This window comes from Zingiber officinale, chromosome 5B (assembly GCF_018446385.1).
Source record: "Zingiber officinale cultivar Zhangliang chromosome 5B, Zo_v1.1, whole genome shotgun sequence".
Lineage (NCBI taxonomy): Eukaryota > Viridiplantae > Streptophyta > Magnoliopsida > Zingiberales > Zingiberaceae > Zingiber > Zingiber officinale.
In genome coordinates, this window is record NC_055995.1 from 69,379,347 (window position 1) to 69,451,435 (window position 72,089).

At 38.0% G+C, this 72,089-nt stretch overlaps 3 protein-coding genes and 2 long non-coding RNA genes across 13 annotated transcripts; 2 read left to right on the forward strand and 3 right to left on the reverse strand.

Moving 5' to 3' along the window:
* The first annotated feature begins 9,277 nt into the window (after positions 1 to 9,277).
* On the forward strand, positions 9,278 to 14,597 carry LOC121984492. 3 transcript variants are annotated; one of them, XM_042537428.1, is made up of 3 exons: positions 9,278 to 9,490; positions 10,016 to 12,385; positions 13,923 to 14,597. In XM_042537428.1, exons 2-3 carry the CDS (start codon positions 10,135 to 10,137, stop codon positions 13,937 to 13,939), a joined length of 2,268 nt encoding a protein of 755 aa, XP_042393362.1. In that variant the 5' UTR covers positions 9,278 to 9,490; positions 10,016 to 10,134; the 3' UTR covers positions 13,940 to 14,597. The 3 variants fall into 3 exon arrangements, with proteins under 3 accessions (XP_042393362.1, XP_042393361.1, XP_042393363.1); XM_042537427.1 differs by having other exon boundaries at positions 9,278 to 9,464; XM_042537429.1 differs by having other exon boundaries at positions 9,278 to 9,464; positions 10,117 to 12,385.
* A 937-nt stretch (positions 14,598 to 15,534) lies between these two features.
* LOC121984493 lies at positions 15,535 to 18,752 on the reverse strand. Of its 4 annotated transcripts, none has more exons than XR_006112933.1 (6): positions 18,643 to 18,752; positions 18,298 to 18,567; positions 18,118 to 18,206; positions 17,103 to 17,158; positions 16,937 to 17,022; positions 15,535 to 15,932 (listed from the first exon to the last, which is right to left on the reverse strand). It is a non-coding gene; the product is annotated as an uncharacterized LOC121984493 (long non-coding RNA). The 4 variants fall into 4 exon arrangements; XR_006112934.1 differs by having other exon boundaries at positions 15,535 to 15,576; positions 15,724 to 15,932; positions 18,298 to 18,746; XR_006112935.1 differs by having other exon boundaries at positions 17,252 to 18,206; positions 18,298 to 18,746.
* A 1,287-nt stretch (positions 18,753 to 20,039) lies between these two features.
* On the forward strand, positions 20,040 to 22,198 carry LOC121984494 (microtubule-associated protein RP/EB family member 1C-like). 2 transcript variants are annotated; one of them, XM_042537430.1, is made up of 4 exons: positions 20,040 to 20,435; positions 21,478 to 21,584; positions 21,640 to 21,698; positions 21,914 to 22,198. In XM_042537430.1, the coding sequence occupies exons 1-4, from the start codon at positions 20,310 to 20,312 to the stop codon at positions 22,099 to 22,101; spliced, it is 480 nt and encodes a 159-aa protein (XP_042393364.1). In that variant the 5' UTR covers positions 20,040 to 20,309; the 3' UTR covers positions 22,102 to 22,198. The 2 variants fall into 2 exon arrangements, with proteins under 2 accessions (XP_042393364.1, XP_042393365.1); XM_042537431.1 differs by lacking the exon at positions 21,640 to 21,698 and having other exon boundaries at positions 20,048 to 20,435.
* A 170-nt stretch (positions 22,199 to 22,368) lies between these two features.
* LOC121984495 (membrane-anchored ubiquitin-fold protein 4-like) lies at positions 22,369 to 27,968 on the reverse strand. 3 transcript variants are annotated; one of them, XM_042537434.1, is made up of 7 exons: positions 27,754 to 27,968; positions 27,512 to 27,655; positions 26,113 to 26,283; positions 24,522 to 25,500; positions 23,513 to 23,711; positions 23,303 to 23,415; positions 22,369 to 22,941 (listed from the first exon to the last, which is right to left on the reverse strand). In XM_042537434.1, the coding sequence occupies exons 2-4, from the start codon at positions 27,639 to 27,641 to the stop codon at positions 25,442 to 25,444; spliced, it is 360 nt and encodes a 119-aa protein (XP_042393368.1). In that variant the 5' UTR covers positions 27,642 to 27,655; positions 27,754 to 27,968; the 3' UTR covers positions 22,369 to 22,941; positions 23,303 to 23,415; positions 23,513 to 23,711; positions 24,522 to 25,441. The 3 variants fall into 3 exon arrangements, with proteins under 3 accessions (XP_042393368.1, XP_042393367.1, XP_042393366.1); XM_042537433.1 differs by lacking the exons at positions 24,522 to 25,500; positions 26,113 to 26,283; positions 27,512 to 27,655; positions 27,754 to 27,968 and having other exon boundaries at positions 23,303 to 23,410; positions 23,513 to 23,655; XM_042537432.1 differs by lacking the exons at positions 24,522 to 25,500; positions 26,113 to 26,283; positions 27,512 to 27,655; positions 27,754 to 27,968 and having other exon boundaries at positions 23,513 to 23,655.
* A 40,068-nt stretch (positions 27,969 to 68,036) lies between these two features.
* LOC121987468 lies at positions 68,037 to 69,535 on the reverse strand. The gene is made up of 3 exons (XR_006113608.1): positions 69,397 to 69,535; positions 68,921 to 68,997; positions 68,037 to 68,125 (listed from the first exon to the last, which is right to left on the reverse strand). It is a non-coding gene; the product is annotated as an uncharacterized LOC121987468 (long non-coding RNA).
* Positions 69,536 to 72,089: the final 2,554 nt, after the last annotated feature.

The window sequence follows — 72,089 nt, forward strand, 5'->3', positions numbered from 1 at the left end:
CCTCGGACTAACACTGTTTTGCAGGTAGGAAACAGTGAGGGTCCGGGCGCCCAGGATGGTTCTGGGCACCCGGAAGGTATCCAGGCGCCCGGAGGCAAGTTTTATCCCCAGGACGATGTTGACACTTGGAGCATGCTGGTTGGGAGTGTTACGTCACATTCCAGGCGCCCGGAAGGGATCCAGGCGCCCGGAGCAGTATATAAAAGAAGCCCCAGGTAGGAGCTTCAATACATCTGTGTTCTGAGAACTCTGAGTTCAATCACTCTGCTACTCTGCGCTCCAACGACGTTCACAAAGCTCCGACGACTCACTCCGTTTTTCTTTTAATTCATTATTTGTCGGTATACCTTTGTTTTTCTTTCATTAGCAATATTTGTACGTAAATTGTAATTATCCGAATTGCTAGTGAATTGCCCAACGAAAGTACTCAAGGAGTAGGCTCCGAACGAAGTAAAAATCAACCGTGTTCATCTCTTTACTTCCTTACTTTTCCGCTGCGTTTTAACTCGAGATTTTCGAATCGATATTCACCCCCCTCTATCGAATCTAACGGTCTTACACTAAGAAGCTTCTACGGAACAAAAGAAAAGTATGATGCTACAACTATGATAAGGAAGGACACATCAAAGATAACTGTTCAAAACTGAAGAGCAAAGAAAAAGATAAAGACAAATGATCGAAAAAGTCCAAACATAGGAATCTCAAAGCAATGTGGGATGAGTCGTCATCAGAAGAGTTCTACCTTGAGTAGTATGTTGGACTAGCACAAATGTCGATTCACCAAGAAGAGAACATCGATGAAGGAGAAGCTACTTCAGAAGAAAACAATAATGAAGGAGGAAAGTCAAACTATGAGTCCGACATGGTAAGTGAGATATGTTTTTTTACCTCCTAACCAAATGTATGATGCAATAAAGATGTTATCTAGATCTTTATGCAAATTACAAACCAAGTATGTGAATTTAAAAAAGGATAACATTGAGTTAAAAATTAACTTAAGCTAATGTATACCCATTAGCACACTTTAATAAAATTCCAACTAAAAATGTAAAATTAAAAGATAAAATAGAATTATTAGAAAAGAATTCTGGATGTTTAAATTTAAATTTTTTTTACTAATTTCAAATTTTACAAATTATGGAAAACTTAGTTGATATTTACAAAATCATAGGGGTCAAATTGTAAAGTGTCTAGAAATTATATTCCTAAAAATATTTAATTAATCTAGTAAACAATAATTTATTTTGGATTCCAAAATATGTTCTAATCTATTGAGTTAATTTTTATATGCATGTTTGAAATTTTTTTTATAGTTGAATTTTTTTCATTGACTAAATTAATTGCTTCATATACTTTATCTTCGAATTAAATTATTGTTTAATTTTTTTGTAAAAATTAAATTTATTATGTATCATTAGAAAAATTTTAAGAATTTTTTTACGGTTCAATAATTTTCTATAATTTTTTTAATGAAAATTGTATTTTTAAAATTTAAATTTTTCAAGGATTGATTTTTCTAAAAACTTAATTTTTCTGTATATAAACATCATATTTTCATATTTAGAAAAATTATTAAGATTTTTTGAAGTTAAAATCTATTTTTAAGTATTTAAATTCGAAAATGACTATTTTTGTTCAAAGATATTTATCTGGTTAAAAAAAATAATTTTTTTCATAATAAGAATACTTCTGTTTAACATTGACAAATAAATTCAGGATTTTTTCAAAAATTAAAAATAAGTTTTCAAATTATTTTTTACAAAAATGAGGATTAATTGTTAAAAATTACTATCTTTGAAAAATAATTTTAGTAAAAATACATATTCTTTAATATTCTATTTACAACCCTAGAAAATTTTTCCATTTTTTCTAAAACTTTTTTTTCTTAATTTTTTTAATATGATCAAAAGGAGAGAAAATTAGAGAGGTTAAGTTGAGGAGGAGTTTGCAACTTTGTTTTTTTTTTTTTGCAAACATGTATTTTATTGTAAAATTTAATGTTATAATTTTTGCAATTTAACTATCATTTTTTGTTTGTTGACCCTAATTTAACTTGGGTTGATACACATTAAAAAGGAAAAGATTGTAAGTACTCCGAGCTAATTTTGATGTGATCAACTGAGTTAAGTTAGGCTTTGCAGATTTGATACATTATGTCTAAGTATGCAGAGACTTAGTAACATAAGAAGTTGAGTGGAAGATGTAGCGAGCGAGAAGGATGACATGAGAAGGGAGTTGACTGGCTCAGTACATCCGAGTGACGAGGAACTATAGAATAGTACACTTGTAGACAAGAAGGACACACACAACACATCTGATGGACGAGAAGCTAGGAGGAAGTCTACTCGAGGAAAAAGCCAGAGTTGGGTTCATGTGAGCTCAACGCTGAACGATCTGAGTATCAGCCAAGCGACGAGATAAGAAAATGGTCAACTACGAGTATGACCCATGTTAAGTTAGAGTTAATCAAAATATAAAATATTATTGCAATCAAGTACAAGTAAAATATTACAAGTAAGTATAAGTAAAATATTTAAATTATCTCCCTCTTAAACCCCTAAATTTCTCTCCTCTTTTGATCACATCAAAAAAATAAAGGCAAGTAGAAAAAAATCTAAAATTTTTACCAAGAGTGATTGAAACGGCGATCAAGGTAAAAAAAAAGTACAATAATTAGTTTTCAAATATTCAAATTTCTAAAATTTAAAAACAGGATTTGTCAAAAATAATAAGAAAAGTATTTTTGATTTAAAAAAATTTTAAATTTTTTTATCAACATTAACCAGAAACATTCAGATTATGATAAAAAATAAAAAACATAATTTATTTTAACAGAAATAATTCATTTTATACACAAACATGTATTTTTCTAGAATAAATATTAAAATATATTTTGATATTGGAAATTCTTACTAATTTTTATGAGTATGTAAAATTGAATGTATATCTGAAAAAATTAAAATTTTCAAAATTAAAATTTTAAGAATTTTAATATTAAAAATTAATGTTTTGATAAAAAATTCATAGGAAATTTTGAAAATATTCATTCTAATAGAATATCTACTGTCTTATTATTATAAAAATTTTGAATAAAAAACTCTAAGAGAAAGTTTGCACGAAAAAATATTTTTCTATGTAAAGAAATTTTAACCTAGCAATTCAATTAAATTAGAGAAATTTAATCTTGACATGATTTTGGAACCCAATATAGGTTCCTACATACTAGATTAATAAGATATTTTTTAGGAATATATTTTTATGATACTTTTGCAATTTGATCTTTGTGATATCTAAAATACTGGTTAAACCCTTCAAAATTTCTAAAATTTTGAACATTTGAACATGAATGATCTTCTTTCAATTTTTCTATTTGATCCTTCACCTTTCATTTTCAACCTTCAATTTATCAAAATTTTCTAATAAGCATGATTTTACTAAGATAACTCTTAATTTTAAATTCTCCATTTTTAATTGTGGATTTTTTGTTTCTAGTTTACATAAACTTCTAGAAAGCATCTTGATAAATTTATATAATTTATCGAAAGATAGAGAACGTACTTCACTTACCGAGTCGGTCCCGAGTTAGTCTCGTTATTCAACACTTTCCCTTTATCGTTGCTTTCTTCTGAAATATCTCCTCCTTCGTTGATACTTATCTCTGAGGTATTATCGTCATCTTTCTAGTGATCCGCTATTAGTGTTAGTCCGGGATACGTTTCCAGTTCGGACTCTGATGATGACTCATCCCACGTTGCTCTGAGGTTCTTGTGTTTGGTTTTATTTGACCCTTTATCCTTCTCTTTTGTCTTGTTCTTTAGTTTTGGGCAATTGTCTTTTACGTGATTTTCTTCATTGCAATTGTAGCATCTGATTTTCCTTTTTCCTCGAAGAAGCTTCATTGTCTATTTCTTACCAAAGTTATTAGACTTAAAAAATATTAAAAACTTCCTTACCATAAAAGCTGCTTCGTCTAGTGATGTGTTAGAATCCAGTTCATTTTTCTGGTTAGCTTTCAGTGCCAAGTTTTGAGCTATCTTTCCTTCTTTATTTCTTAAACCTGTACATCTCGACTCGTGAAGTTCAAAAGTTGAAAATAGATTCTCTAAACTACTTACCTTGAAGTCCTTGGAGATGTAGAAAGAGTCTCTACTATGGATGTCCACTCGGGTGTTCTTGAGAAATAATTTAATGCATATCTTAGCGAGTCTCGGTTTATTACTATTTCTCCGAGATTCGTGAGTCCAGTGATCAACTCCTTGATTCTTACTTGTAGATGAGCTACCTATTATTCCTTTTCTATTCAAAGGTTACTAATTTGATTCTATAGTAGTTTTTGTCTTGCAATTTAACTCTAAGAATTTTTCCCAGAGTTCTTTTAATGATCCGTAGGCATCGATTCTGTTCACTTCTTGAGATGGTAACACACTTAGTAGGTGGAATTCTATTATACTATTGGCAACAAAGTCATTTTGCTCTTTCTTGGTCTAAAGATATTCTTCTTTTTCTTCTCCTTATTGATCTTTGAGTACTACAAAATCATATTTTATTATCAAAAGAATTTTGAAATTGATTTTGAAAAATACCTCCATTCGACATTTCCAGAGTGCAAACTCCCCTTCGAACTTTGGCAGGTAGATGCTTGGTTCGGCCAGTGTCTCCTTGCTTTAACAGGCGGTTAGTCCTTCTAGAGAGGTTCGAGCTCTGATACCATTTATTGGTCCCGGTACAACCGGTAAAAGGGGGAATTGCCCTAAAATGAGAGTTAAAACTTTCGTTTGCTTCTCGAAGTTAGCAAAGACAACATAGGTTATTTGAACAAAAATTAATTAACATAAAAGAAAAAGAAGAGGCAAGATTTACTTGGTTACAACTAGAAAGGTTGCTAGTCCAAGATTTTGAAAGTTTCACTAAAAATCTCCTTCTGGCGGAGTAGTTTCTTACAATAATTATGTACAGAAAATAGAAAGAAGTAAACAATAGAAGTAAATGTTGATAGGACCTTTGTGTACGGCTAGAGGGGAGGTGAATAGCCTTTCTTCAATTTTAACCTACAATTTGTTAGCAGAAGCACAAAAGAAGTAATGAAATAGAAAAGCAATAAGAAGTCAAAGCTAACTCCTCGGTTTACTTGGTCTCCACCTCCTTGAGATGACTAATCTAAGGCACACACACACCCAATAAAGCTTCACTATGATCTTCTCCTTTTTGATCCAAGAACGAAGGTGGAGAAACCTTTACAAGATAGTATCTTCCTCTCACGAGATTAAAGATGAGCTTAGGAAGAAGAGATTGAAAGTCTGGAGGCTTGAGGATCACTTAGAGAGCTTAACAGTATTTTTGTATCAGAAGATGTTTTCTCTCCAAGCTCTCATGCCTTATATACATGTTGCTGAAAACCCTGATACCAGTCGACTGATGAATCTATTGTAGGTCCCTTTGGAGGCCGGCAAGAGGGGAGGGGTGAATTGCCCTACAAGATAAAACCAAAAACCCTTCTCGGATATTCAACTAACTTAAAAGAACTTGTAATTAAAAAGGTAGAGACTAATTAAAATAGAAAATAGACACAGAGGAATTACTTGGTTTGCAATCAGAGGATTGCTAATCCAAGGCAAAGAAGGCGCACTAATTGATTCTCCTCTGGGCGGAGTAGCCTCTTACAGCGTTGAAAGCACAGAAAGAAATAACACAAATGAAAGCACTGGATTACAAGTAGTTGTTCTTAATTTATTATTGCTTCTGGACCAAGGCTATATTTATAGTCTTGGTCCAGGTGCCTGGAAGGGTTCCGGATCGAGTCAAAACTCGATCCTGTTGAAAAGTCGATTCCGGGCGCTCGGAAGGGTTCCGGGGCGCCCGGAGCCCTAAGGTCAACATAAGTTGACTTTTCGACTCCGGTTCAGCTCGTCTCGATCCAGCTCATCTCGGTCCGATCCTGTTCGCTCCGGCTCCGTTTGCTTGGGTGATCTCGGCCTTCCGGAATAGGGCTCACCCGAACCCATGTTCCGGCCTTCTCCTCGAGCAGCCTTCCTTCCCGGTTTCTCGTCCCTCGAACGCCGCGCACGTTCTTCTCGTCCGCCGGTGTACTCTTCCGCGGTCACCTCGTCCCTCGAACGCACCGAGTCCATCGGCTCTCTCCCCGTGCCGTCCTTCTCGTTAGCCGCGTCTTCCGCTCGACTTCCTGTGTTCCTAAGCTCCTGCACACTTAGACACAAGGGTTAAGCAACGCAGGACCTAACTTAACTTGTTTGATTACATCAAAACACCTCGGGGTTCCAACATCTATCAGTTGACTGGTAGCACCTAACGGCTACTGTTTCCACCAAATCTGCGGGGATTCTATGCGTCATCAGCCTAACGGTATTATACCCGTCTACTGGTAAAAGTACCAGTCGACTGGTATCTACAAGCTGGGGGAACAGAATGTCTCTATTCACTCCCATCGACTGATCAGTTGACTGGACCAGTTGACTGTCATAACCATTAGTCGATTGGTCCTAATTACACACTCCCACTCATCCTCTCCGGAGTTGCCCTTGAAGCCTTCTTCCTGAGCTTTCATCTCTCATATGCACTCAAGCTCGCAGTTCTTCTTCATGCCATCTTTCACGTTGCCTTGAAGTCCGCTTCCCTCAGCTTCACTCCGTTGCTCCTTGTTCGCGGTCCCTCGGATGCACCATCCTTCACCAATCTTCAAGGACCTGAACGATAAGATGATACTTTCCAAGCTTGTGTGTTCATTTCACCAAGTCCTGCATGACTTAAGTGCATATTAAAACCAATATGAAACCTAATTTAAACTCTTTGACACACACATCAAAATAATGATCGTACCAATCAATCCTAGGTCGATTGCACCAACAAATGTTTCGTTTTCAAGTGTTGTATTGAACTTCTAAGACTAGAGCTCTATTTATAGTCCACTGTCGAAATAGACGTTTTGATGACGGGGCACTTCCGGTTCCCTGGACCCAATCTGGGGCCCCCTGTGGTGCAAATTTATCCACTTTACAATGGCTTGGAGACAAAACTTTATCCTTGCCTGAGCGCTTCGATTGGTTCGGGCGCTTGGAGTGTTGTTGACGTAGATCCAAGACCTATCCAAGCTACAATGGCTCAAAGAGGCACCCTACACTGACCCAGGGTGGTCCTAGCGCTCTGACAGGTCCGGGCGCTTGGAGTCCAGGCTGGAGTCCAGGTGCTTGGACAAGTCAACTTCAAGTTGATTTGTTCGGCTTCTTCTTCGGTCACTTGGGTGATTCTCCGACCATCCAGAGTTGAGCTCACCCGAACCCAACTTTGACGTTCTCTCCTGCGCAATCTTCTACTCTAGCTTCTCGCCCCTCGGAAGTGTTGCGTCAGTCCTTCTCATCTGTCGGTGTACTCTTCTGCAGCTTCTCGTCCTTCGGATGTACTGAGCCGGTCGACTTACTTCCTGTGCTATCCTTTTCATTTGTTGCGTCTTCCACTTGTCTTCTTATATTTCTAAGTCCTTGCATACTTAGACACAAGACATCAAACATAATATGCCAATTTGATTTGGTTCACCACATCAAAACTAACTCGAGATACTTACATTGAGTTCAAAGAAGAAAACAATTGCAACTTTATTGAGTATATATATAGTGAGTGAGCATGATCAATTGATGATTGAAAAAGTACCTTTGGATATAGTTTTTTTGCCAAGGATCAAATGTAATATTTTGGAGTTAAAATCTACGACATTATCTTCAGCACAAGTAGAATATATAGCTACAATAGATATAATTTGTGAGCCAATTTAGATCACAAGAATTTTTAAAGATTTAAAATTCAAGTAAGATAAGCTAACAATAATTCATTGTGACAATATGTATGTAATTGCAATGACAAAGAATTCCGTCTTTCAAGCATAATCCAAGCATATTGAAATGTGACATCACTTCATTAGAGATTTAGTTAATCAAGAAGAAATATACATGGAGTTTATCAAGAGGGTTGATCAGCCGACAAACATCGACAAAAGCCGTTACAATTGATAAGTTAAACAAATTCAAGAAGCAACTCAAGATAACAAATTAAGAGGAAATATTGAATAAGATTAATTGATCATATTTGGAAATCTAGAACTGCATGGTCAAAGTATGGAAAAAAAAGTACTGCATTGGAAACTTAGCAAGAGTATTAAAGATCTGTTTGGAAACTTACCATGAACATGTCAAGCAGTAGTTGAGAGGGAAGTGAACAAGTAAAAGAAATATTGAGAGAGATCGTCAAAGAGTGTGCCGTAGTAACTTCTATTCCAATCAAAAATCTCTTTTCTTCAAATTTCTAGCTAGCTAGGCTTCCGCACCCAACAATTACAGCTTCCTTCCAATGGAAACCAAAGGTTTATGCAGTAATCAGGAGATAGATTAACAGGTTTATACAAGTAGCAGAAACATGACTATTCAGTTTCAATTTAGTGAAGTCGTTGCATTGCATGCATACTTTGGACTGCTTTAAATTTCTCGAACAGTATCATTCAGAGGTGGTGCTAGAATTCATATATATGTATGCAGATCTAGTGTTCAGCATCAGCTGCATTACTTTCAGCAGCTTACCCTCTTGAACACTCAACAAAAATAGGCGTTAGACACTATCATATTGGTCGATGTCTGTGTTGTTATCTTAGTATATAGTAAACACAGCACTTAGCCATGCAAAAGGTCACATGGCATGCACTGCTATTTCACCAGCAAAATTATGAACTCGGCATCGCCGTGCCAACCTACTTTCCAAAAGGATGACAACTCTCAGCTATCATCAATAATAATAATAAAAATAATAATAAATCAATAAATATAATTTCTCTTATGATAGAAAATGATGTTTAGGGTGAGAAAGAGTGAGCAAGCAGTGATGTGGATCCACTGAGAAGCCTCCGAGTTGAGGAAATGGATCCAAATGCCTTTGAGGGGTTCTTGTGAGTAAAGAAGATTAAGTTTTAGTCGTTTTAATTATTAAAAGGTTTAGCAAATGGATTAAGTGATTCTTGAAGCTTGATTTTATCTTTTTTTTTTAATTACAAGTCTTAATTCACGTCCATGTATATACATGATAGTATATAATAGTACATGAAATACAGCTGCTACACAAGGCTAATATAATAAGTGTATTGTGTGTGAAGTTTTGCGTAATTATTATGTTTTTTTTAATAATTAACTAAAAGAATAAATCACACTGTGGTAAATGTTTAACCCTGGTTAGGGTTAGAAGAATAGAATAAATAATAAAGTTAGGTTAGAGTTATGCAGGGCTTGTGAACTTTTTTCCTTTTTCTGTATTTTTCCTGCATTAAGTATTTTGGTATTTAGGAAATATTGTTTTGACTAAAGGAGCTCAAACTTCCCCTTAATTTTTTTGAAGAATTTGGGAGGAAATTTTGGCGTCCGCTCGGATCTATCTATCAATTCCTTCAATTACGTGGATCTTCTCTCAAATTGGTGATCTCTCCTTCCTTTAATTTCGGGTCTCGTCTTCGGCTTGATCCTCTGTTTTATTTTCCGTTTTTTTTTTTTTTGACTAGCAAATTTGCTCTGTAATGGCGATCAGGACACCTAGGGTTTCTAGGTTCGAAACTGGGTGGAAATTCGTTTCCACTGTTTGCTAATTCGTGCTCGAGAAGCACTGCTAATCTTTGAATCTTCACTTGTTAGTGTTTCGGCTGCTCATCTACTTCTTTCGAGGAAGCCTCAGGATCTGGGAAATTTTTAGTTTTTAACCAGACACTCAGTAAAAAAATTTTCTTTTTTTTTTTAAACTTCAGTTTGCTTGTTTAATCAGTAATAATGCTAGTTCGTTTTAGCTTTGATGTGCTTAGCTGAAATGTGCTTGAGCTGTCTTCTTGCGGTTTATGCTACTGGATCTAGTGTTCTATGGTTCTTTTTTTTTTGTTTGTTGTTGTTTTGTACAGTATATTTAGAAAAATCTCTCTCTCTCTCTCTCTCTCTTTTCTTTTTTTCTTTTTCATTGATAATGTTCGATCGTTTTGCAGGAGAAGATGATTTTTCATGTTGGCGTTGGTACATGTGTACTAAGAATTTTACATTGTGTTTTGAATTTTTCTTTTTTTAATCAAGATCATTCGTAGAGTAGGTGTAGAAAGATCGTGGTATGGATTGTAATAGAGAGGAGGCCCTTAAGGCAAAAGAAATTGCAGAAAAGAAATTCAGTGCTAATGACATCAACGGTGCAAAAAAGTCAGCTTTGAAGGCGCAAAGCCTCTTTCCATCACTTGAAGGCATACACCAACTGATTTCCACTATGGATATTTATCTTGCAGCAGAAAAGAAGATTCATGGAGAGAACGACTGGTATGCAATTCTATCTGCAAATGCCTCAACAGACGAAGAGACACTGAAGAAACATTACAAGAATTTGTCACTACAGCTCCACCCTGACAAAAACAAGTCTATAGGGGCTGAAGGTGCTTTCAAACTAATTTCACAGGCTTGGAGTGTGTTGTCTGATAAGGACAAGAAAATGACATTTGATCAGATGAGAAATGACAATGGCTTTTGTAACAAATCTTCTCGACTGCATGGTGGTAATTCTGTCAAAAATACAGCAAATGGTTTGTACTCATTTTCCAACACCACAACATCTAGCAAAAGGGCTCGCAAGAGCAAAACTGCTGCTCCATCTGCTGCCCCTCAAGCTCATCCTGTTAATCTGAACACATTTTGGACATCATGCAGTAGATGCAGGATGCAGTATGAATACCTCAGGATATACCTTAATCACAATCTCCTCTGTCCAAATTGTCACCAAGCCTTCATGGCGATTGAAATTGGAATTCCTGGTAATGCAGCAGATTCTTCTCTTCATTGGCCAACCAAGCAGCACCAGCAAAATTCAAACCATAACTACACTGGTAAGAATGGATATAGTTCTGAATCCAGTACCTCCACATTTCACAGGACAGGAACATTGGAATTCCAGCATGCTGCAAATTTTGAGTCTTATAATCATCAAAACTTTCATTGGAGCACTTTCACAGGATCAAGTGTGACTACTGGTACAACAGATTCTTCATTTCACACTGCTTACGGAAACCACAAGAAATATGAAAAGATGAGAAGAAAGTATGAGAAGGCACAAGCAGCAGCTCGAAGGGAAGAGTCTGTCCGGACAGATGTACATGTCCACAAGAGCTCAGCTAATGGTTCTGGAAGTTATGCTACTGGCCAAGAGCAGCCTATTTTTAATGTTGGCCGACCAGAAAAGAAGAGAAACAAGCCTGATGAAAGCATTAATTATCATCCAAGAGGTGCAACAGAAAATTTTCCCGCTTGTATTGATCAAAAAATTAGTTCTGCTTTTAACCTTCCTAGATCTAAAATCGTTGCTAGACATGATTCTTTCAGGGAGTTCCCAGTAGTTAATATCCGGGATATATTGATAGAGAAGACTAAGATGGCAGTTTGTATCAAGTTAAAAGAATGGAAGTTATCTAAAACAAAAACGTTGAAAGGAAAGAACCAATTAAAGCAGAAAACTGGTCAAGAAACAGCCGAAGCATACAAAAATAAAGGTGGGCAAACACTTCTATATAATTCTGGTATGAAGGAAACAACCAACAACCATGATGCAAACTTATGTGAGAAAATCCCTAGACCTGTATCAATTGATGTACCTGATCCTGATTTCTATGACTTTGATAAGGATCGCTTGGAAAGGACTTTTGAAGGAGACCAGGTGTGGGCTACATATGACAGTGAAGATGGCATGCCTCGACTATATGCCATGGTTCAGAAAGTTCTGTCTCGTAGACCATTCAGAATTCGCATGAGTTTTCTTACTTCTAAGTCCAACCATGAACTAGGGCCAATTAGATGGGTAGCCTCTGGATATGCAAAGACATGCGGAGATTTCAGGGTAGGTAGATATCGTATAAGTGACACAGTTAATATATTCTCCCATAGAGTTAGATGGGAGAAGGGGCCCAGAGGAGTAATTAGAATTCTTCCCTGTAAAGGTGAAATCTGGGCCTTATACAAAAATTGGTCTGTAGATTGGAATGAGCTCACACCGGATGATGTGATATACAAATATGACATGGTGGAAGTACTTGATGAGTATCAAGAAGAATATGGTGTTACTGTCATGCCTTTGGTGAAAGTTGCTGGTTTCAAAGCAGTGTTCCATAGACATCTGGATCCAATCAAGGTTAAGCGGATAGCAAGAGAAGAAATGTTCCGTTTCTCACATCAGGTTCCTTCTTATTTGCTAACAGGTGAAGAAGCTCATAATGCTTTGAAGGGCTGCCTTGAATTGGACCCTGCAGCAACACCTGTTGAACTTCTTCAGGTTATTACTGAAGTAATGGAAGATGTGAGTATGGAATTGAATGAACAACAATCAGGTAAGTGATTCTGAATCTGTGACGATCAACCTTCAGAATCAAAACTTTTCTGCTTGTCGTGGAAAGAATAGAAAAAAATGTGTGACTCAAACATAGTGGTTGTTTTCTAAAGACTGAAGCCTCATTGATCTTTTAAGCTCCTCATTATCTCTTTTTTATGATTGCTTGGACTAGGAATGTCAGGGTAGATGAGTTGCTCACAAATCTTGCTTGACAATGGCTATTGGTATATCTAATCATTAACTTTTTCTCCATTTGGAGTTTTCTTGTGATAGCTCTTGATTTCAGGCTGACAGTGTTCTAATGTTAAAACTTAATTTCACCCTTGAAAGGCAAGCATATTATTTGCTGCTTTAACATAACAATATCAGCTAATTGATTGCTTGTGAAAATCCTAGGAGACCTCCGTCTGTCTCTAATGTTAAAATTTAATTTCACCCTTGAAGGCCAAGCATATTATTTCTTCAAAATTTGATTGATGTTTAACATAACAGTATCAGCTAATTGATTGCTTGTGACAATCTTAAGATACCTGCTCCATCTGTTTCCTTATATCTTCACAGATTCCATATTTCCATGCATTTCTTTCAGACGCACTTTAATTTTTCACCTTAGCCAGCAATTTTTAACATTAACTTTATTTACTCATTGTGAAGGATGAAACACTGAGCTGTATTTTTTTTTTCTTTCAGTAACATCTGCACATAAACAAATCCGAATTCAACATAACATCTAAAAACAGTTCATGGTTGATGCATGTGGAAAGCATTCTTAAAGTAATCCAAGTGCAAATTCTTTGTTTTTTCTTAATGCCCAATCATAGTTGGTTGTACTAATTTTTCTCAATGATTGACAACGAATATACTTCACCTTGTAATGATCCACTATGAAAAGTTAGACTTGGATCATCCTGCCATTTCCATGTTATCTGTTTTATTGTCAAATAGAAGGTGTCCTTTCTCAAGGTGCAATGACCTCCTTTAATCTCATAGCTATTAGAACAATAGTTTGTATTTCTTTTGTTTTGTTATAGATGCCCATTGTTCTGATTTCCTAGTTAAGAAAGTAAGTGGGCATTGTTCTCAGAAAAATATTCTTTTTCACTGTGTATTACTATGTTCGAATAGCAGTCATATCTTCAGCACTTAGGCTACTAGTCTCTGCACTCTTTCGAGATCAATAATCTTCTCTTAGTTCATGAAAGATTGCTGTACTATCCATAGACATAGTGCAGAAATTACACACTTCCTAATTTATTAATGATATACATTGGCACCATAATAACTTGCCACACTTGCATCTTTTCAAGCTAAAAGTAGTAGCTACACTCTCAAAAGCATGGAGTAGAAAGCATATCCGTACCATCCAACATCTTAAGCATATACTAGTGAAACTACATCTTCCACACAAAGCTAGATTCTAGCACTCTGCTGCTGCAAACAAAGCTGAAATAACTACTAACATCATCACTGATGCTTTTCTTGCTGACTTCATCGCCTTGCGCCTGATGGCGGCTCATGCAGTTTCTCTGCTGCAGTATCACCAAGAGGCTGAACCTGTGTAACTCCATGGACAGGCTCCATTTGGTTTGGCCCTGAAGGAACAGACCTCTCCATTGGAATCACATACTGGTTGTCACCGTGCTGCTGTGCAACTAAAGTAGCAGAAGCAATCTGCACACGCTTATAGGCACTCTTCAGTGCAGTGCTTGTTTGGCTGCTGCCCTTCTCAACTCTGATTCCCATTCCATTGCCTGCAGAGACGGCCAGAATAACTGCTATGGTGCAAAGTAGTAGACTCTTCGCCATTTCTCAAGTTTCCGATGCTCTGGAGTGGGTGAGTCTCTGAGCTTTTTGTAGGCTCTCGATGTGGGAGGAAATTATAGCATAATCGACACATGAGTGCTTCCGAGAAATATAAAAAATAAAAATTAGCAAGTCATGTGTTTGTTTAGCTTATTTAAACTTAGCTACATTGTTCGTCATCTACTTTAATTAGGTACAGACCACTATTCTAGTTTGTGAAGCTCTGTTGCTTCTTCTAATTAATTAGGTTTGGTGGCACTTTGCCTGTCACTTGGTTTAGTTTTCGTCTAATTATTGATCATTGCTGTTCTCAGTCTGTAGATGTCAGAACAAGCAATTAGTCCTGGTGTAAACAATTTAAACTGTGGTCGAACAGCTTAGAACATATTACCACTCACTTCGTGTCATGTTCAGAGGACTTTAAAATGTTAATGGCTGCAATTCTTTTTGACCAAGAAAAGCATGCTAAATGTTGGCGTTGAGTTTGATTAATACGTTACGCAATTTAGTGAGGTGACACATGATCATCCTTTTTTTCCTTTTTCCCAGGTTTGTTAATTGTACTAAATACATTGTAATGAGAATGAGTTGAGTTGGCTCAGAAGCTATAATTCAATCAATTTGCCTCCTCGATTTAGCTGACTCAATACCCACTTATAGTCCAAGTTACACAAATTCTTAGACGCAAACTTTAGATGAGAATTGGTGCTTTTAAATTCACCATTTATATAATCTATCTGCTTTCTACCCAATCATCCACACCCCTTAAAGGTTGCAACCAGTTAAACAAAGGTGAAATGCTCCAACAACAATCAAATCTAGCAGTCAAGAATCAATAAAGAATTGTTCACTAATTATCACTGGAAGGATGAATGAGCTTTATTGAGACAGTGCTCAACGTACCATTATCATCCTTAGAAAAGTGAGGACACGCATTCTTAAAGCTCAAATCCAATTGGGTACCTGCATAGCGTTTCTTATAATTGAATGTAATGTGGAGCACCCACTCGAGAACAAATCAAATTAAAGATTGAATAAGAAATCTTTGAACTTGGCAAGTGCCCGGAAAATCACTAAACTTAGCAGGATCATTAGCTTTGATTTAAAATTACATCCCCCATGATGAGTTGTCTCCTTACATGAAGCTTCCTTTCACTCTCTTAGTGGAACACATGGAGAAGCCCCTCGCTTGGTCCCGCGAAAGCTAGGCTTCACCTTAGCAATAATATCTATAGAAGCGAAAAAGACATGTAGTGGTGAAAGATTTGGTGTCTTCGCCCTCTCAACTCGTTGGGCAGATGTGCCAATAAAATCTTAGATTGCCTATTTGGCCCCGAATGCCAGTTTAATGGAAATGTTTCTCTTCTTATTTCTGTAAACTAAAACCTGGAATCGAGGCAGCAGGCAATCGATTCAGTATTCAGATGTTCATCGGGACAGAATGAAAACTAGAAAATTGGAGAGACTAATGGCAGATGATCCTTCTAGTCAGACAAAAAAAAAAAAATCTTGTTTAGACCACTGGAAGCTCACCACTGTCACTGATGGCAACCCTCTTCTTTGGCCGATCTCCACGGTCCGTCTCTTGAGGCTCAATCAACTTCACCATGTCCATACCATCAAGAACTTCACCACGGTCTGTCGAAGTTTGTTTTCTTTTCCCCAGAATAGCAATGATGTCGAACGTTCAAATACTTAGCTCAGTGGTGCATTAAGTCTTCTAGAGTAATCACATTTAAAAACTGAATTTTCAGGGCGGACAAAAATAACAGTCAGAAATCTAGTTCAGGGAAATAGTTTTATGAAACTGTAATACATCAAGGAAAAAATGTTTTAAAGAATCCATTGATATTATATATGTTAAAGGGGCTAATTCCAAGATAAGCAGAAGGTCAAAAAACAATGCACCAGAACAAGAAAGACTACTAACACGAAGGTTAAAATTTATTGGCTTTAATCAGCAAGGAGTAGGCTGCATTGAATGCTCTTGCGTATAAGATGTCGCAGTGGGTTCTTACAGTAAGACAGTCATGTTATAATTTTGGGGCAATCAGTAAACAAATGTAGAGTGACTATATTCAGGAGAACAATGACAATGTCTGACAAATGGTACAGCAATCTATTGCATCATATACTAAGAGGCATTGTTTCTTGTGAGTTGCTGAAGGTTAACCTTGATAATTACACTATTACCACGCTAACAGGATAAAGAAAACACAGGCCGGTGAGGATTCTCCTCTAGACAGATTGATGTATAAGAGCTAAGGAAAATTAAACTACCTTACCTCTATTTCAAGAAGCCTCACTCATCCAAAGAACCAACCCCCTAATGTATTGTAATGATATTAAAGGCAGAAAAAACTTAAAAGAGGGGAAAACAACATTTTGTCCGCAATCTATTGGCTCCCCTCTCAATAACTTTATCCCAAGCTAATGCTCCAACATCCAGCAGACAAGTAACGATATTTTCCTAGGACAATAGGTAAGTTATAAAATCCATATTAAATTCAATTCAGAATAAGATAAAACACAGTATAACTTAACAAACATCTCAGTGGAATTATTAATATTTTTTTCAGTTAATGAGATATCATCACATAAATAAATCAGTATGATATTGCCAGATACCTTTCAAAGTGTCCAGAAGGGGGAAAAAAACACCATTCTAACTGAAATAGTTTATTGCATGGAAAATTTGCAAAATACTAGACGCAAATTTCAGAAATCAATACAAGCATAACTTTACCTTCACAGTGCAAATGAAGAACTGACTTCCGTTAGTGTTAGGTTCCGCATTTGCCATACTAACCACTCCTGGTCCCACATGAACCACTGGCAACTCAGAGTAAATATAAGCATCTTTTTATCCATATAATACAGTTATAATAAATGCCTCATAATGTTCAGCTTACACTTTGAAGTTTTCATCTTTAAATGTGCGGCCATAAATACTTTTACCACCAGTCCCCTAAAATTCAACAATAAAATTTTCTAATAAACATTTTACCTCGTGTACATAGACATAAAAATTAACATGCAAAAGTGACTCTTTACGGCTAACCCATTTTTTTCAAGAAGACTTGTAATAGATCTCTATCAGAAAGTTGTGATAAAGAAATGGTTCAGTCTGCTAAATGATTTCCATGTAAAATTGATCTTTCTTTCATCGGAATTGATATTGCGCTGCAAACTTAAAAGTGCCCACACAGTATTTAACAATAAAGACATCGATAACCAACTAAATAGAAAATACTAGCTTCCTTATTGAGGAACTTGCTAGGTACTTCCTAAGTAAATCATATACCAAAGTGCTATCATTTAAGTATATAAGAAGACTCCAAGATTATGTGCTACTGAGCATTAACACCACAGTTGAACAGGATGATACATGAGCCAGGAGGTATACATGATGACTTTTCTGCTGTATAAATTCATTGAACCAATTTATTCAGTAACTTCAGTTAATATAGTATTTAACATCCCTATGAGTTTCTCAAGAGAGACGTTATAAAAAAGACATCATATATTACTGTAGTTATACCATCTACTATCAATGACTTAATCTAAGTTCACTTATGTAAACATGTCGGATCATGTAACTTGTACAAGACTGACAAATATGTCAAAAGTTCATATTATTATTTATCCTTGAGATTGTTCTTACAAGTTCCTGGATATTTATTATATATCTTCACATAAGCTTTGTATGCTCGGTATGACTTGTTGAAGTTCTTTGAATAATATGATATGAACAAATATTATTTAATAGTGCTGCACCGTTTTTTGGTCAAGAAAGTTTTCCATTTCAAATTTTCAATCCGTTTGTGTGATATATTCTTTCTTATAACCGACCATAAAGTATTAAACTCATGAGACTACTTTTACTATTTACACATCCACTCTCAAATCAGCAGCAGCAGCACCTACATTTCCTTCGTCGAAGTCTCCTCCTTGAATCATGAAACCCTTGATCACGTGATGAAACGAAGATCCCTTGTACCCGAAGCCCTTCTCACCTGATCAATGCGCAACAGCAAAATGCATTCACTGTCAAGCGAAGCAAATAAAAAGGAAAAAAGAAAAGATATTTCAGAGGATGAAGGCAACCTGTGCAAAGAGCACGAAAGTTTGGCTTCAAAAATTCAAAATTTTAAGAACCAGAGTTATCCATCGAAATCGTCAAACCCTCAGCTCCGCGCGAGGCGAAATCGTGCAGCGGGCTTTTCATGGGGAACCGGGCGCTGATCGGAGACCGAAGGAAGACGAAAATTCCGGTCTCGGACAGGATTTCAGGCCCACAAAGACGTTGGAAGGACTCAGAAGTGGATGCCGGGAAGAGATGCATTGAACACCAGCAACTTTTGGGCGTACGCCCGCCTGGCACAGAGAGAGAGAGATTGTAACGAGCGGAGGTTAAGGAAGAAGCAGAGGGAAAGGGATGGATTCGATTACGATGTAGGTCAACGAATCCGCCATCGGCGAGGAACTAGGGAAGATGGCGAAGGTGCCGTGGGGTTCAAGCAGCTCGAAGCAGCGCCTGAAGAGATGACAAGGAAGGCGGCAGAAGAGCGGCTAAAAGATTGGGCTTTCCCGAAGATTTATATATAGGCGCCAATAATGGGCCCATAATGGGCTCACAAAAAAGAATACTCGGAGATGACGAAGTTGGGCCTCCAATTACTAAGTTTATTAGAATATGGATTGGATTAATTTGCAAATTAAGAAAAAGGAAGGAGCAATATTCTTTTTGTATATAAAAATTTAAAATTTTATATCAATACTATTAGGAGAGGAGATTTAATCTTATTATTTGGGAACAATATTGGGCAAATGAATCAAACAAAAAATATTTAATTTGTATTTTAAATTATCAAATACAAGCCGAACTCAAACATATTTAATAATTTTTTCAAGTTAAATTCAAACCCATAATATTTTATTTGATTATTTATGAATCAAATTCTAATTATTTTTATATAATTTTAATTTAAATATATTTAAATTAAAATTCAAATAATTCAAACTAAATTCAAATTTAAGTCATTTTAAATTATAATTCAAATATACTCAAATCAAGTTGAATTCGAATTTAAGTCATTTCAAATTATAATTTAAATATACTCAAATCAAGTTCGAACCATTCAAATCGAACGAATTTTATTTTGAATTAAGCACGAGTCAAAATTAATTATATCTTCCAACTTTGAATATCATATATCATATATATTATTTATATCTTCAAACTTTGAATATCATATATCATATATATTTTTCAGACTCAAACTCAAATATTAATATTTTTATATATCAATATTTTTATATTATTCGACTTAATAATTTTCAAACTCAAACTCAAATATTAATATTTTTATATATCAATATTTTTATATTATTCGACTTAATAATTTTCAAACACGAACTCAAATATCAAATATTTTTATATTATTCGACTTAATTGAATTACACTCCTACTAGTAGGAATACAAGAATACAATGCATGGAGATTGTTTTTTTTTTTAAACCTAAAAACTAGGAAAAATAATGAAGGGTCTATTGCATGAAAAAAATAATTAATGAAAAAAAGTAAAATATAATTATTTTATTTGCATTTAGGTTGATTATTTAACTAATGTTTATGGCATGAAAATTATCAAAACATTGATTATTACTCTCTTGACATTTTTTTATTTTAATTTTAGAATTTTCTTAGCATTGATTAAATCAAGAAGGGTACTAACCTGCAGGGGGCTATTTGGTTCTCTTTTAGGGGGGCGGATCTCCTGGACCAGGAATTCCTGGTCCCTCCCTGGACCACACAGGTAGTATAAAATTCTTCCTCATGTGCCACGCACGTGCACGCGCCAACGCCAAAAAAAGCCCTAGCCTTCTTCCAACTCCAGCGTCGCCTCGCTTCCCTCCTCCCTCCAGCGCCGCTCCCCTCCCTCCCTCCTCCCTCCGACGTTGCCGACCTCCAGCAGCCCCCTCCCCCCTCCCTCCGACGTTGCCGACCTCAAGCGCCCACGGCGACCGGTTTCACGAAGATTCCGCCTGAATCGTGATCTGCGATTTTTTTTCTTCTTCTTCTTCAGGTGGCGTCGGGGGCGGTGCAGTGCCAGCTGATGGATGCTGTGCACCCGGGGATGGTGCCGATGTACAAGGTGAACTTTGATGCCAAGAACGAGTACGAGATGATCCAGAACTGCAAGGTCCTTCAGGATGTCTTTAATAAGCTCAATATCACCAAGGTTTTTCCTTCTCTGTCTTTGCGCGTTTCTTTGTTTTCTTTACCTATGCTTTCTTTCGATAGATCAATGCTCTTGTTGAATAAATTTCGTAGTTTTAAGGTTTGGTGTTCTTGTTTTTCTTACTTCATTGATTACTTTCAAGGATTTTTATGTGTCAAGCCAAGGCGAACAGATAGTCATGATATATCCGTAAAGCTAAATGCAAGAGATCAAAACCTCGCTAGCTATTTCCATGTATAAGTGTGTGCAGTCTGCTATTTTTCATCGATAAAAGAAAAATATTTCCATGTATAAAGTATAACTTTGTAGGCACATTTCACATATTTAGGGCTTCACTGTAGTTTCGATCTAAGAGAAATTGATTCTTTCATGGTGATCATCCAATTCATACCAAGTCAGAAGTATCATTTCATACCCTATTATCTGTCACAAGGATATCTGCAAGCCTTGAGAGTGCATCTTATCGAATGATCTTACCACATCTTAAGGGTTCTAATTTTTCACAGAGGTATCCAGTAGAAATAATACTACTTAGAAACATGTCTTGCTCAGAAGTTTCGACTTGGACAGAACTCCCTGAAGTTTCCGCCTTGTATACATTTTTAGAAGCAAACAAAGCTTGAACATCCTATAGCTTGGTTTGACTTGGCTTGTTTATAGTCCTATTAATATTTTGTACGAAGGAATTCTCAATATTTGGATGCTGTTGGAGGAATCCAAATCCCCTTTGTATCTTTTGAGATCTATGTTTGATTATCTGCAACTGAAATTAATCTATAATTTCTATTTAGTTCTTCATAAAAATAGTCAGAAATGGTGAAGTAATGTAGCGTGTTCAGTTTTAACAGTATTTTTTTTCTTTTAAGAAAATGTTGCACTTCACATACTGAATTCAGTAAATTTATGTTATTGGACAACATGATTTGTTATCTAACTCCTTGTACCTTTTTTCTATTAATGAAATGAACTACAAAACGATTCTTGTCCTGTCCTTTTAAGAGATTGGCGAGGTCAAACTAAATTCATTTTTCCGTCTCATTAGCAAATTGAAGTAAACAAGCTCATTAAAGGAAGGCCCTTGTATAATTTGGAGTTCATGCAGTGGATGAAGAGCTACTGTAGATCTGTCAATGGTGGCAACATGAACAAGTAATTTCTGGACATCTTGTTTTGCTGATACCAAACTAATTTTATTGATTTGCAGGAAGAAGGCCTTATGGATAATATGTCAAAATTGTTTGGTTAATAGACATCATTTTGGAAGTTCAGTTATCCTTCTCTGATTGACATGTTCCTTTCGTGTTCACTTCTGAAAATAAGAAAAGTGTCATTTTGTGGAAAAATTAGTGATCATTGTTCTTGTTTTACGTCATTGTTCTGAAAATTGTGGCCTGAGTTTCCTAAGCTTTGTGTGTGTTTTGCCGTGGACATTCATAACTAAAACCTCTCTTGTGAATCTGACCATTCTTTTTTTACAGCCTCAACGCTGAGGAGAGAAGGGAAGCGTGCAAAGGAGGCAAAGAAACAAGCAAGAAAGCAGCAACCGCTCAACCATCGTCCAAATCTCCCTCTTCTGCCCCAAAAGCTCAACCTCCGTCCCGTTGAGCTTATTTCCGTGGCCTATTTACTGCATGGCGGTCGCTTATCTTTGTTGCACGAAGGATAAATTTTTGCAACAGAAGTTAAAAAAAGTATTGTCTGAATATTCGCTTCACGTGAAAATGTAATTTAAAGCTTGATTATAGTATTTACTTTTCAATCTATCGTTACCTGTGCTCCAAATAAGTTAAATTTCCTTGTTAAATTTGCATTGTTCTTAATGTTAACACTGTTAAATGTTAGAACAGTGAAATCGTGCACAATGCCTAATGAATTAGGTTCAGTGAATTAGGTAGGGTATTAAGCGAGTCGGGATAAAATAATACAATGATCATTTGAATTTGACAATTTAAAAATTATTAAAGAATAACTAAAATGTTCATTAGGCATTTTGACTATTTCAAAATCCTGTGTCAATTTAAAATGAAGGTAAACTTCCAGGGCTAAAATGAAATTGATCAAAAAGTTATCAAGTAACGGTAAGGCTAATGTCTTCATACTTATACATCGGCGACCAGCTGCTGGACATCAGGAGTGCTCTCTCCCGTCTCTATTCAAAAAGCTTACGCTTACCAGACAAATTGTTGAACGGATTGTTAAAGGAGCAATTAACAGCTAGCTGTGGACGTCGGAACTGCCGGAGAATCTTCCCTCGGGACAGCGTGGAGCTGGCCGCCGTTTTAACATCCAGCGTGCAAACATTCTTCCTCTTCCTCAGCATCTCCTGCTTCGCCTCCGGCTTCTCCTCTTCAGATGTCTCCTCAGGGATTGGACTGAGAGTGCACGGCGCTGCTTCAGTAGTTTGTAGCTGCCGTTGCGCTGCTGTCATGGCCTCTGCTTCCGCTACGACTGGCGATGACGAACTCTCATCTGCAGCGGTCAGTATCTTCTGGATGGCACCTACAATCTGCAGCAGCACAACCATGGATTGATTATTCATTGTGTTAAATCTCACATTTTCAGGACGAATTATTCCTATTACAAGATATAGATACCCATATACGTTTTTGTCAAGATGCCTAAAACTTCCTTTTCAATTGCAAAAGTATCAACAACGAAAAGGCAACCGCGATACATGTATGAGATATTCATCAAAGCGATTATTCCGTTAGATGAACGATGAATAGACAAATTTCTTGAATTTTTTTTTTATAATTACAATTATTTTCAAATTTTATTTTCTGAAAATAAGACTAAAAAAAGAGTAAAATTTCCACAAATAAGTATCAATCAATAAGTTCAATTATCAGAGGGAGAGTTGGACCTACTGGTAGATGCACCATCTCGGGTTCTGGCACAGGATGTCAATGTCTCTCAGCTTCCCAGAGTAGAAGGCTCTCTCTTTCTGAAGCCTATACACCAAGAGCTTCAGCCTCCTGAGCTACATCATTTTGCAACGTCCATTTAATAACACATTGGAGTTTTAGAGTAATCTAGGAGATAAATAAACAAAAACAAAATTGTGCTTCTTTACTCACTAGATCATATAAGGCATCACAAACATCAGCGCTGACAAGTCTTGGGGCTCTCCGTGGCCTATTTCCTGCATGGCGGTCGCTTCTCTTTGTGGAACGGGATGGAGGTTGAGCTTTTGGGGTAGAAGAGGGAGATTTGGACGATGGTTGAGCGGTTTCTTTGCCTCCTTTGCACGCTTCCCTTCTCTCCACAGCGTTGTAGCTGTAAAAAAAGAATGGTCAAATTCACAGGATTTCAATGTCTCTCAGTTGCAGATAATCAAACATAGATCTCAAAAGATACAAAGGGGATTTGGATTCCTCCAACAACATCCAAAAATTGAGAATTCCTTCGTACAAAATATTAATAGGACTATAAACAAGCCAAGTCAAACCAAGCTATAGGATGTTCAAGCTTTGTTTGCTTCTAAAAATGTATACAAGGCGGAAACTTCAGGGAGTTCTGTCCAAGTCGAAACTTCTGAGCAAGACATGTTTCTAAGTAGTATTATTTCTACTGGATACCTCTGTGAAAAATTAGAACCCTTAAGATGTGGTAAGATCATTCGATAAGATGCACTCTCAAGGCTTGCAGATATCCTTGTGACAGATAATAGGGTATGAAATGATACTTCTGACTTGGTATGAATTGGATGATCACCATGAAAGAATCAATTTCTATTAGATCGAAACTACAGTGAAGCCCTAAATATGTGAAATGTGCCTACAAAGTTATACTTTATACATGGAAATATTTTTCTTTTATCGATGAAAAATAGCAGACTGCACACACTTATACATGGAAATAGCTAGCGAGGTTTTGATCTCTTGCATTTAGCTTTACGGATATATCATGACTATCTGTTCGCCTTGGCTTGACACATAAAAATCCTTGAAAGTAATCAATGAAGTAAGAAAAACAAGAACACCAAACCTTAAAACTACGAAATTTATTCAACAAGAGCATTGATCTATCGAAAGAAAGCATAGGTAAAGAAAACAAAGAAACGCGCAAAGACAGAGAAGGAAAAACCTTGGTGATATTGAGCTTATTAAAGACATCCTGAAGGACCTTGCAGTTCTGGATCATCTCGTACTCGTTCTTGGCATCAAAGTTCACCTTGTACATCGGCACCATCCCCGGGTGCACAGCATCCATCAGCTGGCACTGCACCGCCCCCGACGCCACCTGAAGAAGAAGAAGAAAAAAAATCGCAGATCACGATTCAGGCGGAATCTTCGTGAAACCGGTCGCCGTGGGCGCTGGAGGTTGGCAACGTCGGAGGGAGGGGGGAGGGGGCTGCTGGAGGTCGGCAACATCAGAGGGTGGAGGGAGGGAGGGGGAGCGGCGCTGGAGGGAGGAGGGAGGCGAGGCGACGCTGGAGTTGGAAGAAAGCTAGGGCTTGTTTTTGGCGTTGGCGCGTGCACGTGCGTGGCACATGAGGGTGAATTTTATACTACCTGTGTGGTCCAGGGAGGGACCAGGAATTCCTGGTCCAGGAGATCCGCCCCCCTCTTTTAGATATATAAGATAGATAGACAGTACAACTGAGACAGCATCAATATTATCATATTAATTTACAATTAGCATAAACAAATTATGCAGACTAAAAGAGTATGCTTGGTAAGAGACTATTTCTGACTCAAACTGACCTCTAAATTATAAGACAATAACTTTACTGTTAATTATACAAGACGTTTAAAAAAATTGCAGTGCATAAGTGAAGGCATTCTCTGCTACTAGGCATTCTCTTCCCATGCCAGGAACCAGATTCAATACTATCAACAAAGGATATCACCAACTCAGTACACGCATTTCGGTAAAACCACAAACAGGAAGACATCTCTGGTAATGAAACAACTCGATATGTCAGCCGATTTTCACTTACTGCCATCAAACAACATGGCAGATCCCACTCGCTGACGGAGAGAACAATCGCCTAGTCAATCACTCTACAATATAGAGCAAGAGCAAGAGCAAGTCATCTTTGGCAACTCTTCGACCTTCTTTTCTGGGGGTGTTAACATTTTTGAAAATAAGAAGAAAAATAGTGAGAAAGTTAGTTATATTTAAAGATTGCTAGCAAGTAATTAGGAGGAAATATATCATTACTCTACCAATACACGCTGTAAGTAAACATCATACTACTAGCTCGCGGGCATTCATTTTTCCTTAATGTTTACCAGTGATTTTTCGTGATGGTATCTATCAACATATTGTTGGCTAAGGTTAATAGAAGTAAGCCTACCAATTCTTTTCTGTTAATATAATACAATTTTGTTCTGCAAGTAGATGGTCCTATATTATTGCAACTTAACCAAAGTAGTGTCGCATGCTCACTATCAATTGAGATCAGAATGTAAACAAGAGCACATGCATTAGAATTTAGGTAACCAACCGACTAACAATGACAAATCGAGATAAGACGCAGTAGTAAGATTTTCAGATCACAGTAGACTAGATTCAGCCCACTTTTTCTCAGTTTAAAGATACTAAATGCATCAAAAGAATTGGAATTTTAGGAATGATAAATCTATTCAAACGTGGAGATATGCTTTTAAAAAATAAAGACTGCCCATAGTGTGCAACAAATATAAGGCCCACATTAACATTTCCAGATTACCTGTTTTTGTTTTAGTCAATGTAGGTTGCACAATGACATGCATCGTAATAACTCCTTCTGAGAACTCACCAAAAGGTGATCGACACTGGCCAATCGTTGTTCCATTCTCTAATACTTTGCCAGCATTTATCAGTTTGACATCGTTTGCAACTTTTGGTACCATTTTCTTGTCTACAAAAAACAACGCAAGGCTAACTTATACGATCGTGCTATGCAATAAGAGGCTAACATGTAAAACCATCAAAAGAAGGAAAACAACATGTAGATGAAGAAACATAATTTGGTGAGCATGTATAAGGAACAAAAATGGACACGTGGTTTAAAAATAAAGAAAGAAAGAAAGAAAGAAAGAAATACACTCCAGTGATCATCTGAAATAAACCACTACAAAATTTTCAAATACTTGCATGTAAGTCATACAGTGCCACTTTTATTTTGATTATATTTAGGTTAAAGCATCTTATATGATGTGTTTGCTTCTTTGGTAACACCAAAAAAGCTCACTTTATAAGATACAGTCATTTCCGTTAAGGAGAAAATCTTTCTTAGTAAATGACTTAATAACAAAGTAAAACAACCAGTAGTAGCAGGAGATTTCTTCTGCCTAGCAAGGAAAGATCAACACCAATGACTACAATGTCAAAAGAACAAATGGGCATCCAACAAACTGTACGACGATAATCTGCAGCAAGGTTCTATCATGAGACATCTGGAATGACATCCCACTATATTCCTTACCCACAATCGACACTAACTAATATCTAGAAGAGAAAAGTCATTATCAAGAATATCCATTACAGTCCTAGATTCAACACCATTTGCTGCCATTTGAAGGGGCAAGCTTCAAGGTATACTGCTTAAAAAGCTTCAAACTAGGTGATACAGAGCCGTGCAAAAAACTAACAAGGGAATAAGATGCAATCTTAGTCATTTGTGTTGAGATTTCACAACTTCATGGTGTTTGAAACAACGTTCTAATGCCTGAATTCCAAGATCATATGAGTTCTGCGGCAGGGTTCAGGGTTGATCGCTCATACAAATTTGAGAAACCAATTGAAATTTTACTAATAAGAAAGGTCATTCTTATGGCTTACAACTAGTTGCATGGTAGACAAGTAACAATGTTAAACAAAGTTATAGTCCACTTTGATCCACAACGTTATATGGAGCACTATGAATCAAAAAATAAAAAATAAAAAAAAGTTGTCAAAGCTGAAATTTTGTAGAGAGAGTGAGCACCGAATCTACCAAAATAAGGATTTTGACATCCAAAGATTTAAGAACTAAGAACGAAAATGGAAACAAAAGGCTTCCTCTCATCTTAAATTATAAAGAAAGAAGAAGAAAACGCACATATTAATTTGATAAGAATGGAAGACAAGGAAAGCGAGACTCGTACCTCGCGGCCACTCAGAGATTATCCTTTCTTTGAGCATGGCGACAGTCGAAGAAGAAGAGTAGCGAACAGGGCCGATGTCTGACCCATCATATAGCCGGAACTTGAGCTCGACCAGATCTTCTTCCGGCATTTACTCTCTCCGATCTAACACCCACAAGAAAAAACCGTCCAAGACATCGACTATAAAAACCCATCGACCAAAGACGAACTCCACAAAATCAAGCGACGAGGAGAAAACAAACCTTTCGCGGCGGAATCGAGCAAGGACAGTGAGAGACCGTTAAGCCAAAGCAAATGGACGGGGACAAATCCGACTTTGTAAGAGAGATCTCGCAAGGAGGCAAGGAGCTCGATCGCTAGGGTTAGGGTTCCAGCTGAAGCATTCGATCCGAAGATTAGGCAAAGGAAAAGATACAACAGGAGAAGACGATGGAATCATTTCAACTTTCCAAAATAATAAATTCGAATATTTATTGTTCCAACCATGATGATGATATCCGATAATTGTTGGTTATAATATTTTTTTAATAGATATTTTGTCATTTATTCAAAAACAAGTGGACCGAGAATCAGTTAATAACAATTTTTTTTGGAAACTTTAACGTTGAAGTTAGAATAAAATTTATAATTGATTTCGATGGATAAAGATTTATTGTATAATTCTAAAATTGTATATTATAACTATTCTTATCATATTAATAAGTTTGTAATTATTTTTTTTTTGCGCCAAACCTTCTTCTTTAATATACCAAAAATATGAGGGCTGATTACCATTTTTTTCAAAAAAAAAATATCTCAAATAGGTTCTTTTTGCATATATTTATATATTATTCCCGGTAAGTGATTCAACGATGTCAATACCTTTCAATAATATATTATAATAATAATTAAATTAATTATGACGGCCATAATATATGCACAAATAAGATTATTGGACTATTACGTCAGCTACGGTACAGTAACGAAATATTAAATTATCATCCAGGTACATTGTGATCCCCAATTAAAATATAATTATAAAACTTTTAACTATGAAATATTATACTTCTGGGCCATTTATTATAAATGTTTCACAATTTATCCTATAATTAAGTCATGGAAAATTTTTATTTCTATAGTATAGATCAAGCATCCTGATTTAATGTTATCTGATTTAAATTTTATTAATGATTATAACAACTACAAATACTACTACAACTGTACGGATAGTGAACTACTATTTATGATTATAACTAACAAATATTACAACAACGGTACGGATGGTGAATAACTCATAGTAGTTGATAAATGATATTACTGTAATTTACCAAAACAAAAAACAAAAAAAAAAAAAAACAAACGTACGCTGTATATTATAGTTATAAAAAAAAAGACATAGGATACTTTTATTTATAACAAATGGCGCAGATAAAAAAATTCACTTTTCATATTATCCCTCTAGTAATCTGTCAATTTCCTCTTTTTAATCATCATTTTCCAAACATCCAATCCACAAATTGAATTGAAAATTATTTTATGATTCGGATGTACGTCCTCTCACCGTCTCTCTCCCTCCATCCTTCTAGTCTAGTCTTATAAACATGAAAGAAATATTAACTTCCTTCACTTGTCATTCCTTCTCATGCTGGTTGGCGGGATTGCAAAAGATCAGTTAGGGTTTAGGGAGATTGGCGTAAGAGTTACAAGAGGAGTTCAAAGGACAACAACAATTAATAATATCAGCGTTCATGGACAAACTTCTAGCAAGAGTGAAATTAGTAGAAGAATACAGTTAAAGATTTAACGATATATGTATAGATTTATTACTGTAAATAGGGTAGTGATGTAAAAAAAATTACAGTTTTGTTATAAAGGATGATGAAAAAAATCGTGTTTACGGTTTCATTGGATGTGTGGGGAATAAATATTCAACAACATATGCAATATGATGTAATCCAATACTTAATCGATTTGCAAGGTGCTCTAGTATGATGCTAGAATTCAACTAGACCTTGCTCATGCATATAAAGGTTAATATGGTGTTATCAGGACGTTGGGGCTGATATGCGATCATATCAGGTCCACTTTTTGCCTTGATCAAAAGTTATGTTTGATACCATATCTACCTTCTCTCCTCGATCAACCCTTCATAGTGATTGGGAGTTTGTATAAATCTAATTACCCTTGTTCCATCAATGTGTGTTGACCAAAAGTCATTTATGGACCTAAACTTGTTTGATTACACCCATTTAACGTATTGTTATTTTCTGTGGTTGTAAGGAGTTAAATTGTACTAACCATTTTTTATTTAGGTCTCTCATTATCTCAGTGGTGGTCCAAGTTTACAAGAACTTTTTGCTTCAATACGAACCTGATATTGGATGATATCAGACCCACGTTGGGCCTGATATGATCCCATATCAGGGCCAGCTTGGGCCTAATATGTGATCATATCAGGTCCAACATGATCTTTTGTTAAAACTTTGCTTTTACATCATATAGATCTTTTCCTCGCTAAACCCTTCCTAACAGTTGGAAATATGCAAAATTACAAAAACCCTAGGCTCATATCAGTCGGATTGTGTCACAACCACTGATAAATTATGAAAATCTAATAGGTACATCATATACTTGGTCTTTGATAAATTTGTATGTACAACAACACTTGATTATGTAGTTGCAAATTTACTAAATTAGTTTGTAATTTATTTATCAGGGACGATCATATAACTGAAAAAATTCTTTCTGAAATATGGAATACGCTTGATACAAATTCTAGCATTGGACATGGAGGTAATATAGGAGAATTAGCCAAAAGAAATATTCCATCGTCTTCGGAGCATAGTGGTGTGCCTAACACAAATCGAAATACAAGCAGTAATTTCACATTTGATCTAAATGAAGAAGTATTCAAGAAGATGAGGTTTTGAATCCTTGTACAACATTTGGTTATTACTTTGAGCCTACTTGGAATGAGGAGGAAGGATATTATACCCGAATTGAAGAGGAATTATAATGTAATACATATGCACAAGAATTCTTAGCTGATGATATGCAGATTGAACAATATGAAATTTCTCCAGAGTAGTACAGTGACTTAGAGGAGTTCCGAATAGCTGATGATCCATATATTCTAAATTCTCGATTGCTCCAAAGGCTAGTTGAAGAGGCAATAGATGAGCATGAATTTTGTGTTGGACAAATTTTTCCATCTCGACAAGAGTTCAAGAATACACTTGTGAAACATGCCATGGTGAAACATATGAGATATAACCCAGTTGACACTTGAAAAAATAAAGTAAAAGTCGTCTGCTTCAATCAACCATGCTTGAAAAACATCCAGATACTCATAAGTGGCTTCAGAACATTGATCCTAAAAGATGGGCTAATTCACACTTTAGAGACAGAAGGTGTACAATGCTAACCACCAATTGTGTAGAGAGTTTAAATGCTTTGTTCAAGGAGACACGTGAACTTCCCATAAACAGGTTAATTGATAATACCAGAAGAAAGGTAGCTCAATGGTTCTATAACCGTAGGGAGGAAGTCTTGAAATGATATGTTGCTTTAACATCTCATGCTACCAAAGAAATGGATTCAAGGAGGGAGAAAGCCAGAGGATATAAAGTCCACCCCTACTCTCAATCTGAAATGGAAGTAGAGACATGGGGTGCTTCATTCATTATTGATTTGGAGAGAAAATATTGTAACTGCGAGGAGTTTTAAATTTCAGGATTGCCTTGCTTACATGCAATTGCCGTCATCATTCATCGAAACATGGATGCACTCCCATATTATGAGCATTATTTTCATTCAAAGAATTGGAATGCGACATACATGGATCATATTTACCCCTGTCGAAGCAAGAAATTTTGGCCTAGGAGAGTAAACAACATTATAGTTCTATGTCCCCGTAGCCTTGTGCAGCCGAATAGGCGAAAGAAGGCACGGATCGAGTCAAAACACAACGGGAATGTAAAAATCAAATACAGTCAGTGCAAACAACTGGGCTATAATCGGAGGACCTATAGAACGCCGCCAGCCCCTGGGTCTTGACTTACTTCTAAATTGGAGAAGTTGATTCATATATTTTGTATGCAGTACATCTATAGAATTGTAAGAAAAATAGTTGTGCAAAGTGATGTTGTTGTTATATCTTTGATTGTAGTATATATTTTATAATACAATGTTATCTATTGTATGAGAAGTGTAAACCATTCCAGCAAGGCAAAACTAATACTTCACACCATATATCCATTTTGTAAAATAAAAATGCGCTAGCAGTTGTGAATACTCAGAAAAAATAGGTTTAGTCCATCTCTGCATTTCAATTCAACAAGTAGGGGTTGATAATTTCAAAGTCATGTCAATCTATTTTAAACTATAAATAAGTTGAAACTTAGACAAAATGATTGTTGTGATGATTAAAAATAAAATTGGACACCGGTTGTCGTTCATTGAAAAAAAATAGGTGCATTGTTCCGTGCCAAATGGCACGGAGCAAGAACTTCTTATCCAGGATGTATAACTAAGGTTTGACATCATAGGGTCATTAGTGGGTTTTGGTCAAAATCTACTGATGGACCTAGACACCTCTGATTGGACTCATTTCAAGTCTGGTTAGATTCCGATATTGCAACGACTCAAACGGTGCTATCCATTACTATTGTACAACTCTCTAGGGGTTGTAGCACGCTTCGACAAAAAATTCAGCTTCATATTGGGCCTGATATGGCACAATATCAGGCCTAACGTGGGCCTGATATGATACCATATCAGGCCCAACGTGGGTCTGATATTAAAACTATTGGTTGCTATGCGGAATATCATGTCGGTTCCCCTGTACAAAAATTTATACAAGTCCTGAACACTTTACTAACAACCTATTGTGTTCTTTAGAAATTAAATTAGGAATCGCAAACGGAACTTAACATTATTGATTCCAAATTTAACTTATATGTTCTTAGGGGTTTAAACTTGGATCACAAATGATGCTTAACATTATTGATCTAAATCCACCCATGTTACAAATTCAATTAAATATTAATTTTTAAAATTGACTTCCAGGACTGCATGGCGAGGTACTAGGCCTTCTTGGGTATGAGATCATCCACCACCGCCTACACAAAGCCTTTTAAAGAAATTTAATATTTAATTTCCTTATATAACCCTAGGTTTAATCAAAAGGAACAATCGAATCACAAATTTAAAAAACAAAAAAAACACAAACTCGAATTACAAATTTTAAACCTAGAATTATATGCCTCTCGTGTTTGGTATTTCAAAATCCATTCAAAGAAAACTAATATGATGCGGAATAGAATTACTAGTTATACCTTTCTTTGTAAACAACAACCTCTTGATCTTTTACCGTATTCCTCTTCTTATCTCGGACATTGTGTAGGCAACGATCTATCGAGATGAGAATCCACCAAGCCTCCTTCTTCCTTCTTCCAAGTTTCGGCCAAGCAACCTTCTTCAAGAGATAGCAAGTCTCGGCCACCAACCAAGCTCCAAGGAAAAGTAGGAAATAAAGTCTTCTTTCTCTCCTTCTTCACCAAGCAAATCCGGCCACCAAAACAAGCTCCAAGAGGATGATAGGTTCGACCACTAGAAGAAGAGAGAAAGAGATGATAGGGTCGGCCACACCAAAGAAGAAAAGAGAGAGTAATAATAGAAAATATGTTGTGAGGTGAGGCACCTCTATCCCCTCTTTTATATTCTTTGGTCTTGGCATATAAGGAAATTTAATTATAATTAAAATTCCCGTATTCTCCTTGCCATTGGTTAATAAGGAAAATTTAATTAAAAATTCCTTTTAACTCTTTACATGGTCGGCCACCTCAGGTGCTTCAAATAAGGCAAGTTTTAAACACAAAATTAAACTTCCTTATTTGTTTTTGGAAATTTTTAAAATAAAAAGTTCTCTAATGATTTTTCCCTTCATAGTTGGTTATAAAAGGAAATTTTATAAATTAAAATCTCTCTATTAAAACATGTGGATGATTTCCAAAAAGGAAAGTTTTCTTTAAAATTAAAATCTTCTTCTCAATTTACAAATAAGGAAAGATATCAAATTTTTTCTTAATCTTTTGTAGAAACTATAATAGGAAAGATTTAATTTTAAAACACTCTTTTAAATCATGAAGATGGTTACAAAAAAAGAAAGTTTTATCAAAAATTAAAATCTTCCTTTTAACTACAAATAAGGAAAGATATCAAACCTTTCACTTAATCTTTTGTAGAAAGCTATAAAAGGAAAGATTTAAATTTCTAACTCTTTTTTAAAACCATGGCTTCCACATAAGAAAAGATTTTAAATAAAATCCCTTTTATTTTTATATGGCCGGCCACACCAAGCTTGGGTCGACCACCTTTACTTGGCTTAACCTTTGGCTTGGCCGGTCCAAGCTTGGACTCCAAGCTTGCTTGGCTAGCCACCTAAGGTTGGGTAGGAAGGTGGGTATAGGTGGATATAACACTTTATAAATAAGAGGCTATGATAGGGACCGAGAGAAGGAATTGATTTTGGTCTCTCGATGAAATTAAGCTTCCCGTGTTCGCCCCGAACACCCAACTTAATTTCATCAATAATAATTCATAACACTAAAGAATTATTATTGAACTACCGCACCAATCCAAATTACATTTTGGGCTCCTTCTTATCATGAGTGTGTTAATCTCCCTCTGTTTAAGATGTCGAATGTCCACTAATTAAATGAGTTACTGACAACTCACTTTAATTAATATCTATCTCCAAGAGTAGTACCACTCAACCTTATTGTCATGTCAGACTAAGTCCACTTGCAGGGTTTACATGACAATCTTTATGAGCTCCTCTTGGGGACATCATCAACCTAGATTACTAGGACACAGTTTCTTTCTATAATCAACAACGCACACTATAAATAATATCATTTTTCAACTTATCGGGCCTCTTGATTTATCGAACTAAATCTCACCCATTAATAAGTCAAAGAAATAAATACTAGATATATGTGCTTGTTATTATATCAGGATTAAGAGCACATACTTCCACAATAACAAAGGTCTTGTTCTTTTATTCAATCAGTAAAAAAAGAACTTACCTTAAATGATCCTGCTCATTACACTCAGAGTGTACTAGTGTAATTTTATAGTTAAGATAAACTAATACTAAATTACACTACGACTATTCCAATGGTTTGTTCTTTTCCATCTTGTCATGAGCTACTGTTTATAATTTATAAGGAATTGATAACATGATCTTCTGTGTATGACACCACACACCATGTTATCTACAATATAAATTAATTGAACAACTACATTTAGCATATAAATATAGACATTTGACCAATGTGATTCTTCATTTATAAAATAAATATTTATACAAAAGCTAGACTTTTAGTATACACTCTGACAATCTCCTACTTATACTAAAAGACTATGCTGCCATAAATACTGTCATACATCTGATTCTCATTCCTTCATCATGCCTATCAAAAGCTCTTGCCTTAAGGGCGTTAGAGAAAGGATCTTCCGGTTATCATCTAATGCAATCTAGGCGACAACAATTTCTCCTCGTTATACTATGTCTCGTATTGGGTGGTACTTGCACTCTATGTGTTTACTTATTTTATGGGCTCGTGGTTCCTTCGAGTTTTCTACTGGACCATTTATTATTATAATACACTGTAATAATTTTGGGCAAACCAAGAATCACATCTAAGTCCATCATGAAGTTTCTGAGCCATACAGCTTTTATGACTGTCTCAGAGGCTGTCACATACTTAGCTTCTATGGTGGAGTCCGAAGAAGCATCTCTGCTTAACACTCCTTCATTGTTATGGCTCTACCTCCTAAAGTAAACACAAACCCCGAGGTTGACTTACTATTTGCCCCTATCTGTTTGGAAGTCAGAATTTGTGTAACCCACAGCGAGAAAATCATTTGCTTGGTAAACCAGCTTATAATCTCTAGTCCTTCTCAGGTACTTCAATATATGCTTTACAGCAGTCTAATGTCCTTGTCCAGGGTTACTTTGATATCTGCTAACCATGCCCACGACAAAACAGATATCCGGTCTCGTGCATAGCATACAAGCTTCCTACAGTTGAAGCATAAGGAACTGCCTTTATGTCCTCTATCTCTTTCGATGTCTTCGAAGACATCTCTTTAGATAAAGTTATTCCATGTATAAAAGGTAAAAAACCTTTCTTGGAATCTTGCATGCTAAAACGAGTTAGAATTGTATCGATATATGAAGCTCGGGATAAGTACAACATTCTTTTCTTGTGATCCCTTATTACTTTGATCCCGAGAATATGTGCGCATTCACCCAATTCCTTTATATCGAATTGCTTGGACAATCATATCCTTACTTCTGACAACACTTTGATATTGTTTCCAACTATCAAAAATGTTATCTACGTATAGTACAAGAAATACTACCACGTTTCCATCACACTTTTTGTATACACAATACTCATCCGGACACTGAATAAATCCATACGACTGGATTACTTCATTAAACCGGATGTTCCAAGACCTTAAAGCTTGCTTCAGTCCATAAATAGACCGATTTAGCTTACATACTAGATGCTTTTTGCCTTTTTCAATGAACCCCTCTGGTTCCTTCATATGGATGTTTTCTTCAAGACTTCCGTTAAGGAAAGTTGTCTTGACATCCATTTATCAAACCTCATAATCCATATGAGCAACAATAGATAAGAGTATCCGGATAGACTTAAGCATAGCTACTGGTGAAAAGGTTTTCTCATAATCGATTCCCTCTTTTTGAGTATACCCCTTTGCAACAAGCCTTGCTTTGAAGGTTTCTACCTTCCCATCTATCCATCTTTTCCTTTTGTAGATCCACTTACATCTAATAGCTTTTACACTATTTGATGGTTCTACTAGCTCCCAGACCTTATTAGAGTACATAGATTCTATTTTAGAGTTCATCGCTCTTTGCCAAGATACTGCATCTTTATCTTGGAGTGCTTCGTCATATGTCCGGGGATCATGTTCATGTTCACCAGGGATCAAGTCCGAAAACTCTCCCAAAAACATGAATCTTTCAAGTTGCCTCACAACCCTCCCACTATGATGAGACACTGTCTGTGGTTGTGTATCATTTGTGATATGTGTTGCAGTTTCTTGTGATATTTCATCTTGTACTGTTGGTACTAAAATAGACGTGCCCTCTCTAATTTCTTCTAGAACAATTTCACTCATGGGCCTATGGTTTATTACATAATCTTCTTCTAAAAATCGAGTATTGGTGCTTACAATGATCTTCTGATTTTTAGGATTATAAAACAAATCACATTTCGTTCCCTTAGGATATCCCACAAACAGATAAACTTCTGTACGTGATTCCAACTTGTCAGTATCTCCCTTCAGCACATGTGTTGTACTACCCCATATCCGGATATGACTCAGACTAGGCTTACGCCCATTCTATAATTCCATGGGAGTAGAGGGTATTGACTTAGAAGGTACCATATTCAGAATGTACACTACTATTTCCAGAGCATATCTCCAAAATGAATTTGGTAATTCTGAATAACTCATCATTTATCTAACTATTTCCATAAGAATCCTATACCTTCGTTCTACCACACTATTCTATTGGGGTGTATCAGGTGCAGTCAGTTGGGATTGAATCCCAACATCTGATAAGTGACTCCTAAACTCTCCTAAGAGGTACTTGCCACTACGATCTCATCGTAGAGTCTTGATACTTTTACCTTGGTGTTTCTCCACATCAGTCTTGTACTCTTTGAACTTATCAAAGCACTTAGACTTGTGGCGCATCAAGTAAATGTACTCATATCTCGAATAGTTATCCATAAAAGAGACAAAATATTCGAAATCACCTCTTGCCTGGATAGACATAGGACCACATAAATCAGAATGAACTAGTTCCAACATATCTTTGACTCTATACCCCTTCGACTTAAAAGCTTCTTGGTTATTTTCCTTCCAAGTAAGACTCGTAGGTTGGAAAGTTTTCCACTACCAATGAACCCAAAAGTTCATCGGCTATTAATCCTACTCAAGTTAATATAACCTAGCCTTAGATGCCAAAGATATGATTAGTTCATTTCTTAAGGTTGCTTTCTCTTAATAGAGTTAGAAGATGTGTTATTAATTTCCATTTGTTGCGTCGTGGGAGTTATTAGATTATAAATTGCCAACCAACGTACCAGAACAGATAACTTCCCTATTTATCTTGATAACACCTTTGTTATCATAAATAGATAGAATATCCATCCTTGTATTGTACTGAAATCAAGTTCTTTCTAAAACTTGGTACGTAAAGACAATTTCTTAAAACCAATATTTTATTCCTATAAACATCTCCCACTGCAACAACTGCTACTTCTGTAGCATTACCCATGTTCACAGTGATTTCTCCTTTGTGTAGTTGTCGGGTTTCCAGGAACCCCTGCAATGATTTACAGACATGATTAGTGGTTATCATATTTACATCCCAGGTACAGGTAGATAACACCACTAATCATGTTCCAACTACTAGAGAATAAGATCTACCTATATTGTTCTCTTCCTACGAGGACAGTCCACCTACAAATGTCCAGACTACTTGCAAATGAAGCACTTGCCTTTCGGCTTCTTCATTCCTACTTTTAGTCCAGTAACTAGAGATCATACAGTCTTGCCTATCAGGCTGATTCTAGTGTCCGAAGAGTTCCTTGAGATTGTACATCATGTCATGGCCAGTAGGCATGGTCTGATGCTGATGTTGCAGTACATTTGATATAAAAGTCAAATGTAACTTCGCGCTATCTCATATGCCTTGACCCATTTCTTATGATACTCAATCTCCTCTTCACTAGAATCACTATTAGGTGAATCAGGGCAGGTCTCTAACAGTACAAACTTATAACCTTCAGTAGTTAGGATAATGTCCAGGTTTCTTTTCCAATCTATGTAGTTTGGACCAATAAGTTTGTTCTCTTTCAATATAATGGCCAATGGGTTGAAAGTCATCCTAAGAATCACAAAATATACTTTGGTCAAGACTCTAAATTTAGAATAATATTGATTCCTCAAACAATATTATTTAAATTTACCAACACCTCAAACACCGTGAATTTTGCATGCCATGATAGTGTGGACGTATACAAAATCAAATATTTGTAAGAGGAGGTTTTACCCATTAATTTTATTCTTGTCAACCTAACTTTATGACAAATAAAATTAATAGTTGGTTTTTCCTTCGGTCGCACAAATAGTAGCAGTGACTCCAATGGGGAGGATAATATTAAATGTGTCTAAGTGTATACCATTACTTGATACTTAGTCCATTAAATAGGATTGTGCCCCTTCAGATGGAGAAGATCACACGCTCCTAAATAATTTCCCATAACCATCCATAAAGGAAGTTTGATCTAGTGATCTGCAAATAAACTCATCCGATGGGGAGGGAGGCACTCAGAGACAACACGCAAGTTTGTCGCATCACTTACAAATCAGTAATGGAGACCGTGGAATTTATTTACTAATCCCTCTCCCACTTAGTTATTTAAGGTGAGAAATTTTAACCTAGCAAGCACACATCACATACATCACAGTAAATAAAAGCAATAAATATGAAAATTAATTTTCCAACTATTATGGCCTTTTCCATCACTGCCCTTCGCGTGCTGTCAGCCCTAGGGTTCATGCCGTCGGGTCCATCGAGCTTCCTTTTCCGCTGCGCCTCTGGTCCTCCAAAAAGTACCACGCCTTGCAAGGATACGATCCGCGACAAAAATAGAATTTTACATATATCGATCCTATATTCCACAAAGGAATGTACATGTAATCTAGATCGAAACAAAAAATTATAAAATCCTAAAACTAATACAGCTCCTGCTGTATTTAATACATACAATCATGCACACATAAAAATTCCCTTGACATGTCCAAGGGTCCAATCACACACAATATCTATAAGCCATAATAGTTGGAGCCTACAACCACAGAGTTAGCACATCCTACTATTATCCTGCCTAAATTATGTATGACATGTGCATAATTAAACTGAAAACCAAACACACAAAGGCAAACCCTAGCTCTGATACCAATCGTTGGTTGATACTCGGAATATCGTACCGGTTCCCCTGTACAAAAATTTTGTACAAGTCCTGAACTATTCCTAATAACCTATTGTGTTCTTTAGAAATTAAATTAGGAATCACAAACGGAACTTAACATTATTGATTCCAAATTTAACTAAACTGTTCTTAGAGGTTTAGACTTGGATCGCAAATGATACTTAACATTATTGATCCAAATCCACCCATGTTACAAATTCAATTAAATATTAATTTCAAAAATTGGCTTCCAGGTTAAATATAGCGAGGCACAAGACCTTCTTGGATATGGGAGCATCCACCACTTCCTAGATAAAGTCTTTCAAGGAAATTTAATATTTAATCATAAAAAAGTATCATGCCTTACAAGGATACGATCTACGACAAAAATAAAATTTTACATATATCGATCATATATTCTACAAAGGAATGTACATGTAATCTAGATCGAAACAAAAATGTAAAATCCTAAAACTAATACAGCTCCTGCTGTATTTAATATATACAATCATGTACACACAAAAATGCCCTTGACATGTCCAAGGGTCCAATCACACACAATATCTATAAGCCATAATAGTTGGAGCCTACAACCACAGAGTTAGCACATCCTACTAGTATCCTACCTAAATTATGCATGATATGTGCATAATTAAACTGAAAACCAAACACACAGAGGCAAACCCTAGCTCTGATACCAATTGTTGGTTGCTATGCGGAATATCATACCGGTTCCCCTATACAAAAATTTGTACAAGTCCTGAATACTTTACTAACAACCTATTGTGTTCTTTAGAAATTAAATTAGGAATCGCAAACGAAACTTAACATTATTGATTCCAAATTTAACTTATCTGTTCTTAGTGGTTTAAACTTGGATCGCAAACGATGCTTAACATTATTGATCCAAATACACCCATGTTACAAATTCAATTAAATATTAATTTCTAAAATTAGCTTCCAGGACTGCATGGCGAGGTACTAGGCCTTCTTGGGTATGGGATCATCCACCACCACCTAGACAAAGCCTTTTAAGGAAATTTAATATTTAATTTCCTTATATAACCCTAGGTTTAATCAAAAGGAACAATCAAATCACAAATTTAAAAAATAAAAAAAACACAAACTCGAAACCTAGAATCATATGCCTCTCGTGTTTGGTATTTCAAAATCCATTCAAAGAAAACTAGTATGATGCGGAATAGAATTACTAGTTATACCTTTCTTTGTAAACAACAACCTCTTGATCTTCTACCGTATTCCTCTTCTTATCTCGGACGTTGTGTGGGCAACGATCTACCGAGATGAGAATCCACCAAGTCTCCTTCTTCCTTCTTCCAAGTTTCGGCCAAGCAACCTTCTTCAAGAGATAGCAAGTCTCGGCCACCAACCAAACTCCAAGGAAAAGTAGGAAACAAAGTCTTCTTTCTCTCCTTCTTCACCAAGCAAATCCGGCCACCAAAATAAGCTCCAAGAGGATGATAGGTTCGGCCACTAGAAGAAGAGAGGAAGAGATGATAGGGCTGGCCACACCAAAGAAGAAAAGAGAGAGGAATAATAGAAGATATGTTGTGAAGTGAGGCACCTCTACCCCCTCTTTTATATTCTTTGGTCTTGGCATATGAGGAAATTTAATTATAATTAAAATTTCCTTATTCTCCTTGCCATTGGTTGATAATAAAAATTTAATTAAAAATTCCTTTTAACTCTTTACATGGCCGGCCACCTCATGTGCTCCAAATAAGGCAAGTTTTAAACACAAAATAAAAACTTCCTTATTTGTTTCCGAAAATTTTTAAAATAAAAATTTCTCTAATAATTTTTCCCTTCATGGTTGGTTATAAAAGAAAATTTTATAAATTAAAATCTCTCTATTAAAACATGTAGATGATTTCCAAAAAGGAAAGTTTTTTTTAAAAATTAAAATCTCCTTCTCAATCTACAAATAAGGAAAGATATCAAATCTTTTCTCAATCTTTTATAGAAACTATAATAGGAAAGATTTAATTTTAAAACTCTCTTTTAAATCATGAAGATAGTTACAAAAAAGGAAAGTTTTATCAAAAATTAAAATCTTCCTTTTAACTATAAATAAGGAAAGATATCAAACCTTTCACTTAATCTTTTGTAGAAAGCTATAAAAGGAAATATTTAAATTTTTAACTATCTTTTAAAACTATGGCTTCCACATAAGAAAAGATTTTAAATAAAATCCCTTTTATTTTTATATGGCCGGCCACACCAAGCTTGGGCCGACCACCTTTACTTGGCTTAACCTTTAGCTTGGTCGGCCCAAGCTTGGACTCCAAGCTTGCATGGTCGGCCACCTAAGGTTGGGTAGGAAGGTGGGTATAGGTGGATATAACACTTTATAAATAAAAGGCTACGATAGGGACCGAGAGGAGGAATTGGTTTTGGTCTCCCGATGAAATTAAGCTTCCCGTGTTCGCCCCGAACACCCAACTTAATTTCATCAATAATAATTCATACCACTAAAAAATTATTATTGAATTACCGCACCAATCCCAAATTACATTTTGGGCTCCTTCTTATCATGAGTGCGTCAATCTCCCTCTGTTTAAGATGTCGAATGTCCACTAATTAAATGAGTTACTGACAACTCACTTTAATTAATATCTATCTCCAAGAGTAGTATCACTCAACCTTATCGTCATGTCGGACTAAGTCCACCTGCAGGGTTTACATGACAATCCTTATGAGCTCCTCTTGGGGCATCATCAACCTAGATTACTAGGACACAATTTTCTTCTATAATCAACAACACACACTATAAATAATATCATTTTCCAACTTATCGGGCCTCTTGATTTATCGAACTAAATCTCACCAATTAATAAGTCAAAGAAATAAATACTAGATATATGTGCTTGTTATTATATCAGGATTAAGAGCACACACTTCCATAATAACAAAGGTCTTATTTTTTTATTCAGTCAGTATAAAAAGAACTTACCTTAAATGGTCCTGCTCAATACACTTAGAGTGTACTAGTGTAATTTTATAGTTAAGATAAACTAATACCAAATTACACTACGACTATTCCAATGGTTTGTTCCTTTCCATCTTAGTCGTGAGCTATTGTTTATAATTTATAAGGAATTGATAACATGATCTTCTGTGTATGACACCACACACCATGTTATCTACAATATAAATTAATTGAACAATTACACTTAGCATATAAATTTAGACATTTGACCAATGTGATTCTTTATTTATAAAATAAATGTTTATACAAAAGTTAGACTTTTAGTATACACTCTAACAAAAACTTAGACAAATTGATTGTTTTAAACTATAAATAAGTTGAAATTTAGACAAAATGATTATTAGGATGCTTGAAAAATAAAATTGGACATCGGTTGTCGTTCATTGAAAAAAAAAATAGGTGCACTGTTCCGTGTCAAATGGAACGGAGCAAGAACTTCTTATCTAGGATGTATAACTAAGGTTTGACGCCATATATACCATCTCCCCTCTCAAACCTTCATAGGAAACGTGATTTCAAGTAAATCCAAGTAGCGTAGGGCCATTAGTAGATTTTGGTCAAAATCCACTGATGGACCTAGACACCTCTGATTGGACCCATTTCAAGTCTGGTTAGATTTTGGTAGTGCAAGGACTCCAACGGTGCTATCCATTACTGTTGTATAACTCTCTATGTGTGGAAGGAAGTTTTGGAAAAAAAATTCAACCTCATATTGAACCTGATATGGTACCATATCAGGCCCAACGTGGGCCCGATATTAAAACATAGACAAATTGATTGTTTTAAACTATAAATAAGTTAAAACATAGACAAAATTATTGTTGTGATGCTTGAAAAATAAAATTGGACACCGGTTGTCGTTCATTAAAAAAACGCAGGTGCACTATTCCGTGCCAAATGGCTCGGAGCAAGAACTTCTTATTCAGGGTGTATAACTGAGGTTTGACATCATATATACCATATCCCCTCTCAAAACTGTTGGGATCCTTTGGATGGCTAGAGAGGGGGGGGGGGGGGGGGTGAATAGCCTCCACCAAAATCTTAATCTTTTCACAAAAATTCTAAGCGAGTTTGTTAGCGCAGCGGAAAATAAGCAAACAAAAAGAAATTATACGAGAAAAGAACCAAGCACCACTAACACAAGATATACGAGGTTCGGGGATAACTTGCCCCTACTCCTCGGCGTGTCCGTAAGGTGGACGAGCCCTTGATCTTCGGTAGATCACACCCCGGATGACACCGGCTAATGAAGCTCTCCTTCTCGGTGGAGAAACCTCTCCACAAAGTCTTCGAACAGATTTAAAATGAAGCACATAAGACTTACAGATCACAGTGGCTCAAAGAAAATCGAAGTAAGCTCACAGCCACAAAGATGATGAAGACAGAGTCCAAGAACACAGCAAGCTCTCAACCGAAACACACATAGTTTTTTACTTGCTTCTCGTTTTTTTTCTTCTTTCCAGCATACACTGCTTCTTATGTCTCTGCATTCGATCAGCCTGCACCGGATCGCTACCAACCTGCACCGAATCCCTGCTGCAAGCTACGGCGTCGCCAATCGCTTCTCTTCCTCTTCTGATTCTCTGAGCTCACACCAATAGAACCATGGTCTTCACTGGTGCCTCTGAGCTCGAACCAATCACCAGGAGTTAAGCCAATTGCCGCCTGATCACTGCCAGAAACACAGCCAATCGCAACCTGTAGCCGTTGCTGCTTCAAATGCATTTGACGCAGAGAAAGCAGTGGAAAGATCCTTTGTCTCATTCCTTTGATGAGGCTTAATTTGAAACTAAGCACTGGTATGGTACCTGCAACCTGTATCTCCAAAAGACTCACAACAGAAGGTTAAACAGAGATGGGCAAAAAGAAGTGCGAATCAGAAAATATCAGAGAAAGCGCATGCACAATGAACTTAATCGTGGATCGTCGGCGATCACAGGACCGATCGGTTCGAGGTCGTCTGTCGATTGGTCGTGGCGCCGATCATATGGATCGGTCCATGACCATCCAACGCACTTGACATTTTCTCCCGATCGGTCACCTATCGACTCGGTGCTCGAGTGCCGATCATATTACACTGGACCGATCGATTACATGCTACAGTGTTTCTGATCGGTCACCGCACCGATCGGAAAATTTAGTCTCACTAGATCGGTGCGGACCGATCGGTCATCCAGTATCACCGGATCGTCTCATGACCGATCCAACGCCTATGTGATACTAGGATTGGTCCGAGAATGAGCTACCGAGCCCTCTCCGACCTAATCCGGTCCCGACTTCGTCTGGTCCAGAGAACGAGCTACCGAGCCCTCTCCGGCTTCGTCCGGTCCGGAGAACGAGCTACCGAGCCCTCTCCGACTTCGTCCGGTCTAGAGAACGAGCTATCGAACCCTCTCCGACTTTGCGTGCCAAGTTTCCAACTTGGACTTTTCCCTTCCACATGATCAACCTTGATCAGTAATCAATCCGAGTTTAATTAACATCTGATACAAACTTAAATCAGTGTCAACATCAAAACAACAGCCAGGTCAGACTGTATCAACAATCTCCCCCTTTTTGTTGTTTGACAACACGATTTAAGTTTAGATCAGAAATGTTCTTATTTTCATAATTTTAGGGGAATCAAGATCCTCCCCCTAAGATGAATACACCATGATGTAAGGATGTCAATAACGGGAATCAAGATCCTCCCCGTTATCTTCTCCCCTAAAATCAAACCTTCATACATCTCTAAACTTAGATATCCTCTCCCCCTTTGTCAAACACTGAAAAGGTGCGAATGGGGTGATAAGACTCAAAAGACTCCCCCTTAACCCATACTGTCTTTTTCTTAATGCACCTAGAATTCCCTCTAAGTGTATTATGAGACAATAATAAAGAAATAAGAGGCAGTCAAGACAAAGCATATGAACAACATATCAATAGCCAATAGGAAATGACACATAGAGAAAAACAGGAAAATGAGCAGCATAAATAGATGAAATAAGCAAATATCCAGGTCATACAAAAATATCCAACAAAATAGCATCCAAAACACAGACAGTCAAAGTGACAAATAGAATGTATCAATCAATGTCCTCAACACGAGGAACATCATCATCATCTGCAGGAGGCACATAACCCTGAGGCGGCATGCTGGAGCTCGAAGGTGGATGGCCCGAGAAATGCTGCGGAGGTGGGTAGTTGGCCATCCAGCCCAGAAGCAGCTGCTGCGCCACCATCTGCTGACTGCGTAGATCATCATAGCAGGAGCAGCAACCTGTCGAGGAAGTGTCCGTGGTAACTCTCCCAGACCTCTCCCATCCTTCCATCGAACAGTCCCATTTCCCAAGTCTGCAATCCTGTCTGACCATCTTCACTATCCTACCCTTAGACACATCTATCGGAAGGGTCTCGAGCCAATCTGTAATTATATGCCCATAAGGCATATAAATAGTGGAGCTGCTAGGCTGAGTATAAAGAGGTTTGGATGTGATTGGAAGAAGACAGTTTGTGACTATCTTAAAAAGAATATAGTCAGGAGGAGATAGTCTTAGAGCCGCAAAAGTAGGAAACTCGACATCCAACTCATCCAGTACATCCGGTCTAGGGTGTCCAAAGAAATACTCATAGATAATGTAAGGTGATACATCAAGTGGAGGAGGTAATGGGTCTGGTAAATCAGGATAAATGGGAAAAGGATCTCCTGAACACATTCGGCAACCTAGATACCCAAAGAATCCTACGACGGAGAAATCGATAGTTCTCTTAGCGATTCTGGTTCTATAAGCACCATCACTGGTCTGATGAAGATTGTTGTAGAATTCAGATACTAGGTCATAGTTGATGTCCCTTTCTAGGTAGACTAACGAGTCAAGTTTATAATATGCCAGGGTTTCAGATACAGAGGGACAAAACTCATCCATGTACTTTCGATCCACAGATCGACATGGGAGTAGCTTGAATGTCCTCTGTTGAAACGCAATCTCGAAGAAAAGGAAGGTTGAGGTCGGGAGGGTGCCTGGGACTTGGATTTCTCAGCAGATGACTTAGAAGTACCCTCACCGGCTGATTTCTTCCTAAATAGGCCAAAAATGGGACATGATCGGGACAAGTGAGAGTGCACGGGAGCCCCAAACAATCAAGAACCGAGACAAGAGACAATATACAGAGATTCAGTGAGAAATGAAACCAAAATGCCAACAATGAACATATTTCGGGAAGGAAAAAGGAGTTACCTGGGCGCCATTTGTAGCTTTCGGAGAAGGTGGAGAGAAGAATCGGAACTGAGGAGAGTGCCGAGGAGAATGTTGGCTAGGGTTCTTTGGCGTGAAATGAGAGGAGAAAGGGTTGGGGGAAGTTAAAGAGGGTGATAAGAGCATAAGATCAGACGACTGTCCGATCAGGAGAAATCCTGACCGATCAGGGTCGATCAGTGAAGCTTTTGTGGTCAGGGAATGTCCTGATCGGTCGTGGAAACCGATCAGGTATCGAACAGAGAGGTCAAATGACTCCTGATCGGTCGTGGAGACCGATCATGCATCATCCTGATCGGTCCCTGGACCGATCAGTGTCTGATAATCAGTGATTCTAATTTCAGCAATTTCAGTAACTGAAATTTTGAGCCGTTGTCTATCGAGAATTCTGAAAAGTTCAGAACTCAAGAATTCAGAATCTCCCAAATTCATAACCTAGAACCTAAGAATCATCACCCACAAATATATTCAAAAAATGAGCTCTTATGGTCTGAGCTTGTTTAGAGCCCGAAAGTTTCAGACTTTAAAACCAAAAACTCAGACATTTGGAATCTTAGGATTCCAATCTCAGAAAACCTTATAAAACTATTACCTATAGTGAACCAAGGTATTAATTAAGACTTAGGATTGCTATGATCAGTTTCAAATTTGTTAAAATATATCCAAGTTGCTATTATTTCCTTTAACAACCTATCTTATTATCAATCAAAGTCATGAAATGAATCAAACAACAATATCAATCAACACATCAACCATCAACCATAATTAGATAATTTCTAGGCAAAAGTCCAACCAAGATTCCTTGATTGGAATATATGAGTAAGATCTAGGAACCAAATACACATGAATTATGTAATGGTCTTCCCCATACTCAATTTATGTCTCTTTAACCTAATTATTCAAGGGATGCATGATACATTTTGAATAATTTGGTTGATCCTAGCATCTCACCCCATTTCTAGCAAACAAAAATATTTTGTTAAACCTTATAGTTTGTGTGAGATGTTCCCAAGTTGCCCAAATTAATTTCCCAATTTCTCTTGTCATTTTAATGGTCCTTATTGATCATGATGTGGTCAAAATGACTTATTGAGCCAAACACATTCCCAATTCCCTCCTTAAATGACTAAATTCATTTTCCGGAAGGGGTTTGGTGAAGATATCGGCTAGGTTTGACTTTGACTCAACATATGTGAGTGCAATGTCTCCCCTAGCTACGTGATCTCTAATGAAGTGATGACGCACTTCAATGTGTTTGGTCCTAGAATGATGGACTAGATTTTTCGTTAGGTTTATTGTGCTAATGTTGTCACACAACACTTGCACTCCCTTATACGAAAGTCCATAATCTTCTAGAATATGAATCATCCACAACAATTGTGATACACTCTCTCCCATGGCAATGTATTCAGCCTCGGTCGTGGAGAGAGCAACACAATGTTGCTTCCGACTTGACCAACTAACCAATGATGATCCTAAGAATTGGCAACCCCCACTAGTGCTTTTTCGATCCAATTTGCACCCAGCATAATCGGAGTCGGTATAACCTATCAAGTCAAAAGACTCAGTACGAGGGTACCAAAGACCTACTCGAATTGTGCCCTTAAGGTATCTCAGAATTCTCTTAACTGCAATTAAATGAGATTTCTTGGCACAGACTTGATATCTAGCGCACATGCCCACAGAAAAAAGTATGTCCGGCCTACTAGCTGTGAAATATAGAAGACTACCAATCATGCTTCTATATTGCGTTAGATCAACTGGTTTTCCACTCTCATCATTGTCAAGGCGAGTGTTTGTTGCCATTGGAGTGGATACTTCCTTAGAGTCACTGATTTTGAATTTCTTGAGCATCTCTTGAGTGTATTTTGTTTGATGGACATAAATGCCATCTCGAGTTTGTTTGATTTCAAGTCCAAGGAAGAATATCAATTCTCCCACCAGACTCATTTCAAACTCACTTTCCATGTGAGTGATAAATTCATTCAAATAACCCTTGTTATTTGAGCCACAAATTATGTCATCGACATACACCTGGGCTACAAATATGTTTTCACCATCTCTACGCAGAAATAGTGTTGGATCTATTTGACCTCTCACAAAATCCTTTTCTAATAGGTAAGTTGACAACCTTTCGTACCAAGCTCGAGGTGCTTGTTTAAGCCCATAAAGAGCTTTCTTGAGCTTGTACACGTGGTTTGGAGCTTCGGTATTCACAAACCCTGGTGGTTGTTCAACAAAGACCTCTTCTTTGATGAATCCATTTAAGAAGGCCGATTTAACGTCCATTTGATAGAGCTTGAAACCTCTATGTGCAGCAAACGCTAGCATTAAACGAATGGACTCTAATCGTGCCACGGGAGCATAAGTCTCATCATAATCGAGGCCTTCGACTTGACTATAGCCCTTGGCTACAAGTCTCGCCTTGTTCCTTACGACTTCTCCCTTTTGGTTTAACTTATTTTTGAAGACCCATTTAGTTCCAATAATGGTGGTCTTCTTAGGTCTAGGAACTAAGTCCCACACTTGGCTCCTTTCAAATTGACCTAACTCATCTTGCATAGCTATGATCCAGTCAGGATCGTGCAATGCCTCATCAACTATTTTTGGTTCAATTTCTGAGATCAAGGCGACCTCATTAGACTCATTTCTAAAGAATGTTCTAGTCCTAACCCCTTGTTGGATGTCTCCCACAATCTGGTCTTGGGGATGACTAGAGGCTATCCTAGATTACCTTGGTGTTGGCGGTGCCTCATGAATGGTCTCACTAGGCACAGGCAGAGACTCAGTATCAGGCAAATGATCAGCCTGAGCCCTTTGTTGCCTTTGCTCATCGTCATCAGAGTCAACCTCGACTCTTTCTTCATTTTGATCATTCAAACTTAGATTTCTAAGTTCAAGTTGAATTTCTCCTACATCCCTTGATTGATCATTCGATTTAGGGATTTCTTCAAATGCTACATCTGAGGACTCTTCAATCAATTTAGTCCTATTGTTGTAGACTCGATAGGCACCCGACCAGTATCCCTTCATCAGCCTTAGCCGTGAACTTTCCAAGATGATCCTTGGTGTTCAAGATAAACACCCTACAACCAAACACCCTAAGATGTTTAATTGTAGGGGGTTTCCCAAACCAAAGTTCATGAGGAGTTTTTCCTAAAACCTATGTATGCACATAGCAAGCTGTATTCACAGCTTCAGCCCACAAGTAGCTCGGTAGTGAGTACTCATTGAGCATGCTTCGTGCAGCCTCTTGCAAAGCTCGGTTCTTTCTCTCCACAACCCCATTTTGTTGTGGGGTCCTTGGAGTAGAGAACTCATGCCTATATCCTTTTTCTTGACAAAACTCTAAAAATCTATGGTTTTGAAATTCTCCACCATGATCACTTCTAATTGTTTTAATTGTTGTTGATTTTTCATTTTCAGTTCTTCTACAAAAAGAAATAAAGATATCTATGGTTTGATCCTTATTTTTCAAAAAGAAAGTCCATGTATATCTAGTAAAATCATCAATAATCACTAAGCAATATCTACTACCATTCAAAGAAATGACACTACTACAATCAAACAAGTCCATATGCAGTAAATCTAAAACAGTAGAGGTACTTACAGCGCTTTTACCTTTATGAGTTGCTTTTGTTTGCTTACCCTTTTGACATGCATCACATAGTTTTGTCTTTTGGTACTTGATGCTTGGTAAGCCTCGCACTAATCCTTTGTTGGCCAGCTTTCTAATATTCTTCATGTTCACATGAGCCAACCTCCTATGCCAAAGCCATGATTCTTCTTCTTTTGACATGAAACATTTAGCAGAGGCATTAGTAGCACTTTTAAAAGAAATTTGATAAATGTTATCTACTCTTGTGCCTACTAGTACCGTGTCAAGTGTGTCAATGTGTTTGACCACACATTGACTTGAATGAAACTCAATTGTGTAACCCGTATCACACAATTGACTGACACTTAGGAGATTAAATGTCATCCCCTTGACTAGAAAGACATTCTTGATTTGGAGGCATTCGGATATATGAATGTCTCCAACTCCTATAACCTTAAGACTACCATTGTTACCAAATGACACATTACCTCTATTTTTGTTTTGAAGGGTAGTAAAAAGTGACTTGTCCCCGGTCATGTGCTTGGAGCATCCACTATCAACAAACCAAGTTGATAGATGCTCCCCCTTGACCAATGCCTACAAGACACGAAAGATAGATGTTTTAGGTACCCAAATCTTGGGACCTAATGCATCTACAATGAAAGACTTAGGCACCCATGCCTTGGTTACACCCTTCCTAGTCTCATGAACCCTTGAAGCATGTGATCTATGAAAATGAGTTCTAGACACTAGAGAAATAAAACTTGACTCCTTGGGTTGATACCCTAACCCAGCCTTATTGTAGACCGCCCTTTGGGCATTTAGAATCATGTCTAATGTCTTGGAGCTAGTTGAGAATTTCTCAAGTATTTTCTTGAGTTTCTCAACTTCACTCTTCAAGGCTTTGTTTTCATCTTCAAGGATCTCTAGATGTAGGTCATCAACCTCATCTTCCCTAAGAGCTCTCAAGTTCTCTACTTCATCTTTTAAAGATTTAATTTCAGTTTTTGATTTTTTAAGCAAGGTAGACAAATGTGTAATAGTCTTATAGCATTTTTCTAAGTGAGAAGAGGTTACCTCTTCATCATCCAAAGATGATGAAGCCGCGGCTGAAGTGCTTGCGTCCCCATCACTCCCGGAATCGGATTCCTCCCTTGCCATGAGTGCTAGTTGCCTTGTGCTCTTCTCCTTCTTCTCTTCCTCCAATGAGCTCGAGGAGGATTCATCCCATGTGGCTTTGAGGGCTTTCTTTTTCTTGGCCCTTTCCTCCTTCTTCTTTAGCTTTGGACACTCGCTCCGATAGTGTCCTTTCTTGCTACACTCATAGCAAGTAACGTTAGACTTATCAATATTTTGATCTACAGTTTTACCTTTGTATCTCCTGCTTCTTCTCATGATCCTCCTCACAAAATTTGCCATCTCGCTTGATGATGATCCACCTTCATCATCGGACTCGGAGGAGGATGAAGATGAAGGAATCTCTTTCTCCTTCTTCTTTTCTTTCTTTCTTCTCCCATCCTTGCTCTTTTCTCCTGCAACCAAAGCTATACCTTTCTCCTTTTGACCTTTGTTAGCAAGTTCATGAAGTTCCATTTCACAAAAGAATTCATCTAACTTTACAATTGAAAGATCCTTAGAGACCTTGTAGGCATCTGCCATAGATGACCACAAGGCACTCCTCGGAAAGACTTTTAGAGCGTACCTTACAAGATCGCGATTCTCCACGTGTTCATCCACGGAATGGAGACCATTGATGATCTCTTTGAATCTTCCATGTAGCTCACTTACTGTCTCATTTTCCCTCATGGTGAGGTTTTGGAGTTGGTTTAGGAACAAGTCTCTCTTGGCGATCCGAGAGTCCCGAGTTCCTTCTTGGAGCTCGATGAGCTTGTTCCATAGATCTTTTGCGCTCGTGAAAGGACCTACCTTGACGAGTTGGTCCTTGGCTATTCCACATTGCAAAGTGACCACTGCCTTGGCATCGGCTTGTCCTTTGCGGGTTTGCTCGGTGGAACACCTCGAGGAGTCAAGTTCCTTACCTTCTTCGTCCTTTGGATGCGTAAATCCTTCCTTTACAGAAAACCACATGGAGATATCAGTTTTGAGATAATACTCCATGCGACTCTTCCAATATTGGAAATAGGGAGGACGATTGGTGCTGAATCCTTCCTTCATGGCCATCTTCTTGCTCCTTAGGATGTTAGTCCAGATGAAGAGCACCAGGCTCTGATACCACTTGTTGGGATCCTTTGGATGGCTAGAGAGGGGGGGGGGGGAGTGAATAGCCTCCACCAACATCTTAATCTTTTCACAAAAGTTCTAAGCGAGTTTGTTAGCGCAGCGGAAAATAAGCAAACAAAAAGAAATTATACGAGAAAAGAACCAAGCACCACTAACACAAGATATACGAGGTTCGGGGATAACTTGCCCCTACTCCTCGGCGTGTCCGTAAGGTGGACGAGCCCTTGATCTTCGGTAGTTCACACCCCAGATGACACCAGCTAATGAAGCTCTCCTTCTCGGTGGAGAAACCTCTCCACAAAGTCTTCGAACAGATTTAAAATGAAGCACACAAGACTTACAGATCACAGTGGCTCAAAGAAAATCGAAGTAAGCTCACAGTCACGAAGATGATGAAGACAGAGTCCAAGAACACAGCAAGCTCTCAACCGAAACACACACAGCTTTTTATTTGCTTCTCGTTTTCTTCTTCTCTTATTCTTTCTACCAACCTGCACCGAATCCCTGCTGCAAGCTACGGCGTCGCCAATCGCTTCTCTTCCTCTTGATTCTCCGAGCTCATACCAATAGAACCACGGTCTTCACTGGTGCCTCGAGCTCGAACCAATCACCAGGAGTTAAGCCGTAGCCGTTGCTGCTTCAAATGCATTTGACGCAGAGAAAGCAGTGGAAAGATCCTTTGTCTCATTCCTTTGATGAGGCTTAATTTGAAACTAAGCACTGGTATGGTACCTGCAACCTGTATCTCCAAAAGACTCACAGAAGAAGGTTAAACAGAGATGGGCAAAAAGAAGTGCGAATCAGAAAATATCAGAGAAAGCGCATGCACAATGAACTTAACTGTGGATCGGCCGATCACATGACCGACTGACCGATCGGTTCGAGGTCCGATTGTGGTAACCGATCGATTGGATGTGGATCGGTCCATGACCGATCCAACGCCTTCTTTTGACATTTTCTCCGATCGGTCTACCTGTCAGTTGCACTCGATGTGCTCCTGATCGATCAGATTACACTCTTGGTGTTTCGATCGGTCACTAGACCGATCGAAAATTTAGTCTCACTAGATCGGTGGCGGACCGATTAGTCATCCAGACACATCGGCCTTGGATGCTTGGGACCGATCCAACGCCTATGTGATACTAGGATTGGTCCGAGAACGAGCTACCGAGCCCTCTCTGACCTAGTCCGGAGAACGAGCTACTGAGCCCTCTCCGACTTCGTCCGGTCCAGAGAACGAGCTACCGAGCCCTCTCCGACTTCGCGTGCCAAGTTTCCAACTTGGACTTTTTCCTTCCACATGATCAACCTTGATCAGTAATCAATCCGAGTTCAATTAACATCTGATACAAACTTAAATCAGTGTCAACATCAAAACAACAGCCAGGTCAGACTGTATCAACAAAAACTTCATAGGGAACATGATTTCAAGTAAATCCAAGTAGCGTAGGGCCATCAGTGAGTTTTGGTCAAAATCCACTGATGGACTTAGACACCTCTGATTGGACCCATTTCAAGTCTGGTTAGATTCTGTTATTGCAAGGACTCTAACAGTGCTATACATTACTGTTGTACATCTCTCTAGGGGTGATAGCATGCTTTGAAAAAAAATCAGCCTCATATTGGGCCTGATATGGCACCATATCAGGCCCAGCGTGCGCCTGATATGGTACCCCTAGAGAGTTGTACAACAGTAATGGTTAACAACGTTCTCCTCATGATATTAGGTGAACATCTTTTAAGTTAGGAAAACTTACAACCACCTTTTTATTTTTAAGTCAATATTTAGGTAGAGTTTAAATCTATGTTACACTACTATTAGCTATATTTCACTCCCTGTGATATAGACTTAAATCTCATGGTAGCACGTTTTCAGATTAATAGAAGGGAGATATAGTATCAATTTTTTTTAAACCTATCAGGCGCACGTTGGGCCTGATATGGTATTATATCAGGCCCACGTTGGGCCTAATATTGTACCATGTCATGCCCAATATGAGGCTGATTTTTTTTCAAAGCGTGCTACCACCCCTAGAGAGCTGTACAATAGTAATGGATAGCACCGTTGGAGTCCTTGCAATAACAAAATCTAACCAGACTTGAAATGGGTCCAATCAGAGGTGTCTAGGTCCATCAGTGAGTTTTGACCAAAACCCACTGATGACCCTACGCTACTTGGATTTACTTGAAATCACATTCCTTATGAAGGTTTGAGAGGGGAGATGATATATATGGTGTCAAACCTTAGTTATACACCCTGGATAAGAAGTTCTTGCTCCATGCCATTTGACATGGAACTATAAGGAACTAGAGCGCTAAACATGCTTATGCACAACGAAAATCATCTAGTTCCTTCTAGGAGATCCATGCGAAGGGAAAGAAAATATACTAAGTTTTTCATAAGATTATAAGAGGTTATACCTTTAGTGTGTGCACACAATCTCCCGATAGCTTGGATCATAGCACAATCTCATGTTCGCGCCTCTATGGTATCCACACGAACAAGCGTTCATTTATCTCACAAACTCACAAAATGGAGATAGGTTGTGCTAGCAACCTAGAGATAGGATTTCGTCCAAGAGAGGAGAAGAGCAAAGAGAATAAAGAACTAACTCAAAAAATGAAGAGAAATTATTTAAGTATTTTCATCCAATGAAAATACTTAATTAGCATTAATAGCCTTATTGAGCATTTACACTCCATTAAGGACCACACTTGAAACTCCTCATTTCAAATTTAATTTCGAAAATTGAATGAAATGAGTCATTGAATTTTGAAATTCAATAAATCTCTCTATTAATCCTCACTTGAGTCTAACTCAAGTCTCCTCACTTGAGTCTAACTCAAGTCTAATTCAGTTGAGTCTAACTCAAGTCTAATTCAATCGAGTCTTACTCAATTAATCTCATGCAATTTCAAATTCAATGAATCACATTTCATTAATTTGAATTTACTCCTTGAGCCTAGTTTGAATTGGACTTAATCCAACAATTAGATCCAATTGAGTGTAACTCAATAAGTCCAATTCGGATAAGAATTAATCCAATGATTCATCATATGAACCCATCTCCGAATCTACTTGTTCTTTGTGTGTGACCCAATAGGTTCTCATAACGTTGGCAATGTACCCAAATCAATATTTAGATACATAAGCAATGAGTGACATCTAACAAGGTTGTTAGGATCGATGATCGCGGCTAGAGAGGGGGGTGTGAATAGCCGACCCCAAATCTTCGCGTTTCTTTCTACAAACTAGGGTTAGCGCAGCGGAAATAAAAACAAGAAACGAAGACAAGAAATCAAACCTCAATACGCGTCGATGTAACGAGGTTCGGAGATGAAACTCCTACTCCTCGGCGTGTCCGTAAGGTGGACGAAGCCTATCAATCCGTCGGTGGATGAGTCCCCGGAGAACCGGCTAATATATACTCCTTGTGGGTGGAGAAACCTCGCCACAATAACTCTTGCAACAGCAAGATAGAAGTACACAAAATACAAAGAAGCATAAGACAATATGAATGTAAAACAAACACGCTTGCCTTCTCGTCGACTGGTTGAAGCAGCAACTTCACGAGACGCCTACAACAGCAGGAACCCAGTCAGACTCGTAAGCAGCAGCAAGCTAGAAGAAGGAGAGGAAGAAGAGGTAAGCAGAGGCTCGATCTCCTTTTATAACCTGCGAAGAAGAAGACACAGGAACTAGCCGTTGTGTCGCAACGGCTAGGACCTGGACCGATCAGGCTCCACCCTGATCGGTCCAGCGCCTCTCTGATCGGTCATGGGACCGATCAGCCATATCTTCACAGAGCCACTGATCGTGCTCTGATCGGTCTGTGGACCGATCAGGCTCTAGGCTGATCGGTCCCCAGACCGATCAGCCAACTCTCTGTGAGAGTTGGCTCGTCTCTGATCGGTCTTCAGACCGATCAGAAGAGCCTCAGTAAGCTACTGATTGTTATATGATCGGTCACCAGACCGATCTGATACCCAGCGTATCGCTGGATCGATCCACTGATTGATCCAGAGCTTGGTTTTTGCCCAAACCAAATCCCAAGTCTCCCACACCAACCTCCAGTCAACCTTGACCAGTTGGTACATCATGCTTAGCATCCGGTCACTCCCTTGACCTGCTAAGACTCTTCACCAAGTGTCCGGTCAATCCCTTTGACCCACTTGGACTTCCTTTTCGTGTCAAGTATCCGGTCACTCCCTTGACCTACTTGACCTTCTCAACACCAGATGTCCAATCACCCTTGATCCATCTGGATTTTCCCTTGCCCGACTTCACTCACCAGGACTTCCCAACTGCCTGGCTTCACTCACCAGGACTTTCCCTTGCCTGGCTTCACTCACCAGGACTTTCACCAACTGCCTAGCTTCACTCACCAGGACTTTCCCTTGCCTGGCTTCACTCACCAGGACTTTCACCTTCACCTAGCTTCACTCACTAGGATTTTCACCTGGCTTCACTCACCAGGATTTCCTGACTGCCTGGCTTCACTCACCAGGACTTTTCCCCGTGCCAAACTCCCTGTTTGGACTTTCCCCGTGCCAAGTCTCCATACTTGGACTTTCCGCGTGTCAAGCTACCTGCTTGGACTTTTCCCGAATCAGGTCAACCAGGTCAACCTTGACCTAAGGTTGCACCTACAATCTCCCAAACACCTATTCTTGTCAAACATCAAGAATACAACTCTCTTCTCGTCAAACATCGTCAAACATCAAAACACAACTCGAGTCAGGTCAACTCGAGTCAGGTCAACCAGGTCAACCTTGACCTAAGGTTGCACCAACAATCTCCCCCTTTTTGATGTTTGACAAAATCCAAAATCAAGTTAGGTTAACCCGATAACCTAACTTAGGTCAAGTTAGGTTAACCCGATAACCTAACTTAGGTTTTCCAATGTTCTTCCTTGAACATTCTTCCAAAACCTACACTCTTCCCCTTGGGACATCTCTCCCCCTTTTTGACACACATCAAAAAGAAGGAATCAAGGTCAAGAGTTTCTTCCTAATGAAAGTCCCATACCTTTCATTGAAACCCTTAATTTCCCCCTTGATACTAAACTCAACACTCAACTTAGTGACAATCCCATATCACTAATCCTCAAAGGTCTTAAGGAGTAAAAACTCCCCCTAAGAGTCAATTCCCCCTTGACAATTAGTTAAGACTCCCCCTAAAGGTCAACTCCCCCTTGACCATTGCACCAATAATGTCTTGGAGAGTTTCAAACCTTTAGAAACCCGAAACTCAACTCCCACAGCTGAAATTTCAGACCACAGTCGAAATTCAGCAAATTCAGCGCGCCTGATCGATCACCGGACCGATGACCGATCCAGCCTTCCCTGGATCGGTCCAGTGACCGATCCAAGTTCAGATCAGGCGGTTTCTGATTTTTCCTCTCCCGAAATTCAGAAACTCACAACAAATTCCAGAAAATTTGAAAAATTATGAAATTTTGAGGATACATTCCTCATACCATATACTATCAAGGAAAAATAGTTTTCTATGAAAATAACTTCCATTTTCAAATCTTGATACAAAGTTCAAAAGTCTTTGAAATAGTTCAAAGTTAACTCATCTTTGTATCAATTTGCTCAATGATGAATGCTATCACTAGAAAAGCTTCATCAAAGTTTTTCAAACCAATTTCAAAATTATTTTAAACCTTTTAATTTAGGACCACAATCTTAGGGCTATATGTACATGACTTGTACATAAGCTTTCCCTATGATCCCCAATTTCGAATTAGGCTCATCTAGGTACAAGAACTATGCACCTTGATCCTAACTCATGATCCTAATATCTCACACACATCTAAAGTGTATAAAACACATCCAAGTCAATTTTGATGTGAGATATGGGTTTAGGTTATCTTAGGCTAAGTTTTCATGCATTTTCTAAAACAACAACTTGATCTCCATATCAAATTGTGTTGTTTATCCTTAGATCAATTTCATTGATTATAAATGCAAGAAATGATGACATGGCATAAAAAGATATCATAAATGAAAACATGTGCCAATATCATGATGTCATGGCATAAAGTATGAAACTTAAATAAAGCATGACATAGAGATAACCTAAGCATTATCATGACATTTTAAATGATCATAAACTAAATATGATGTCATGACATGGCATATAGCAAACAATATATGGCAAATAGCACATAAAGGTATAGAAAATACCTAATTCTAGCCTTAGTTGCCATTTTTGATAATTTTGATCATTTTGCCATAGGTTCTATATTCCTAAGTGTAATAGACCTAAAATCATATACTAAAGATTTTTAGATCACCATGTGCCAATTAGATTGATCCTAGAAAACTCCTCAAATGAGATTGGCACATCCTAATCACCTTAGGAATAATTCTTAATTTCATTTTCAAGGCTTGATTATACCTTGAAAAAATCCTAAAGTGCCACCTTTTTCCATGATTAGGTTAACTACCTAGTCAAGTAAGGTTGGCACACCCTAACTCATCTTGCGTGATGAAATCACGCTCCTAGGAACCCAATACCTATTGGAGCTCATTGGGTTCACTAAGTATTCACTAGGGATGGCTTCCCTAGCAACCCTCCTAATGACCCTCCTAGGCTTTGAAGCCTTGGTCATTTGGGACTCATCAAGATCAACTCTAGGGGTGACTCCCCTTGTGACCTTAGTGATGGTCTTCCTAGCCCTAGATTTTGTTCCATAATCGAATGGAACATTGTGATAAGTAGGCTTGACCATTTGGGACTTAGGTTTGTGACCCCAAACCTTTCTTGTCCTTGGACATTGGTTTTTGACTCTTAAACCCTAGAGATGACTTCTCCAAGTTCTTAAGAGCATTTTCCAAAGTATCAAGTCTTGACCTCAAGACTTGATTCTCCTTTTCTAATACCTCAAGTTTTAGTTTGTCATTGTTCCTTGAGGTACTCCTAGGCATATGTCGAGTAATTTTGGGATTCCTACCTAGGTTTCCCTTAACCTTAGATGAGTTAATCCTAGGATTAACATTTCTAGAATTGTCCTTATCTAGGCTAACATGTTTGGCACCTAAGCATGTGTATCGATTTCTATAATTATCATGCTTATCATTATTGTCTATTGCAATCAAACTACTAGCATGCATCTTACTAGTATTGCAATAATGTGCCTTAGAGATTACCTTAGGGTTTGCCTTAGCTCCCCCTATCGATGTGCTCATCTTCTTGTCCTTGTGAGGTTGCCTCCCCCTCGGACATTGGCTCCGATAATGTCCCCTTCGCTTGCATTGGAAGCACACCACGTGCTCCTTGCTCTTGCGTATCGGGACTCCGGCTTCCTTGATCTTTGGCGCCGGTGGAGTCTTCCTAATCCTCTTTGGACACTTACTCTTGTAGTGCCCAAATTCCCTACACTCAAAGCACATTATGTGTAATTTGCTAGAAACTAAATGGCTTGAGTTACCTAGAGTTGAGGATGGATGAACGCTCTCTCCTTCATCCCTTCTTCTTCTTCTTGCTCCGAACTTGAAGAAGAACTCTCCTCCTCTTCTTCTTTAGATGTTGAGTGGCCCTCAACTTCTAAATCCATTCCTTCATAAAGTGAACTCCTTGGCTCACTTGACTCCTCTTCATGGCTTGAAGTGGAGTTCCCCTCATGGAATTTAACCAAGTTATTCCACAACTCCTTGGCATTGTTGTATCCACCTATCTTACATAGAATGTCATTAGGTAAAGAAAATTCAAAAATCTTCAATACCTCATTGTTGACTAGGGATTGGTGGACTTGTTCCTTGGTCCACTCCTTCTTCTCTAGGGTTTCTCCTTTCTTGTCCGTCGGAGGCTTGAAACCTAATTGGACACAACTCCAATTCTCAAGATTAGTCATAAGAAAATATTTCATTCTTACCTTCCAAAACGCGAAGTCGTCGCGATCGTAGACGGGTGGAATGGTGATGTCTTCTCCGAGTTGATCCATTCTCTAGCTCGTGCTCCCCCGGGTGTTGATCCAACGAAGAGCGACCTCGCTCTGATACCATTTGTTAGGATCGATGATCGCGGCTAGAGAGGGGGGTGTGAATAGCCGACCCCAAATCTTCGCTTTTCTTTCTACAAACTAGGGTTAGCGCAGCGGAAATAAAAACAAGAAACGAAGACAAGAAATCAAACCTCAATACGCGTCGATGTAACGAGGTTCGGAGATGAAACTCCTACTCCTCGGCGTGTCCGTAAGGTGGACGAAGCCTATCAATCCGTCGGTGGATGAGTCCCCGGAGAACCGGCTAATATATACTCCTTGTGGGTGGAGAAACCTCGCCACAATAACTCTTGCAACAGCAAGATAGAAGTACACAAAATACAAAGAAGCACAAGACAATATGAATGTAAAACAAACACGCTTGCCTTCTCGTCGACTGGTTGAAGAACCCAGTCGAAGAAGCTCACACGAAGCTTCGGAACTCAGCAAAGCTCAAGAGCACACCAGCAGCTCAGAAGAAAGTCGAGCGAGGCTCGATCTCCTTTATAACTGCGAAGAAGACAGAACTAGCCGGTGCGCAGCTAGACTGGACCGATCGAGCTCCACCGATCGGTCGGATCGATCGGTCATGGGACCGATCTGATCGGTCCCTGCGACGTCGGGATCGGTCGACTCGGGAGTTGGCTTCGCCTCGAATCTCATCTGTGAGTTGGTCTATCTTGATCGTTATCGATCGGCCGGATTCGTCGATGCGCGGATCGATCCAATCGATCGAGCTTGGTTTTGCCCAAACCAAATCCCAAGTCTCCCACACCAACCTCCAGTCAACCTTGACGGTTGGTACATCATGCTTAGCATCCGGTCACTCCCTTGACTGCTAAGACTCTTCACCAAGTGTCCGGTCAATCCTTTGACCCACTTGGACTTTTCTCGTCAAGTATCCGGTCACTCCCTTGACCTACTTGACCTTCTCAACACCGGATGTCCAATCACCCTTGATCCATCTAGATTTTCCACTCACTGTGACTTCCCAACTTCACTCACCTTTCCTTCTTCACTCAGACTCCTTCACCAAGCCTAGCTTCACTCACGGGACTTTCCTGCTTCACTCACCAGGACTTTCACCTTCACCTAGCTTCACTCACTAGGATTTTTTGACCTGCCCCCACGGGATTTCTCCACCTGGCTTCACTCACGGACTTTTCCCGTGCCAAACTCCCTGTTTGGACTTTCCCCGTGCCAAGTCTCCATACTTGGACTTTCCGCGTGTCAAGCTACCTGCTTGGACTTTTCCCGAATCAGGTCAACCAGGTCAACCTTGACCTAAGGTTGCACCTACAATATCCCAAACACCTATTCTTGTCAAACATCAAGAATACAACTCTCTTCTCGTCAAACATCGTCAAACATCAAAACACAACTCGAGTCAGGTCAACTCGAGTCAGGTCAACCAGGTCAACCTTGACCTAAGGTTGCACCAACAAAGGTATCATTGCTACCCAAGTGACGAGAAAGTCGAGATCCGACCTAACCTGTCTGTGGCTATTATCTTGTATGACTTTGTCCCTCTATTTTTGATATCTAGATTGATCAATGAGGCAAAGACCGTGTCATCCTCTTATCAACCTTTGTGTTTCTTGATCTTTAAGTAGACACACTCAATCAAATAAGCTCAATATTTCATATTGACTCATTTGCGCATGACCATGCTTTCTTGTGCCCTACTAATCAAGGGGCCCACAGATATCGCTTCTGACATATGGAAGGAATAGATCTCATCTACATCACCCACATCCCTCCGTATAATTCATTGCATACTCAGTGATCGACTTTATTGTCCACCTTGTTATAGGTCATGTTTGTTGATACCAAAGTACACAACTCCTTATATAGGGAACCGCAGCGACTTCAGGTCTAAGGATTATTCATACCAATAGTCACATGAGAATGTTTATGACACTCATATAACGATCCATGAAACATTCTCATAGCGGGTCATTCAGTATATATTTTCTAATATATACCCATGTGTCAACCTGATATCTCGTATCCATGACTTGTGAGATTAAGTCATCCGTTGACCTACATGCTAGTCTCAACGCATTAATATTGTCCTTGTATATTAATGCTCGATTAGAAATAGTTAAGAGTAATGCTCTATGTATATCTACAATATCTCACTATCAATTCAACCAATTGATATGCTGTAGATAAGAACCTATTACCCAAGGACATTATTATACTTATTCAATTGGCACTGAATTGAAATAAATATAATAACCAACTTTGTCTTTTATTAATAATGATATATGATACAAAATGATCCCTTTACAATCATCTCATAATTGGTACTAGGGCTAATACTAATAGGAATAGTGCACCTATTTTTTTTAATAAACGGCAACCAGTGTCCAATTTTATTTTTCAAGCATCACAACAATCATTTTATCTAAGTTTCAACTTATTTATAGTTTTAAACAATCAATTTGTCTAAGTTTTAATATTGGACCCACGTTGGGCCTGATATGATACAATATCAGGTCCACGTTGGGCTTGATATGGTATCATATCAGGCCCTCGTTGGGCCTGATATTGTACCATATTAGGCCCAAGATGAGGCTAAATTATTTTTCCAAAACATCCTGCCACATAGAGAGTTGTACAACATTAATGAATAACACCGTTGGAGTCCTTGCAGTATCAGAATCTAACCAGACTTGAAATGAGTTCAATCAGAGGTGTCTAGGTCCATCAGTGGGTTTTGACCAAAACCCACTGATGACCCTACGCTACTTGAATTTACTTGAAATCACGTTCCCTATGAAGGTTTGAGAGGGTAGATGGTATATATGGTGTCAAACCTTAGTTATACACCCTGGATAAGAAGTTCTTGCTCCGTGCCATTTGACACGGAATAATACACCTATTTTTTTTTCAATGAACGACAATCGGTGTCCAATTTTATTTTTTAAGCATCACAACAATCATTTTGTCTAAGTTTTAACTTATTTATAGCTTAAAACAATCAATTTGTCTAATTTTTAATATCAGGCGCACGTTGGGCCTGATATGGTACCATATCAGGCCCAATATGGGGTTGATTTTTTTTTTCAAAGCATGCTACCACCCTTAGAGAGCTGTACAACAGTAATGAATAACACCGTTGGAGTCCTTACAATACCAGAATCTAACCAGACTTGAAATGGGTCCAATCAGAGATATCTAGGTCCATCAGTGGGTTTTAACCAAAATCCACTGATGACCCTACGCTACTTGAATTTACTTGAAATCATGTTCCCTCTGAAGGTTTGAGAGGGTAGATGGTATATATGGTGTCAAACCTTAGTTATACACCTTGGATAAGAAGTTCTTGCTCCGTGCCATTTGCCACAGAACAATACACCTATTTTTTTCAATGAACGACAATCGATGTCAAATTTTATTTTTCAAGCATCACAACAATCATTTTGTCTAAGTTTTAACTTATTTATAGTTTAAAACAATCAATTTGTCTAATTTTTAATATCGGGTGCACGTTGGGCCTGATATGGTATCATATCAGGCCCACGTTGGGCCTAATATGGTATCATATCAGGCCCACGTTGGGCCTAATATGGTACTATATCTGGCCTAATATGAGTCTAATTTTTTTTTCAAAGAGTACTACCACTCCTAGAGAGTTGTACAACAGTAATGGATAACACCGTTGGAGTCCTTGCAATACTAGAATCTAACCAGACTTGAAATGAGTCCAATCAGAGGAGTCTAGGTCCATCAGTGGGTTTTAACTAAAATCCACTGATGGCCCTACCCTACTTGAATTTACTTGAAATCACGTTCCCTATGAAGATTTAAGAGGGGAGATGGTATATATGGTGTCAAACCTTAGTTATACACCCTGGATAAGAAGTTCTTGCTCCGTGTCATTTGGTATGGAACAATGCACCTATTTTTTTTCAATGAACGACAATCGGTGTCCAATTTTATTTTTCAAGCATCACAACAATCATTTTATCTAAGTTTAAACTTGTTTATAGTTTAAAACAATCAATTTGTCTAAGTTTTACTATCGGACCCATGTTGGGCTTGATATGGTACAATATCAGACCCACGTTGGGCCTGATATGGTATCATTTCAGGCCCACATTAGGCCTGATATGGTATCATTTCAGGCCCACATTGGGCCTGATATGGTATCATTTCAGGCCCACATTGGGCCTGATATTGTACTATATCAGGCCCAATATGAGGCTGAATTTTTTTTCCAAAACGTCCTGCAACTTATAGAGAGTTGTACAATGGTAATGGATAACACCGGTGGAGTCCTTGCAATACCAGAATCTAACCAGACTCGAAATGGGTCCAATCAGAGGTGTCTAAGTCCATCAGTGGATTTTGACCAAAATCTACTAATGGCCCTACGCTACTTGGATTTACTTAAAATCACGTTCCCTATGAAGGTTTGAGAGGGGAGATGGTATATATGGTGTCAAACCTTAGTTATACACCCTGGATAAGAAGCTCTTGCTCCGTTCCAATTGGCATGGAAGAGTGCACCTGTTTTTTTTTTCAATGAACGACAATCGGTGTCCAATTTTATTTTTCAAGCATCTCAACAATCATTTTGTCTAAGTTTCAACTTATTTATAGTTTAAAACAATCAATTTGTCTAAGTTTTAATATCAAGCCCACATTGGGCCTGATATGTTATCATATCAGGCTCACGTTGGGCCTGATATGGTTTCATATCAAGCCCAACACATATTGTACTATTCAAGCCAATATGAGGCTGAATTTTTTTTTTCTAAAATGTCCTGCCACACATAGAGAGTTGTACAACAGTAATGAATAGCACCATTGGAGTCCTTGCAATACCAGAATCTAACCAGACTTGAAATGAGTCCAATCAGAGGTGTCTAGGTCCATTAGTTGGTTTTGATCAAAACCCACTGATGGCCCTACACTACTTGAATTTACTTGAAATCATGTTCCTTATGAAGGTTTGAGAGGGGAGATGGTATATATGGTGTCAAACCTTAGTTATACACCCTGGATAAGAAGTTCTTGCTCCGTGTCATTTGACACAGAACGTGTGAAACTTGGAGTTACTGGGCTAACACAATATTTTTGTTTACTCATAACTTAGTTATTTTGGAGTTCCATAATTACATGCCTAATTTAAATTTCAATGCAAACTTTGTACACTTGAAACCGAGTGTTGGACCTATCCTATTTAGATTTTTGAAAAATCCCAACTGTTACAAAGTTTTTAGTTTTCAAAAGATAGCTATGGTGTGCAATATAATTTATATAAATTATGTCTCTTTTCACTGATAAGGACCAGCATGACAATTTGAATATTGTGATTTTTAGTTCACTAATCACTATGCAATAGTATTATGTTGGATCGAGAAGCGCTAGAGGGGGGGAGGGTGAATAGCGCTCATGGCTTTCACGTGTCGTAATTGGAAAACTATCAAGTAATAAACACAGCGAAAATGAAAGCAATCACACAGAAGACACCAATGGTATACTTGGTTCGGAGCCTAGGGCAACTCCTACTCCAAGGCCCACGCTCTTTGAGCGTTTACTTTGGGCAACAACTATATCGCACAAAAGTTTACACAAGTATTGCAACTTAATAGTAATTAAAAACTATACCAACAACAAAAGTAGTAGATTCTGAAGCTCTGGGTCGTCGGGGACTTATAATAGCACTTCTGAGCGTCTCTTGGGCAGTAAACAATGGCTAGATCACTTGTGAATTGATGTTGTAAGGCTGCTGTTCGAGCCCCCTTATAAAGTTTTTTGGAGGCGCCTCAAACCCCTTCCAAGGTGCCTCCATGCTGCCGAGTCAGCCGCGTGGATCAGCGATGAAAACTTCTCCTCTGGTCCACTTGAAGGTGCCTCCATGACAGTCCAAGGTGGCTCCAATCTGCGGTCCAAGGCGCCTCCAGCTCAGTTTGAGGTGCCTCCAGCTCTTCTGCGCGCAAGCTCTACTCCTTTGCACCCGAGGCACCTCCAAGCTCCATGGAGGCGCTTCGGACACTGTTCATCTGAGGCTTAAGGTTGCTCCTTTGTACCTGCAAGATACGTTAGTCCAAAACAATACCCTGCAACACAAAGTTAGCACATAATATCATAAATATAAAGTCTGACAGTCATCGGACTATCCGGTTCTGACTTCAGATTTCCTACCGTATACCCTAGGTCGAACCGACGCCTATTGTTCCCTCTTTCGGGGAACGTGTCCTCACGTACTCCACTCAGGAGAGCATACACTACAAGAAAAAAGCTAATAGACAACGCTTTTAAAGCGTTGTCTTTGTGCCTGAAAAAGCGTTGTTAAAGGCATTGTTGTTAAAAGTCTGCTCAACGACAACGCTTTTAAAGCGTTGTCGTTTGTAGCTAAGACATTTTGCAAAAACATCATCTTTGCAACGCTTTAAAAGCGTTGTCTTTTTAAAATAAAAATAAAAAAAATCTATTTACAAAATCATTTTTTTATATTTACAAAACTATTAATTTTCTTTTACCATATCTAGATTTGAATTTGACATATAAAATAACATTAATTAGCTCAACTAATGATTTCAAACTCGTACCAAAACAATAGAATTCAATTACAAAGTATTAGTATTTACAGGAGAATTCAACTATACACAAAGACTAAATAGTTATGTTTCAAAGTATAGTGACATTCGAATTTAAAACAAAAAAAGCACAAAATAGCTAGTCGGCATCGAAGAATGATGCGGCGAGGAGTACACTTTGGCCTTACGCATTGGACAGGTTTTTCACGATATTTACCCGGCCTCACGCCTTTTTTCGGAGATTTGGTGCTCAGGTTCATGACTAAAGCCTCCATAGAGGTAGTCTCAAACAAGTCTTTGCCAGCCATCTCTTGTTGCCTCCACTGATGGAAGTGTTCCAACAATGCCTGCACTGACTCCCGCAACTGCTGCAGAACAGAGTGTAGGGCATTTGGGTTCAGAGATGACCCTTCTACCGTTCCACTCATTGACATCCAAACCACCAATCGCTTACTGAAAGAAAGGTAAACAAGCAGATCATAATTGCAAACAGTTATTTGTAGAGAATGTAGAATGTCATGCTTCATAATTGCAAGAGATGGACACTTTACTAATGGAAAAGAATGAAATCATAATGTCTAGAAATGATGGTAAAGAGGTGTTAAAGTTTGTAATTTGACACTTTACTACACCTTGTTGAAACAAATGGTTCTATGTTCTAGAGTGGAAGTTGTACCAATTATATATTAGTAGCTCTCAATTCAGCATAAAAGATGAACACAGTCTAATTCCATACTGTCCATCTTCAATTGGACAATATCACTCACACAATCTTGATATGAGCAAAGAGAACAAAATGATATCATTAGCAAAGGTAAGTTAAGAAATTAAGTTGCTGCTACCTTTTTCTGAAACTTTGTCAAAGATTGTTGTTCGTCCTTGAAGGATCAATAACATCAAAATACTTTGAAACAAAGGGTTGGCTGTGACAGCAGAAATAGTCAGCAAATGGACAGGTATTCCTGTATCGAAGCTGCAATAATCTGAGAGATAAAAGCTACTGTATCTGGAAATTCAATTTGTCAGAAACCTTCCACGAAACAGAACTAAGAGATACAATGTCCATGGCCAATCCATTGAAAATATGAGAGTGCAGGAAAAAACTAACAAGCATAGCTGATAATGGATTCCAAAGAAACAATAAGTTGCTTCTTGTTGTTGAGGAGCCTATGGTAATAAGATACAAATTATTAATGATAAACATACACATGAAGGAAGATTGTTATATATAATTACACATACCTTTACTACTTCCCACATAGCCTTTTTTCTACCTTTCCTTCCCTTGTTTGAATTAAACAATCTTAAGGCCCTTCATATGTTAATGATTTTTTATATATGAGTTTTGTATTAACATAAATGCTTAATAAAAATAAATATGAACTCACATTTCCACTATATATTTCCAATCCTCATCATGAATGCGGTGCCTTAGAGAATCCAGCAAACATCATAGGAACATAAACTAGAGCATGTGACAAAACCTAAACTAATTACATTCAAATAAAGAACAAACATCATAGGAACATAAATCACTAAACTAACAAGCATTACTTGGAATTAAACTAAAGAAATTGTATCAACTAAAACCTATACAATGGAAGAGAAATTTAATCAAACACTTGATGGGCATGAGTCAATGAAATCATAATGTGTGCAAATTGAAATCATAATATCAGATATATTAATCAAAATATTATAAAAGTGCTAGGTGAAACCTGAAACAGAAGAGACCGTTGTTTTGTCTCTGGATCAAATTGCTCTGAGACCCTATACCCTGGCCTCCCAATCTTAACTGCAAGGATAGTGCAATGTAACAACGAAGCACCAGTAATTGATTTTATAGAGTTCCAGAATATATAGATATATTGGTTGCAATGTCCCTATGTTAATCTAACTGAGCATTATATAAAAGAGAACATGGATACAACTTACAAGTAATAAAAGTGTCAAAGTACAAATTTCTCGAGCAGAAATAAATTACTCAAAAATAGAGAAAAGAAAAGAAACTGTAAACAAAACAACTTGTCCGCACAATTAACTACTAAATGATCAGATTACACCATGATCTAAATTCAACTACACATGTGCTATTCTAAATTCAATTAACCAATGTGATCCAATTTATCCCTAATTCAACGCATAAACCTATCTAACAATCATCTACATCATGTATCAAAACCCCTACACATACCTCAAGCTCAGCCCCTTCTGTTGATCCCCAATCCAGAATCGTTACTGCCATGAAAGAGTAGTTGATGGGACCAAAGAACACCACAGAACTAAACTTCCCTGCTGGAATCTTTCTCACGTAAGGTTTAGAGGCAATCAACTGAACTTTCTGCTGATCCTCAACCATAGATGGTTGCTGCCGGAAGAAGACTCCCCCACCAGATTACCTCAACAATCGAACGTCTCTGGCGAGCAAGGGAAAAGAAGAATCGGTCACACAACATCTCAACAACCCACAGAGTACGATGCCTTACCTCCAAGATCCGGCTAGGGCACAGCGCCACAAGAGGAAGAGGAGCAATCGAGGAAAGGTTCGGCGCTGAGGTTTGCGGGAAATCAAAGAAGAACAAGATAGCTCATCCTTGAGGCTCCGGGAATAAATCCACACCGGCGGTGCCGAGGAAAGAAGAAAAGGTCCGGCGAGAAGAAGGCGATCAGTCATGCCCTAGGTATCGATTACTGAAGATGGCTTGGACTCCGCCGGTATCGTCGAGATCCGAAGACTTCCTCCTCAAGTGACACTGTCGATCACCGAAGGTCGAAGCTCCGTTCCGTCGTCTTCGAGTCGTCCGCGAGAGAGAGCGCGTCAAGCGGAGGGGAGATCTGGGAAGAGAGGAATCGGGCGCGCAGAGCAGAAGTCGGGCTCGGGATTAAAAGGATACACTAAAAAAAATGGTAATAGACAACGCTTTTCAAGAAACATTGTCTTTGACCCATAAAAATCACTAATAGACAACGTTTTTTAAAAAAGCATTGTCTATTAGTAAGAACATAAAGAAATAGACAACGCTTTTCACTAAAAGCGTTGTAAAAGGAAAAAAGACAACGCTTTTTAAAAAAAGCGTTGTCTTTTAAGTGTTGTAGAATCCCAATTTTCTTGTAGTGATACCTGATGTTAGTCCGGTCCTCCAGACCGACTGGACCTTCCGCCTAGGATTACCACCCCCTAGGACCTAGGGTTACCGCCCCCTAGGGTTTTTCTCCACCTAAGGTTACCTCCCCCTAGGACCTAAGGTTACCCCCCCCCCCCCTTTAGGATTTCTCCTCCACCTAAGGTTACCACCCCCTAGGACCTAGCGTTACCACCCCCTAAGGTTTTTCTCCACCTAGGGTTACCACCTCCTAGGACCTAGGGTTACCACCCCCTAGGGCTTTTCTCTTGCCTAACCGCAGTTAGGACTTTCCTGCAAACTTGTTTAGGCTTATTAGATAACAATTAAACTTAACTTTGAATCCCTTTTGCCATTATCAAAACTAAGGTTTGATCGTCGGATACTTCCCGCACCAACATATTATTATTCCTGTGAAAGTTTAGTATACTCTTATCATATCTTACATACCAGTGTTTTAAACAACATAGACTACATACAAAGATATAAAACTACAAACACTACGTAATTGTACCTTTACATTCCCTACCAATTTTTTTATCGTACAACACTATGGATATTTAATCCAATGTTTTACAGAACTTATCCCTCAAAATTGATACAATTACATCAATTCTAATTTTTTTCATGTCTCCTTGTTTGAAGTCCATCTTCATATCGTATAGAAGACATCGAATGTATTAGATCACAGAGAAACCACGGTCAAGGCTGTAAATAACATCACCAATTTAATGTTCAATATTTTATATCAATATTTTCTATTGACACTATTTTCTTGACTTACCTGGCTTCTTGTTGTGGACATTCTATTGTGCGAGACATCCATTGATCGAAGGGGTGATGCCTTTCAAATTTTGGATCAATAGTAGCAAAGTGCTCACGACTATAGAGTTTTAAATCTGATACATGTAAGATTGAAGAGAAAATTTAAATTTTACATCAACTAGCATTTATACAATAATACAAACATATACATGAATATTGGATGCTCACCGCTGTACCAAATTCATATTTGTATTTTCTTCCACTTGCTAGAGAATTGTGATGATTGAACGTCATTGATTTGGTGTCTACCATCAACAAGTGGAAGTGTGCATTATCATTGCACAAAGATATAAAGATATACCTAACCTCTCCATCTTTTGCATCTGTCTTTATCAGTTGTTGGAAGGCAACTTTGCTTGAGAATTTTATTAATGACTACAAATATACAAAGTCATACATACTTAACCAAATAATAAAATGTATTCAAAATTTTACTATTCTCAAATTGATTCCTTACTATAAAGACGGTTGAACAATAAATAGACTTGTTGTATGTCCTACCAGACGAGGATGCCCCCTAAATAGAATTTTACAATACATGTCACTCACCTCCCCATTTGTCAACATCTCTCCATTCACACCGGATAAGAGGAAATCCATATTTAAAGCAAAGGGTGGTTCCTCCCAAACTAAATCATTTGTAAATCTACAAAGTAAATCAATGATTATAAGTCATAAAATTTAATTAGAGAACCGTATAATTATCTAAATTATAAAAGCATATAATTGTCTTGACTTATAAATTAATTAAATCATCTATGTAATTCACATACTTTAGTTTCCCCAACACTTTTAACAAGTACGCCACATCTTCATCTTGTTTTTTTTGTAAAGTTTTAAATTGCTTCTTCACAAACTATGCTCATCAACATAAAAGGAATTTAAATAATGAATTTAATCAAACATATTACTATAAAATTTGTAAATATCTACTCACATC

Excerpts from the sequence above, each read along its gene's own strand:
- LOC121984492 (XM_042537428.1), top strand. The coding sequence starts at position 10,135 with ATGGATTGTAATAGAGAGGAGGCCCTTAAGGCAAAAGAAATTGCAGAA.
- LOC121984494 (XM_042537430.1), top strand. The coding sequence starts at position 20,310 with ATGGATGCTGTGCACCCGGGGATGGTGCCGATGTACAAGGTGAACTTT. Across the intron at positions 21,585-21,639 it reads AATGGTGGCAACATGAACAA|GAAGAAGGCCTTATGGATAA; the intron begins GTAATTTCTGGA and ends ATTGATTTGCAG. Across the intron at positions 21,699-21,913 it reads TAATAGACATCATTTTGGAA|CCTCAACGCTGAGGAGAGAA; the intron begins GTTCAGTTATCC and ends CTTTTTTTACAG.